Raw genomic sequence first — 71,766 nt, 5'->3', positions numbered from 1 at the left:
TGGAAAGTGAAGTCTGGGAAATGTACTTCGATGGAGCTTCAAACTACCATGGAAATGGGGTTGGAGTCGTATTCAAAACTCCTTGTGGAGAATACGTCCCAATCGCAGTCAAATTAGATTTCGACTGCACCAACAATGAAGCCGAGTATGAAGCTTGCATAAGGGGGTTAGAGGCAGCCCTGGAAAAGGAAATAAAGGTCCTCAAGGTTTTCGGGGATTCCAATTTAATAGTCTCCCAAGCTTTGAGAAAATGGAAAATTAAGGAAGAGCGTTTGGTTCCTTACCTACAATGCTTGGACGAATTGGCTGAGCAGTTTGAGGATTTATCCTTCCACTACTTGCCGCGAGCCAAAAATCAGTTTGCTGATGCTCTGGCTACTTTGGCCTCCATGGTTAATGTAGGGGGAGACCAAGTCATTCGACCTCTGACAGTTCGGCTACAGAAACAGCCAGCACATATCATGAATTTGGTGGATGACAAGCCTTGGTATCGGGATGTACAGAATTATCTTCAGAATGAAGCCTACCCGGAGGGATCCACCAAGACTGATCAACGGACATTGAGACAGTTAGCATCCGGATATTTCCTTATTGGGGAGTTCTGTATAAAAGAAGTTGGAATGGCCTGCACCTAAGGTGCGTTGATGAGGGAGAAGCTCAAACCATCATGGATTCCTTACATAATGGGGAGTCTGGTCCACACATGCATGGGATAGCCTTGGCTCGAAAAATCGTGAACCTGGGTTATTACTGGTCAACCATGAATGCAGATTGCGTGAGGCACACGTAGAAGTGCCATGAGTGTCAAATTTTTGCTAAGCTGCAGAGACAGCCTCCTGTCAATTTGAATCCTATTACTTCACCATGGCCTTTCGCAACTTGGGGCATAGACGTCATCGGAAAAATCCACCCAAAGGCTTCCAATGGTCACCAATTTATCCTGGTTGCTGTGGATTATTTCACTAAGTGGATTGAGGCAGCCTCTTATTCGGTTTTGAATGCCAAGAAGGCAGCACAGTTCGTTCGTACTAACATCCTTTGTCGGTACGGAATGCCATTCGAGATCATTACTGATAACGGGTCCCACTTTCAAAGTGAATTTTCTGACCTGCTGAAGCAAAAGAGAATCCAACATCATAAGTCCTCGCCCTATCGTCCACAAACAAATGGGGCTGTAGAGGCTGTAAATAAGGCTATAAAAGTCATTTTGCAGAAGACAGTTAGAAAGCACAAAGCTTGGCATGAACAGTTACCGAATGCCCTATGGGGATATAGGACTTCAATCAGAACGCCTACTGGGGCAACCCCGTATTCCTTAGTGTATGGTATGGAAGCAGTGTTGCCTGTTGAGCTGGGAAGTTCAGTCGGTGAGGATTATCCGGGAAAGCCAGATCAGCGAAGCAGATTGGGCTAAGAATTATCATTTGCAACTCTTGGGTATGGACGAAAAACGATTGCAAGTGATCCACCAAACTCAAGTTTACTAGAGAAGAATGGCATGGCATTTTAATAAGAAGGTCAAAGACCGAAAACTGGAAGAAGGTTGTTTGGTCCTGAAGGAAATTAGACAGCCAATCATAGACCCATGTGGGAAGTTTCGTCCTCATTGGGTTGGACCCTATGTGTTGAAGAAAATATTGTCTGGCGGAGCCGTCATTTTGACTGATTTGGATGGTTTGTAATTCACGAATCCATGTAATTTAGATCAGTTAAAAAGATATTATGTGTAATTATAATCTTGGCATGATAATGTAAAAAGAGCTACATTAGACCTGATTCTCCTCGGAAAAAAGAAATTATGTATCGGAAATATGTAGGCAGCCCTCTTTGGGCGCGGCCTAAACATTAATAAAAAAAATCATTCCATAATTCTTTCTTCTTTGCCAACAATAATAAAAAAAAGGAGAAAAAGAAAAGAAAAAAAAGAGAAAAACCCGCTAAGTCGAAAACCCGAAAAGGGCGGCTTACGCAAAAGTCGGGGCCCGCTAAGCTGAAAACCCGAAAAGGGCGGCTTAGGAAAAAATGGGTATCTCGCTAAGTTGAAAACCCGAAAGGGCGGCTTAGGTAAAAATTAGAGCTTTAATAAATAAAGTTGGAAAATGCTTGGAAAGCTTAAAAGACAAATCACATTCCCAATTAAAGCAATGGAGTCAAGCAGAAAGTAAAAGAGTCCAAAGAAAAAATAAATAAATAAGGAAGTCTAAGTCCAAGTCCAAAAAAAAAAAACATACATCCAAAATCCAAAGTCAAAGTCCCAAACAAAAAAGCCAAAATAAGGGAAAAACAACAAAAGTCCAAAAGCCTATAAGAGTCTAAGTGTCCCGTCGCCTCCGTGGGGCAACATCCTCTGAGTCATCCCTAGCTGTTAAACTCTCTCCAACCTCGCCTGTCCGGGGAGCCAGCACAATCTCCTCATCAGTCCCAACCTCATCATCAGCGTCAGCCTGAACCCAACCTTTGAGTGCACTCAGCAGTGCGGTCCTCCTTGGCCTCTCAATTGGCCAAACAACAGCAATGAACCAGGTCCGATACTCAGGAGAAGTCTGAACACCAGCAGGGTTAGGTAAAGGCCTAACCATGTGATGGTCTCTAACCCAAGCCCTAAGGACAGCTCGGGTAACACCCGGAGTGATGGCTGAATCAACTGAAATGTCATCCATAATCGGAACAGTCTGATCTATCCCCATCTGCCTCAAAACGCGCAAAGCGTAGTACCAAGTACAGTGTGTAAGGCCTAAAAGGTAAACCCGAGTATGGCGGAAGCTAACCTGGATAAAGCGGGTGATGTCATACCAGGAAATGTACCATAGTACCTCATTTGGACCCAACTCAATCAGCCATGAAGTCCATGCATCAGTAGATGGGTGTGTGATCAAGATCCTTCGCATACGATACTGAGTGGGGCTATAGGACAAGAGAGTAGGAGCAGCAACCACTTGGAGGTGGTCCTTTAACCAAACCTGAGTAATGGATCCTTCTATTACACAGGAACGAACCAAAAGAAAGAAGAAAAAAAGGAAGAGGAAAAGGAGAAATACCTGGAGAATAATCGGAGAGACCGTCCAGTCATTGAAGCCTAAAGCAGCTCTATCAAGGCTCCTAATAGTCTCTGCCAGCACAATGCCGCCAATGCAACCCATATCCTCCATTTGCCAAACCATGGGGCAGAGGCACAAATCCCCAAAGCCTGGGTCCTAGTTAAACAAGAAACCAGCCAATAGGCAGAAAACCAAGGCCCGCATTCTCAGCCTCATCCGGTCTGGGTCGTCTGATTGAACCTCTGAAAATTCGTCAATTGAGGGCAGCAGAATTGCTTTCTGGTCACCAACAATCATAGCCCTAGCTTGTGGTCAGCTGAACTGAAACAGGTTTTCAAACAACCGAACATACCCAATTTTTACCTCATGCTTGACTAAAGGGGCATTGGGGTCGCACCATATAATAGCACAGAATTCCTCAAAAAGAGGGCACATCTCCTCCATCATGGCCCCAAACCGAAAAACGTGGGCCTCCGAGTCCCAAAGTCTAATGCAGGCCCGTAAAAAATCCCAGTCAACTACTAGCCCCCTAAGAGTAATGATAGGAGAAAGACCGTACCTCCCCAAGTTGATCTTTTCAACTTTGGAGAGACTCCTAGTCCAGCTATGCATGCTATGATTGTAAAAAGGATTCATGTTTTTTTTTAAAAAAAAAAAAGAAAGAAGGAAGAAAAGAGAGAAAAGAGAAGAAACTGGCTGAAAACTGCTTTTCTAGCGCGAATTTCGAGAAAGAATGAATGAAATCTGAAAAAAAGAAAGAGACAAAAACAGTTTTTATAAGAAAAAACGCGCCCGGAGGCGGCGGTAGCGGCGGCCGGAGCAGGCGGCCATCGCAAAAAAAAAAAAAAAAGAAAAAAAAGTGTTATTTTCAGTAAAAAAATATATATATATTTTTTCCATAATATGGGTCGAAATGAAATCTTATTTTCTTTCAAATTTAATAATCATGCATACATATAAAATTTTTAGTACTAACTAGATGCAGGCACAGTCAAAGTTCAGTATAGAAATACAGTAAAGAAAGAAAGGGAAAATCTAGCAACTATCAGCGACGGGGCCTCCTCCTCCTCTGATCATCAAAGGCCCTATGAGTCCAGGACGAAGTTAGTTCTTGCTGCATCCCAAGAATCAGCTCCATCATCTGATTGACCAACCCGACAGGAACCTGGAAATCATACAAAGGAAAATACAAGTCAATATCAAATCTCTTATGAATCCTTTTTGTGAGAGATTTGTCAGTCTTTACCTCAATAATGTCCTCGGAAGGAAGAGCCAGGCGATCCACACTCTCCAGGGAGACCTCCCGAAAAGCTGGAGGGTCGTCAGGAGGATAGTAGGGAATGCTGTATGGAAGACGCAGATGGGCCAGGTCTGGGTGAAGCGGCCCGGTATGCTCCGAAATAGCTCGGGGAGCCCTGGAAGGACCTGCCGAGCGGCTAGGTCCTGCCCGAGACAGACCCTCAACCGGAGTGGAAGAAGTGGGATCGGTCATAGGCCTCCTCCTTGGAGTCCTAGTCGAGGGGCCCGAAGCCCGAGAAGAATGGGTGCCAAGCGGCTGGGAAGGAGCCGATCTCTGAAAACTATCAAGCCGAGATCCAATGGGCTGCATCAAAGCGATTCTGCAAAACTCATCATAATCTCCCTCCAGGATGAACTCCACATGTGGAATACCCTGAGTATGAGCAGCAGTGAGTGTCATCTGCTTGCCCGCTCGCATGTCCTCGGGAGGGGAATAAGGGACAGAACGGCAGCCTCTTATCTGAATGTTTACTCTCTCGTCCAAATAATATCGCCGCAGGACGGGGTGCGACAGAACCACCCTCCGCCGAGACAAGGCATCTGACCACTGGAAATCGGGATCGGCCTGAATCCAACTCTGTAGACGGGTAGTCATCAACCCCACTTCGACCTATAAAGGATGCAAATATGTTAATAAATCCTTTTTTTTAACATATGCAAGAATTACTAAGCACATACCTGCTCCAGAGCGCAAGTATCAAAAAAGGCTCTCAGATCCTTCAGCGATTTCTTATGCCGAACGGTATGAAGGTTTGATCGGTACCATCTCCAAGCCAAAGGCACCAGCCCTAATCCAAGATCAGTATGAATCAGTTCTGGGCGAGTGTAAGGAAAGTACTCAAATGCCCAAGTCTCCAAAATAGAAACAAGAATCAGTGAGAAAAAATCAAGATAAACGGAAAAACACAGAAAGGAAGAATGTTCTTTACATTACCTCCCAGAAGTAGTAGGTCCCACTGAGTTTACAGTGGCCTCGACTCAGATCACACATGTCATCGTACATGCGGCTCAGAATAGCACTGGCCCAGTCATACTCCTCTAAATGGGCCAGATTTTCCAAACTCTTCAAGATAGAAGGATTAAACTTCTCTTTCTTGTTGGACCAGAAGGTCGAAGCAAACAACAGCAACAAAGTGAATCTGGCCACCTGAGTAGCCGTCAGCTCTCTCCGCCTGTATCTAGCATAGATGTCAGGGGCCCAGAGGGATAACCAGCGTCTGGAAACACTCAAAGCGGGAGTAGCAGAGCCTGGCCCGATAATCCGAGGCAGGTCTATCCCGATCAGCTCCACCATTCGGTCAGGGGAGATCTCTGTCCTCCAGTCATCATATAGCTCAATCGACCGAATGCCAAAAGGGATCCCGGAGATCACAGAAAAGTCCGCAGGGGTCATTGTCAACTCGCCCTAAGAAAAGTGGAAAGTATTGGTGGTGTCCCACCATCTCTCGGCCAAAGCGCCCAGTAACTCCTTGTGGCTGCTCCGACCCATGTCAAAATGCCTCAGGTAGCCCAGATAAGACGGACTGATAATCGCTCCAGCTGGGTTATGGTGATCGAATATCTCGATCGGAATTTTGGCCACAGAACTCTCACCCACATCCAATTTAATACGGGGGTCCTAAAAGGTAAAGCAATCTAAGAGTTATTCCTCGGTTCCTTACTAAGGATAATATCTTAGTTCTACCCTAGCATGCATACTAATAAAACAGTAAGTGTAGAAAAAAAAATTCACAATTTGGCCACAGAGGCCCAAAAATTCACAATTGGCCACGGAAACCCAAAAAAAAAATTCACTTTTTTGGCCCCTAAGGCCCAAAAATTCACATTTTGGCCCATAAGGCCCAAAATTCACAGTTGGCCACAAAGGCCCAAAAATTCACATTTTGGCCACAGAGGCCCAAAAATCCACATTTTGGCCTCTAAGGCCCAAGAAATAATTAAAACAAACCAAAGTGAAAGGGAGCTTACCTGGGCATAGATGCCAGTTACGGAGGCGTGAGTGTCAGCGTCCGCCGCAACATTGACCTCCTCGAGGGAAATCCCCAGAGACTCCAGAAAATCCTCGTCGCTGCTGTGGCTCGGAGAAGTCATGATGAGGAAGTTGAGAGGATTTGAGAGAACTCTTTGTTTTGGAGAGTTTAGAATGAATGAAAAGTGAGAATTTCAAGCTATTTATAAGCAAATAGCCAAAAGGCGGGTCTTCTGGACGCGTCCGATTTTTGCCTTCAAAATTTGTGTTTCAGACAACCACCGACTCCCATAAATCTTTTTTATGGTTACCGGTGGGGGGCAACTGTGAATACCCAAATTTTAAGGCTCAAAGAGCCAGTTTTCCCGAACTGCAAACAGTCCGGCCGGACCGAAGGCCATTCGGAAAGTTCACCGAAAGTATGCCAATATGGTACTTGAAACGTCCGAAAAATTACGAGGATCGCAGAATGGTCCCGTAATATTTTTTGGAGGTTCGGAACTCCCGGAAAAGCCTCCGGAATGAAAAATTAGCAAACCCGACAGCCACGGCGGCGCCTGCCGCCAGCCCCGGCGGCAGCAGCCGCCCTCCAGTCTGAATTTTGCCTATAAATATCGGCCCCTGCACTCCGTTTTGAGGCACTCAGTCTGTGTTGACGGACGCTCCTTCTCCCCTACGCTCCTTGCGATTCTTTACTGCTTTTTTGCATTTAGCATAGGCTTTTATTATTTTGTTGTTGTGATACTTGGTCACTTAAATTGAATTAAATTAATCAATATTCCCTAAACGAGGAGCTTAATTTGGAGTTTTCAAACTGAAGCTAAGAAGCGGCCGTCGATTAAATCAGGTATATAAACGAAACTCTGCCTATTTAATTTTAGCACTTCATGCATATTTCTCTTCTACTCCTAATTCTACAACTGCATAAATGCATTCACGTCATTAATTTGGCAAGTAAACTACCTTAGTTAAACATGATTAAGCTTAAACACCCGGTTAATTGATAATCGTGGTATTGAAGCCTAAATCCGACAATATTGGCTTAAAGTACCTAGTCAATTAATGACTATGGTATAATCGCCTTTATTTCGAACAGTCCGGCTTAAGTCCAATTAGTCAATAATTGTGGCTAAATAGCCTTAATAAAACACATTTTTCTTGGCAATAAATTGCCTACATTGCAATTCAATTGATCTCTTTTGGCAAACAAATTGCCTATAAGTAGATTAATCTTTTTTAGCGACAAATCGCTTAAGTCGAAATTTTGGCTTAAAGCCTTCAAATAATTACTTTTGGCAAATAAATTGCCTTATATCAATCAATTTTGGCGACAATTGCCCAATCATCAATTTCTGGCAATAAATTGCCTAAATCAACTCATTTTGGCTAAAAGCCTTCAAATAATCAATTTTGGCGACAATCGCCTAAATCACATCAATTTTTGGCAATAATTGCCTAAATCAATCTTTTTGGCTAAAAGCCTTAAATCAACATTTTTGGCAACAAATGCCTAAATCGAATCAATCAATTCTTTGGTAAAATGCCTAAACAAAATGCACAAAGCATACACACACTCATGCATTAAGCATACCCATTCAAAGCCCTTTAAAAAAGGCCTATCGAACTACGTTGACTTTGATCTTCCATTCAAACGGAAGTACGTAGGCACGTTTGGGATTTAACCCCAGGTGGCAAGTCGAAATCTCTTAAACATTCCATTGGCCCAATTACCTTGCAAAGCATTCATTCATTGGTTAGTTCATCAGCATGACATGGTCTCGGGATCCATCTCGGGTTCGTAGATTGTGCCTTAAACATTGGGATAATTAATCTAGTAATTAGGTTAATTAAAATTGGAGTCAACTTAGGGTTTTTTCCTAGTTTACCCTAAAATAATTAAACAAGGTGGCGACTCATATATTCACGTGCATTTCTGCCCTTAGTCATATGCATTTGTATGCTATGTTTTCAGGGGAGGGGTTCACACTTAGCAGTCGGGCAGCGAAATGGTTCTTGGAAGCCACGATAAGGAATCGTTTCTCCCGGCTTGCAGAAGTGACCATTCAAAGTCAAAAGGTAAGGCCGCATCTGTATACTCTCCTTCCTTCCCCTCCTGGTTCTCTCAGCACGGTCTTCATCAGTGGGCTCATAACCCAATCCAAAGGTCCCTTCATTCACCGGATACTCCCAGGCTTGCAGTGTGGGGTATGTCTTTCCGGACCTTGCCATAATCATTCCCGGCAGATAGGACATCTTCAGCACTAAAGGCACTATGCAGTTTATTTGCACCGTCCCGAAATCAAAGAGAATTCGAGAGTTTGCAGTCTTTCCTTCTATGAACTGCAGAGTGTCATATTGAAATCCCGAGAGGGGCAAATTGGCAGTTTCAGGGTTGACCTCAAAGAGAGGCTGGCCCTTTGGTTTCTTGAGCTGGTTGTAGTCATCCCCTTGAATAGTGATGACTTTATCCTCGTAAGGAAACTTGACCTTTTGGTGTAGGGAAGAGGGCACTGCCTTAGAATGGTGTATCCATGGTCGACCCAGAAGTAGGTTGAAACTAGTAGGCATATCAATTACCTGGAACGGTACCTCCATTATGGCTGGCCCAATTGCCAATTTTAGTGTAGCAACCCCCAATACTTCCCTTCGGGTGCTGTCATATGCTTTCACTATCTGGTCCGACGGAATGAAATCTGTTTCTTCCAATCCTAGACAGTTGGCTACCCTTAGTGGGCAGACGTTCATTGCTGACCCATTATCAATGAGAACCATGGGCACAGTTTTATCTCTGGTCTGAACAGTGACATAAAGGGCATTGTTGTGATTGCCTCCTTCCTTGGGTAAGTCATCGTCAGAAAATCCGATGCTTTGCATCTTTGATGATTGGGTGAGGGTGGACACCAGCACTTCAGGGCTAACCTCCACCGATGTTTGCAGTTGACTCAAAGCCTTGCAAAGAGCTTGGCGATGAGGAAAGGATGATGCCAGAAGTTCCCAAATTGACACTTTAGCCTGGGTTTTCTTCAACTGTGAGAGTACCGGGTCTTCCTTTGGCTCATCTGCCCTCTGGTAGGGGTTATTTTGGACTTTGTCCAGGACTAGTGGTTCATACTGTCTTCCGCTCCTGGTTATAGCATCGACCTCTTCAGTTAGGTCATTCAGATCTAGGACACAGATTTCATTCATTTCTAGGAATAGCTCGAAAGGATCGATCAATTCCTGGTCAGCAACAATAGCATTTACCCCGTGATTTGGTAAGGGATTAGTACTAATGTTTGGCTTACTCCTTGGAATAATTGAACCGTTGTCCACCAGGTCTTGGATGCGGTTCTTGAGCATCCAGCACGCTTCAGTCTTGTGCCCACTTCCCTGATGGTACTCACAGTATTCGTCGGTTCTGTAGTTCCTTGGTAATGGGTTGGGTGGTGGCCTTGCTTCCAAAGGCTTGATGTAGCTTGCTTTGACAGCCTCTCGGAATACCAAAAGGATTGGCATCCCGAGATCAGTATATGTTCTTCTCGACTGATTGCCATTTCTCATATTTCCCACGCGTAAAGGATTCGTGGGGGTGATGCTTGCCACTTCGTGGACTTTGCTAGCTTGGCTAGGTTTCTTGTATTTTGAGGTTCCCGAGTCTTCTTTCAGTTGCCCCATTTGAATTAAATCCTCTACCTTCGTAGCAGTGGCAATGAGCGACTGGAACGTTGGTAGGTACTGAGTTTGTAATTGTTGTTGGTAGACAGGCTGCAGGTTCTTTATAATTATGTCCACCTGTTCTTGCTCAGAAGGCCGATTGATCATTTGAGCGGCCTTGGCCCTCCACCTCGTAAGCAACGAGGAAAAGGGTTCGTTGTTCTTCTGTTTGGTGGTTTCCAGTTCCCTCCAAGTAACATCAACCTCCATATTATAGTGGTATTGCGTATTAAATGCATTGCAGATGTCTTCCCAGGTCTTCATTTTAGAGCGATCCAGGCTGACAAACCACCTCAAAGCAGCACCGGTGAGTGATTGTTGAAACAACTGAGCAAGGAGCTCGCTGTTCAGTCTGAACGGGTTTAGGGCACCCACATACATTTTCAGGTGCGTTTTGGGACAAGTGGTTCCGTCAAACTTATCCATGTTGGGCATTTTGAACTTTGTTGGCAGTCTTGCTTCAGGGAACAAGGACAAGGAGTCCATGTCCACCACTTCCTTATGTGTTTTAAGGGCAGTGATTGACCTTTCCAGGAGTTCCAGTTTTTCTCTCATTTTCTGAGCTTCCAGCTCAGAAACAGTTCTGGAGGGCATGTCATCCAGGTTAAGGGCATGGTTTGTCGGTTCAGCAGCAGGTCCCTGATTGGAGGTAGCAGGTCCACTTCCCCCAGCGGAAGCCCCATTTCCATTACCAATACCTAGCTCAGCTATTAGGGCTGTTCTCTGGGCAGCTAATGCCTCATTCATTCTAGCCTCCATTCTGGCCTCCAGTTGTTCAATGAGGTTTTGGATGTCAGTAAGTGATGCCATTGGTGCAGGTGGGGTTGTTGGAGTTGTAGGTGAAGCTGGAGTAGCTGGTGAAGCTGGTGATAGCACTGTAGGTGTGACTGGAACTTGGATAGGCACTCGAACAGCGGGTACCTGATAGGATAAAGGTAATGGGATTAGGGTATAGTGGTTCATGTATCAGGGTAGTGATGTGAGGTAGATCGACTCTTTGTCCAACTGTGCATGACTAAAAACAAAAGAGTGTTTTGTGTTCTCTTTGTGTTTATTCAATGTTTATGATATGTCGTGAATGCGCAAAACAACACGTCATACTTTGTTTTAATGATATGATCCGCATCATTGGGTGCATACAGTCCTAAAGGATAGGTTCTATAGGCTATGACACAAATAGAGAATTGGCTTATTAAGGGACCCTTGAACCTTGAGCATGGATATACCTAACCACATGTGAAACAAAGAGTTTCGCGTGGGTCCAACGGTATGCATACTCATGGGCCATCCCCAAAAGGATTAGGGATGGTTTGCGGTAACAGGGAGGACGCTTTGGCTATCCGTCGACATAATCAAAGAGACTTGCCGATCAGTGCTACTTGCTATCCAGACTCAGAAGTTTGAACAGAGAGAGAAGAAATTCATTTGAAATTCATTTTTTATGCAATGGAGAAAAGGATTCTCAATCGTGCAAATAAATCAACAAGTTAAAATGTTTTAATTAAATTGTACAAATTGAGTCCAAATTTCCTCATCTCGTATTCTTAAAGAAAGAATACTTGATTCATGTTAGGGTACCCTACAAAACCAAGCATAGTAAAATAATGCCCTAAAGAAGGGCAGGTTAGTTTACACAACAATCGTAGTCCACTTTATGCAAAATGATTACATAACTCCCCAGCGGAGTCGCCAAACTGTGAACCCCTCCCCCGAATATCAAGCATATAAATGCATATGACTAAGGGCAGAAATGCACGTGAATGTATGAGTCGCCACCTTGTTTAATTATTTTAGGGTAAACTAGGAAAAAACCCTAAGTTGACTCCAATTTTAATTAACCTAATTACTAGATTAATTATCCCAATGTCTAAGGCATAGTCTACGAACCCGAGGTGGATCCCGAGACCATGTCATGTTGATGAACTAACCGAAGAATGAATGCTTTGCAAGGTGAATGATGTAATTGGACCAATGAAATGTTTAAGTGATTTCAACTTGCCGCTCGGGGTTAAATCCTGAATGTGCCTACGTACTTCCGTTTGAATGGAAGATCAAAGTCAACGTAGTTCGATAGGCCTTTTTGAAAGGGCTTTGAATGGGTATGCTTAATGCATGAGTGTGTGTATGCTTTGTGCATTTTGTTTAGGCATTTTGCCAAAGAATTGATTGATTTGATTAGGCGTTTGTTGCCAAAAGTGTTGATTTAAGGCTTTTAGCCAAAAAGATTGATTTAGGCAATTTATTGCCAAAAATTGATGTGATTTAGGCGATTGTCGCCAAAATTGATTATTTGAAGGCTTTTAGCCAAAATGAGTTGATTTAGGCAATTTGTTTGCCAAAAGGTGTTGATTGGGCGATTGTCGCCAAAATTGATTGATTTTAAGGCTTTTAGCCAAAAGATTGATTAATTCAAGGCATTTTGCCAAAGTTTCGATTTAAGCGATTTGTCGCTAAAAAAGATTAATCTACTTATAGGCAATTTGTTTGCCAAAAGAGATCAATTGAATTGCAATGTAGGCAAAAATTGCCAAAGAAAAACGTGTTTTATTAAGGCCTTTTAGCCACAATCATTGATTAATTGGACTTAAGCCGAATTGTTCGAAATAAAGGCGATTATACCATAGCTATTAATTAACTAGGCTTTAGCCAATATTGTCGGATTTAGGCTTTTAATACTACGATTATTAATTAACCGGGCATTTAAGCTTAATCATATTTAATTAAGGCAGTTTATTTGCCGAACTGATGACATGAATGCATTGATGCAATAGTTTAATTCAGAATTGGAGTAGAAGAAGAATATGCATGAAGTGCTAAAATTAAATAGGCAGAGTTTCGTTTATGTACCTGATTTAATCGACGACCACTTCTTAGCTTCAGCTTGAAAAACTCCGGATTAAGCTCCTCGTTTGGGGAATATTAATTAATTTAATTCAATTTAAGTGACCAAGTATCACAACAACACAATAATAAAAGCCTATGCTAAATGCAGAAAAGCAGTAAAGAATCGCAAGAAGCGTAGGGGAGAAGGAGCGTCTGTCAACACAGACTGAGTGAGTAAAAACGGAGTGTCGGGCTGCATTTATAGGCAAAAATCGGGCTGGAGGGCGGCCGTTGCCGCCGGGCCCGGCGGCAGCGACTTCGATTCTTGAATAATCTACATCACTTCTGCTTCTATTGTAACAAAAACAAAAGATTCCCTTTTTATGTGGAAAAGGCCCGTATCAAGAATTATGATTTTACGTATGGACAATTCCTCAATATCTTGTTCATTCGCAACAAAATATTTTCTTTGTGCGGCGGTAAAAAAAAACATGCTTTTGGGGAGAGAGATACTATTTTTGCCGCCGTGATCGGCGGTCGGCTCCGCTGAGTCCGGCGGCCAGTGCCGCCTTGGCCGGCTGCAGCCGCCGCCGTACCCGGCGGCCGGCGGACTAGCTAGTCTTTTCGTTCTGGAGACTTTTTCAGGAGTTCCCGACCTCCAAAAAATATTCCGGGACCAGTTCTGCGATTCTCGTAATTTTCCGGACGTTTCAAGTACCATATTGGCATACTTTCGGTGAACTTTCCGAATGGCCTCCGGTCCGGCCGAACTGTTTGCAGTCCGGAAAAACTGGCTTTTTGAGCCTCAAAATTTGGGTATTCACAGCCGCCGGCACCGGCGGCGGCGGCTGAGGCCGCCGGAACTGGTTGCGGCAGCCGCCGAGACCGCCCTCCAGCCCGGATTTTCCCTATAAATACAGCCCCGGTGCGACTTTTTTACTCACTCAGTCTGTGTTGACGGACGCTCTCTTCTCCCCTACGCTCCTTGCGGTTCTTTTACTGCTTTTCTGCATTTAGTGTAGGCTTTTATTATTTTGTTGTTGTGATACTTGGTCACTTAATTAAATTTAATTTTAATTAATATTTCCCTAACGAGGAGCTTAATCGGGAGTTTTCAAGCTGAAGCTAAGAAGCGGCCGCCGATTAACTCAGGTAATAACGAAACCCTGTTTATAATTTCAGCATTTCATGCATTCTCTTCTACTCCTAATTCTACAACTGCATTCACACCATCGTCATCATTTTGGCAAATAAATTGCCTTAAGTGAATATGATTAAGCTTAAATGCCCGGTTAATTAATAATCGTGGTGTTAAAGCCTAAATCCGATAATACTGGCTAAAAAGCCTAGTTAATTAATAACTAAGGTATAATCGCCTTTATTTCGAACAAGTTCGGCTAAAAGTCCAATTAGTCAATAATTGTGGCTAAAAGCCTTAATCAATCACGTTTTTTGGCAACAAATTGCCTACAGTTTAATCAATCATATTTTGGCAACAAATTGCCTAAATTACACATCAATTTTTGGCAAAATGCCTTGAATTAATCAATCTTTTGGCTAAAAGCCTTAAATCAATCATTTTGGCGACAATCGCCCAATCAACATTTCTTTTTGGCAAACAAATTGCCTACATCAACCCATTTTGGCTAAAAGCCTTAAATCAATCAATTTTGGCGACAATCGCCTGAAACACATCAACTTTTGGCAACAAATTGCCTAAATCAATCTTTTTGGCTAATGTGAACCCCTCCCCCAAATATCATAGGCATATGAATGCGTGTGACTAAAGGAAGAAATGCACGTGATGTGTGAGTCGCCACCTTGTTTAATTATTTTAGGATAAACTAGGAAAAAACCCTAAGTTGACTCCAATTTTAATTAACCTAATTACTAGATTAATTAACCCAATGTTAAAGCATGGTCTACAAACCCGAGATGGATCCCGAGACTATGTCAGGCTGAAGAACTAACCTATGAATGAATGCTTTGCAGGGTGATTAATGTGATTTAGACCAATGAAATGTGATTTTGACTTGCCGCTCGGGGTTAAATCCCAAACGTGCCTACGTACTTCCGTTTGAATGGAAGATCAAAGTCAACGTAGTTCGATAGGCCTTTTTAAAAGGGCTTTGAATGGGTATGCTTAATGCATGAGTGTGTGTATGCTTTGTGCATTTTGTTTAGGCATTCTGCCTGAAAATTGATTTTTAGGCATTTGATGCCAAAAATGTTGATTTTAATGGCTTTTAGCCAAAAAGATTGATTTAAGCAATTGTTGCCTAAAATTGATGTGATTTAGGCAATTTATTGCCAAAAATTGGTTAGGCGATTTGTCGCCAAAGTGATTAAGGCATTTGTGCCAAAAGTTGATATTGGAAGGCGTTTAGCCAAAAGATTTAGGCAATTTGTTTGCCAAAAGTGATTATTCGGGCGTTTGTCGCCAAAATAACTGATTTAAGGCTTTTAGCCAAAATGAATGGATTTAGGCAATTTTTGCCAAAAGTTGATGTGATTTAGGCGATTGTCGCCAAAATGATTGTTTGAAGGCTTTTAGCCAAAAGATTGATTAATTCTAAGGCATTTTGCCAAAGCTTCTGATTTAAGCGATTTGTCGCTAAAAAGTGGTTAATCTAATTTATAAGCAATTTGTTTGCCAAAAATTGATTGAACCGTGGGCAATTTGTTGCCAAAATGTGGTTGATTTAATTGTAGGCAATTTGTTGCCAAAACGTGATTGATTAAGGCTTTTTAGCCACAATTATTGATTAATTGGACTTAAGCCGGACTGTTCGAAATAAAGGTAATTAAACCGTAGTTATTAATTAACTAGGCTTTTTAGCCAATATTGTCGGATTTAGCATTAATACCACGATTATTAATTAACCGGATATTTAAGCTTAATCACATTTGATTGAGGCAGTTTATTTGCCTAATTGATGACATGAATGTGTTTATGCAGTTGTAGAGTTATTAGGAGTAGAAGAGAAATATGCATGAAGTGCTAGAATTAAATAGGCTGAGTTTAGTTCATGTACCTGATTTAATCGTCGACCGCTTCTTAACTCCAGGTTAAGCTCCTCGTTAAGGGAATATTAATTTAGAATTAATTTAATTTTAAGTGGCCAAATATTAAAGCAAGAAGGCAATAAAAGCTAAATTAAAAATGTAGAAAAGCAGTAAAAGAAAACGCAAGGAGCGCAGGGGAGAAGGAGCGTCCGTCAACACAGACTGAGTGAGTAAAAACGGAGGTCCCGGGGCCAATTTTATAGGAAAAAAGAGACCCGAGGGCGGTTCTGCCCGCCCTGGAGGGCGGGCGTGGACCGCCCTCGGAGGGTGGTTCTGCCGGCCCTGAAGGGCGGGCGTGCCCGCCCTTGAGGGCCGGCACGGACCGCCCTCGGAGGGCAGTTCTGCCCGCCCTGAAGGGCAGGCGTGCCCGCCCCAGTGGGGGGGGCTGGATCGCCCTTTGAGGGCGGTTCTGCCCGCCCTGGAGGGCGGGCATGCCCGCCCCAGTGGGGCGGGCTAGACCGCCCTTTGAGGGCGGTTCTGCCCGCCCTACAGGGCAGGCATGCCCCCCTACTAGACCGCCCTCTGAGGGCGGGCGTGCCCGCCCCCCTGAGGGTGGACTTGCCAGTGCTCTATTTTCCGTTCTGGAGGCTTTTTCGGGAGTTCTGGACCTCCAAAAAATATTCCGGGACCAGTTCTGCGATCCTCGCAATTTTCCGGATGTTTCAAGTACCATATTGGCATACTTCCGGTGAACTTCCAAAATGGCCTTCGGTCCGGCCGGACTGTTTGCAGTCCGGGAAAACAGGCTCTTTGAGCTTCAACAAAAAGGGTATTCACAGGCGACTGCAGCCGCTGTCGCCTGCTTTAAGGGCATCCGCCACCGCCGCGGCCGGGAAAACTGGCTTTTTGAGCTAAAAGCCTTAAATCACAGCTAAAAAGGGTATTCACAGCTAAAAGCCTTAAATCAACACTTTTGGCAACAAATGCCTAAAAACAACAAATCAATCAAACTTTGGCAAAATGCCTAAACAAAATGCACGAAGCATACACACACTCATGCATTAAGCATACCCATTCAAATCCCTTTAAAAAAGGCCTATCGAACTACGTTGACTTTGATCTTCCATTCAAACGGAAGTACGTAGGCACGTTTGGGATTTAACCCCGAGCGGCAAGTCGAAATCATCGAAATCACTTAAACATTTCATTGGTCCAATTACATCTTTTACCTTGCAAAGCATTCAGTCATTGGTTAGTTAATCAGCATGACATAGTCTCGGGATCCACCTCGGGTTCGTAGATTGTGCCTTAAACATTGGGATAATTAGCCTGGACTTAGGTTAATTAAAATTGGAGTCACTTAGGGTTTTTTCCTAGTTTACCCTAAAAAATTAAACAAGGTGGCGACTCACACATTCACGTGCATTTCTGCCCTTAGTCATATTCATCATATGCATATTTTTGGGGGAGGGGTTCACACCTGCCTAAGCAATGAGTTCTTTTAAACACTGATCAGAAGGACGAACACCATTTTCTCAGCGATTTCTTTGGAAAGATCAATATAAAACCATGAATAAAACCTTAGTACTCATATAGGTTCATGCATACATAAAGGAGTTACATATGTTGTTTTTGTTTGATCTGTGCAGGTAATAAGATAGACACTCCATTCTTTTTGTTTCCAAGTGAAAGCTTTTATCTTTACAGAATAATTCATTTTTATGAAGCTTTCATTTATTAACCCGGGGGCAAGAGGCCCAAATAACTAACGCAACAAATGATTTCGAAAGAAAAGATTTGTTGTCTTTTATTGATTCATGTATGCAAAAAACAGGAATTAATAAAGACGGAGTCATCAGAGCCATTAATTGAAAGAATGCAGTACATTAATTAGGAGCTCATGGCCCAAGAATAAAAGAAGACAGAGAAGAAAAACAACAACAACATTTTTATTCTAGTAGAGGATATCATTAGATGCCAATTTTCATGGAACCCAGCATCATCAGGGGGTAACGAACCAGTTGACATATGCGGGTGTTACACTATCCTGCATCACTCCTTCATCTAAGTACCTAGTGTTTCGATTTTGCCAATGTTTTCCCCCCCGGAGAAAATCAAAGGTTTTATTTATTTGAATGTGCATTTAATTGTTTATTTTGGAAAAATGGTGATAAGAACCCTTTTTTGGATACGCGATGCCGATAAATCGGTCTTATAAAAACATTTTAAGTCGCCACCCATTATTTCGGCAATGGGACCGTTTTGATTTTATTTTGTAAAAGTGACTCCATTTTAACCCATTTTATTCAAGGCCAAATTATTTAAAAGACTGGTCAGGCGAACCGATGAGGTTCTGGGTAAGGGAATTGGGTACGTCGGCCCGTTGGAAGCCGACGCCCGGAAAACCGGCCTCTTTTAACCTATGATTTCTAATTTGATTTTATTTTTAGAAAAAGCCAATTATTTAAACCCAATCCGAATAAATCGAACCGAGTTCCTATGTGGAAAATTAATTAACCGTCCCAATTAATTTCATCCATTGCATTCATCACAAATAAGATATATCATCCACCATCCATCCATAACACATAATAGAATAAAAGACCCGCTCTTGCCTTATGGTTAAAGGCGGGCCACAAACCGGATTTGATAATTTGATAAATAATAAGCAAAAGGAAATAAATCCTAAAAACCTCAAAAATCATTAATAATTAATTGGTTTGATTTGATTAAAACTTAATTTGCCCATGTTTGATCATTTTCTGAGTTGAGATTAAAGCCCACTTAATAATATAAAATTAAGGTGAAATAAGGAAAATACACTGGGATTTTAAGAACAGTCGCGTCACGCAGGTGTTCCATAAGGAACAGTCGCGTGACGCAGCTCCCTTTATTTATCCTGGAATTTTAGAACAGTCGCGTCACGCAGGTGTTCTATAAAGAACACTCGCATGGCGCAACTCTTTTATGTTACTGGAAATAGGAACAGTTGCATTACGCGGCTGTTCTATGAAGAACAGTCGCGTGACGGAACTCCTAGCTGCGTGACAGAACTATTCGCGACTTATTAATATTCTCAGTTTTATTGATTATCCATTCAAAACATCGCATTAAACACAAAAGTATCCTGAGTCTGCGAATAGCTGCGTCACGCAGGTGGTCCAATCCAGGTTAGAGACTTTTGGACATGAATAGTCGCGTCACGCAAGTGATAGCTGCATGACGCGGCTGCTCTGGTCTGCAACTACCATTCAAACTGCTCTTTTTACGTTTTCTTTTATCAATAGAGGTTTAATATGATTCAGAAACGCTCAAAAATGGGCGAAATGAAATTTTATCAAAACCAAACTAACTAAAATACTAAGAAAATGGGATTTTCACAAATAAATAACTAAAAGTGTAAAAGGATGGATTAGATGATTACCTAACCCTCAGATTTGAGGATTGCATACGATATGATTGATCTAATGATGAAACTTCACGATCCCAGAAGTGTCCAACGTCCAATCTTAACAATAAAACCCCCCTTTTTTATGTTCTTTTTTTTCTTTTTTTTTTTTTTTAGTTTTTAATCTATGTGCCTAATGGCTTGATCTTACTCAAAGGTACTCACTGGAGTATTTGAGGAAAATCCTAGCCGCAATCCTTTTCTTTTCGTCTAAAATGCCTTAGTCTTTTTGAGAGAAAAATGAGGAAGGTTAAAAAAAGTCCCGTTTCTGCTGTGTAATGCAGTATTTATATGGCTAGGACGACAGGGCAGTCGCGTCACGCGGGTATGAGCTCGTGACGCACCCGTAAGCCTGCGTGACGCGACTTACTTTTCGTACAGTTGCCGCGTATCCATACAAACAGTGCAGGCCACTGCACTGGCGCGCGCCAAGGGTGTCAGACCCGTTAGAGCTGCGTGACGCAGCTAAGAGTGCCGTCACGCAGGTATTAGCTGCGTGACGCAGCCCTAACATGGGTCAGACTTCCTTTGGGCGGTTTGATTCAATTTTTGATTTAGGCACTTCTGGTTTATTGTTAAACCTCATCCTTTGTTCTCATATCATCATCGGGTCAGGTGGAGGCCTAAATCCACGCGTAAACAGTTTGCCCCCCCACTTTATCATTAATTGTATAAACGATTAATGCTAAAGTGGTCTATTGACGAACCTTCTTTCAGGCAATCCTCTCGAAACTCGGTTTGATCGGTTCGAAAAAATGCTGAATCAATCATCCGGTCACCTCCTAAGCTCGGTTTGATCAGCTTTGTCGGCTTCCATGTAATCTGAAGAGACATCCTCGAAGCTCGGTTTGATCGGCTCGAGAAATGTTGATTTGATATCAAAGTCTTCGAAGCTCGGTTTGATCGGCTTGAAGAGCTTTGATCTGGCCACCCACTGAGCTCGGTTTGATCGGCTTTGTCGGCTTCCATGTAATCTGAAGAGACATCCTCGAAGCTCGGTTTGATCGGCTCGAGAAATGTTGATTTGATATCAAAGTCTTCGAAGCTCGGTTTGATCGGCTTGAAGAGCTTTGATCTGGCCACCCACTCAGCTCGGTTTGATCGGCTTTGTCGGCTTCCATGTAATCTGAAGAGACATCCTCGAAACTCGGTTTGATCGGCTCGGGAAATGTTGATTTGATATCAAAGTCTTCGAAGCTCGGTTTGATCGGCTTGAAGAGCTTTGATCTGGCCACCCACTCAGCTCGGTTTGATCGGCTTTGTCAGCTTCCATGTAATCTGAAGAGACATCCTCGAAGCTCGGTTTGATCGGCTCGGGAAATGTTGATTTGATATCAAAGTCTTCGAAGCTCGGTTTGATCGGCTTGAAGAGCTTTGATCTGGCCACCCACTCAGCTCGGTTTGATCGGCTTTGTCGGCTTCCATGTAATCTGAAGAGACATCCTCGAAGCTCGGTTTGATCGGCTCGAGAAATGTTGATTTGATATCAAAGTCTTCGAAGCTCGATTTGATCGGCTTGAAGAGCTTTGATCTGGCCACCCACTGAGCTCGGTTTGATCGGCTTTGTCGGCTTCCATGTAATCTGAAGAGACATCCTCGAAGCTCGGTTTGATCGGCTCGAGAAATGTTGATTTGATATCAAAGTCTTCGAAGCTCGGTTTGATCGGCTTGAAGAGCTTTGATCTGGCCACCCACTCAGCTCGGTTTGATCGGCTTTGTCGGCTTCCATGTAATCTGAAGAGACATCCTCGAAGCTCGGTTTGATCGGCTCGGGAAATGTTGATTTGATATCAAAGTCTTCGAAGCTCGGTTTGATCGGCTTGAAGAGCTTTGATCTGGCCACCCACTCAGCTCGGTTTGATCGGCTTTGTCGGCTCCAATCGGTTTTGAAAAAGGCATCTTCGAGGCTCAGTTTGATCGGCCCGAAAAATGTTGATTTGACCCTAGTCAACTTCGCAACTCAACATCATTGACTGGGGAAGAAGATTTCAAACAGCTTCGCAATACATCATCACTGTTTTGAAATTGTTCTGACTAGCTTCGCAATGCACCATCACTAATCAGCAGGACCTATCGGCTTCGAAAAATCATCACCGGTTGGCCTGAAAGGAATTGTTCACAAGAAAAAGACGAGTACTGTCCGTGTACGAACAGACCTTGCTTTCTGTTAGAAAGGTATTGGAACATCACATGTTCCCATGCAAAAATTCTTATTAAGGCAAAAGGTCATACTTTTGTCCCCAGTCCGGAATCCCAGCCTAGAACCAAAAGTATTCACTTTTTTTTTTTGTAAACGCATTATTATTATTTTCTTCGAAAATTTTACCAAAAATTTTGGCAGGAAAGACTTAACAAAACTGTTACCTGTATTTTCAAGTACATGCTTTATGATATAGCGTTTAAAAGGGAACTTACCTGAGGGTAATCTGGACAATTTGATGCTTCTGACCCCGGTGCGGTGAGTTGATGAAAGTTGCAACTGTATATGAGCCGTACATCGACGTCATGTCGCCGGAATGGGTCGTCGTGAGCTTTTGAAATGGGCCGTGTGGGCCTGTTGGGTTCGAAAAGGAATAATAGGCTCAATGCTCTTGTTGGGCCCAGTTGAATGGGCTTCGGCCCAGCTGGTTTTACTATAAGTAACTTCCTTCTCACTCGATTCAATTTCACGTATTCACAAACCCTAAGCGATTGGAAATTCTCTGAACTGTTCAACTGAAAGGATGTCTCAAATCTCAGAAATCCCTACTTCTGCCTACACTCCGGAGATGGAGGTTCTCGGGGCTCTGCCCGATATTCCTACGTTCGACGGTGAGCCGGTGCCAGTGAGTCGGAACCCGCTAACCCCCGGGACGCGACCATTGCAGCTCCTTCCGTTGCCGGGTTCGGAATTTCCAGTCCGGTACGAAACTAGTCAGATGCGTGGCTTTCGATCCGAGGTTAGTACGAAATTTCTTCAATTTTCTATTTTTACTACTTTTGATCCGTAACTGTAGCAATAGGATTATCTTTCATTGTTTGTGCCTGCGTCTGTTCTTCCATGAATAGTTGCGTGACGCAGCTGTTCTTGTGAGAACAGTTGCGTGACGCGGCTGTTCGAGACACCAGAAACCCTAACTTGCCTTGAACCTTAGGATTAGCCTCTTTTGACTGTGTTTTAGGCCTTGATTTGTTAACTTTTAATTGTTGATAACTCTGGACGGCTTGATTTAGCCCTGTAATTGCGCAAAAATAGTATAAATGTAGTAGAACGAAATTAAAGTTAAACTGCTGCGTACTTTCGACAGTTGCGTCATGCAGCTGTTCTTAGGAAGAACAGTTGCGTGACGCGACTGTTCGTCAATGAATGAGAGTCTCGAACAGTTGCGCGACGCGGCTAGAGAGATGCGTGGCGCGACTTCGTGGTCGCGTGACGCATCTGTTCCTGGGGCCACACATGTTGAACAGTTGCGTGACGCGACTGTAGAGTGGCGTGACGCGGGTGTTAAGGCGCGCTACGCGGCTGTGCTTCTGATTGCGCTACTTGGCGCGACTCTGTAGACGCGTGACGCGACTGGGAGCTGCGTGATGCAGCTATGGTTCCAACCAAAACTCGAGTCTTTTGTTTATCCTGTCATAGAAGAAAATTTACAATTATCAGTCTTATATTTATTGAAATTGAAATTTTCTTACAGGTTAATCTGGGCAAGGCCTGCTCAGGCGGATCGGCTATTGATGCTTCTGCCTTCTGGGACCTGCTGGACCCTCCTATGCGAGCACGGGTTGTCGCTGCAGGTTTCGGGGACTATGCCGCTGGATTGCGCCGCACACAGCCTCGTTTCTCGCCTCGCTATGCGATATGCACTGATGGAGCGGTGGAACGACTGCACGCACACTTTTGTGTTCGGTTTTGGAGAGATGACCCTCACTCCCACGGACTATGCTGCTATTACCGGCTTACGCTTCACTGGTCCGGTTCCCCCGCTAGACGCTCGGTACCAGACAGCTGCCATCGGAGCTCAGCTCGTGCGCTCCTTGCTCGGTGTTACCTTACAGACTCGGTACACCGTGCAGGGATGTATGTCCTACGAGATGGTCTTCCGATTCTGGGCCGAGAGGATTAGGACCCGGTTGGAGGCTTGGCGAGAGTTGCCAGAGGATGTCCGACCTGCTGCTCCTGCGTATACTCGCGAGGAGAGAGACCAGGCTGCTCGGTCCTTCTTGTTCTACATCATTTCCTCGCAGCTGCTGTGCACCTCCCAGAATAAGGGAGACCCTGCGGTGCTGGCGTGTCTTCGGGATCTGAGCCAGGTTGGGTCCTTCGACTGGGCCACGCTTGGTTTGGCTCATCTTTACCACGGTCTGGATGTCTGGACCCGTGGTAGCGGTGAGTCAAACTGGTTGTTCATCCGGCCTTTGGAGGTAACACACTTTCATTCTCTCTTTTTTTTTTCTTCTTTGATCCGCTATTCCCAACTGTTCAACTAACTGGTGTTATTTTCTGTCTCTGCTACAGGTGTGGTCTTACGAGTACTGCATTTATCCTGCATTGAATGTACAAAGTTAGAGGTATCTTACCTGAATATCCCTTTTAATGGATTTTTTATTTGCAGGTGCCGGCCCAGCGATACCAGGAGATCTGCCAGTGGTTTGGCTTTGCCCGGTCCTACATCGGCCGGCTCTACTCCGAGCGACATGAGCTGGTATGAATTTTTATACATTTTCACCTTTTTTGCTTCTCTCATTATTTTGATGACCTTTCTTACATACGCTTGTCTTTGCAGGAGTTGGAGAATGGGCGACTGCGGAGGCATCAGTCCCGTCAGTCCAGTGCCGTGAGCCGGCTTCAGGCGGAGGTGGAGCGGCTTCGGATGAGGCTAGAGGTCGAGGGCATCCCGCTCGACTCTTCTGATGAGGATGAGGGCGGCTCTTCCTTCGACGACGGATCACCATCTCCACCCCCTCCGACTGTCGCTGGTCCTAGCCGTAGGCGGCGATAGTCTGATTGCATGACTCCTCCATTTTTTGAACACTTTAAACATTTTGAACATTTTTTTTTCTATTTATTTTATTATTACTGTTATTTTTTTTTTTTTTGTGATTGTACATATATATCAACATCTTATGATATTATTTACATTTTTACAACACTTGGTTTTTGTCACTTTATGTGTGTTTATGTTTTGTAACTGTGAAGTCTTGTTCCTGTAAAGACAAAACACGAGCACAATACCAAATACAAAATAACGATGCACCATTTATTCACAAGAATGGTTCACCTCATTAGCGGTCAGTAAATCGACTTATTGTAAATGAATAAATGAAATAAAATGAAAGATAAAGTAAGTGAAATAATGAACTTAACATGGAACATGATCAAGAATCACTTTCCAAACAGAGAGCATAGCGTAGTACTTACCTGATAGGGCGGTCCACTCAGTGAATGCGGACGTAATGGCTCAACTACCCTTTCTCGATTAATGTAATCATGAAGACTCAACTTCCTTATTGTACAAGCCGTCCTTCTTTTTGATCAATGCAGGTTTGAATGCTCACCGACCCGAATGGACTATTCGGGATCGTCCTTTCAACTTCCTCTGACGATGACTATTAAATTGAGTGATGGTGATGTCTCGCCCATCGGTTTCTTCACCTTCCTATAAATATAAGTTCCGCTTCGCACCTCCTTCCCATCCACTGTCCAAAGCATATCGATTTCTTAAGTGATTTTCTTCCATGGCCTTCAGAAGCCAAGTCTCATCTTTCGTCCAATCCATTCCTGACGACCTATGGCAAGTCTCTCCTTTGGATCAACTAGCCTGGTTAAGATACTTCAAAGACCTAAAACCTAACCCTGGCTTCTTGTCTTGGCTCATTTCTCATTTCAATCCGAACACCCTGGTTTTCCGGTTTGAGGACTCTGAAGTGACTCCGACCTATGAGGAAATGTGTGCCGTGATGGATCATAATCCTGAGCAAAACGAAACTCCGACCTTGCCCCCAGATCCTAGGTATGATCTAGCTGAGATCGTGGCCTTGTGCCCGGTTTACCTTCCTGATGGCATAAACGTGGATCAAGGTCTTCCTTTGGAACCTTTCTTGAACAAATTTTTGTCCCCCGATCTAGATCTGCCTTGGATCCGAGCTTGTTGCTTCTTGCTGCTGAATGTGTATGCCATGAAGAATCATCAACCCGGAATTGGAGATTTTCGACTTCTGACCGTTGTTCGTGACATGCAATTGTACCATCGTACCGTCTTCATGATGATCATGGGAGAGACAATGTGTTGGGTCAGGGATATTGCCCTTCACATTACTGACTTCAATGTTCATCATCGCGGTTGTCCACTGCATTTGCAAGCCTGGGCTCTGGATAAATTAAGCCTAATTCCTCCGGTTCCCGCTCGCTTGATTCCAACTTACGGACCTGCTGTTTTTCAATCTCGGTCTCGGAGACGCTTCGATTTTGGTGATAACCCTACTATTCGGTGGACCTGTCCTTGGTGGAGAATTAGACTGGCCACGATCGGAAGCATGAATCTCAATTATGTGTTGTATGCTAGTCTAGACCGTTCCATGGCCTATTTCCTAGATAGGATCAGTCGTCAGTATGGGATGATACAGCGTGTTCCCCGAGTCCACAACTTCAAGAGCGGCTTGATAACATCACATCTGTTGATTAATTTGGCCGATCGTTGGCAAAGTCGAAACACCATACATTTAGATGAAGGAATGATGCAAGACACTGTGACGCCTACATATGCCAACTGGTTCTTTACCCCACAATGATGTCGCGCTTTGTGAAGGCTGACCTTTGCTGATATGTCTTCTCAGAATAACTGTTGTTTGTTGTTTTTCTCTTGCGTTCAAGCCATGAGCTTTTACCTAAATGTACCCGCTTTTCTTTTAATCAATGATCTTGATGATTCTGTCTTTATTAATTCCTGCACACATGGACAATGAAAGACAACAAAACTTTTCTTTCGAAATTATTTGCTGTGTTAGTCATCCAGGGCTTCTGCCCTCGGGTTAATAAATGAAAACTCAATAAAGTAAAAATTATTCTGTAAACATAGGATCTTATGCTTGTAAACAATAGAGAATGAAGTGACTGTTTTGTAATCTGCACAAATTAACAATAACAAATGTTACTCCTCTATGTATGCGTGAACTAATGCAAGTGCTAAGGGTTTTTTCATAGTTTTGTTGATCCTTCTGGGGAAATCGCTGAGAAAATGATACTCCTTCCTCTGATCAACGTCTTCTTTTTTTTTTTAAAATTCAATGTTTAGGCAGGACCAATGGCCAAGACACTTCACACCAAATGAGTCGATCTTTGTTTAAATAAACAGAGAGGAAGGTCTTGCATTCTTCGACCGTAATACCAGGACAAAAACAAAAATTTTGAAAACACAAATTCTTTATTAATCTTACTTCTTTTCAACATTATACAGAAGTAAAGAAAGTTTATTCTAATACAATGGTCATTCGTTTTAACTACTTGATTCCCTATTCCCCTTCAGGTCAAGTTGATGGTGTTTGAGTAACCAATCACTAATTTGTCACGAACGCATGGCATGAGTTCTGCATTTAAGCTAAGCACCACGCGTTAATCCCAAGATTTTACTATCATTATTTTGCGTTTTTTTTTTTTACATGCTCTAACTTTTGCCTAGGCCGCCCTTGCGGGTTTTCAACCTAGCGAACTCATTTCTTGCCTAAGCCGCCCTTTTCGGGTTTTCAACTTAGCTCTCCCTTTTTTTTTTTTTTTTTTTTTTTGAAATCATCATTTCAGACATAAAATCTTTTCATTTGATCTTGATTGATAATTCGATTGACAGGCTCTCCTTCCATAGTGACTAATTCGACGGTGCCTTTAGGTAGTAGCTTCTGAATTCTGAACGGCCCATGCCAGTTGGGTTTAAATTTCCCACCAGGATGATGTTGGGCTTCATGATCCAATAACCTAATCAACACCAAATCTCCATTCTTTAAAGCCCTTGGATGTACTCGCTTGTTGTAGAAACGAGCAATCCTCCTTTTTCTCATCTGATCCTGGAATCGAGCATTCAGTCTTCTTCCGTCTAAGAGTGCCAGATCTTCGTACCTCTTCTTGACCCATTCTTCTTCGGTCAGACCAGCTTCTACCAAAACCCTGAGAGACTTCTTTTCGAGCTCTACTGGTAACACTGCCTCCATCCCGTATACCAATTCAAAGGGAGAAGCTCCATTTACTGCTTTGAAGGTAGTGCGATGCCCCCAGAGCGCGAAAGGAAGTTTCTCAGCCCAGCTTCTATACTTTTCACACATCTTTGACAAGATTCTCTTGATCTCCTTATTTGCAGCTTCTACTGCACCATTAGCCTGAGGGCGATAAGGAGAAGAATGGTGATGCTCAACCTTGTACCTATAAAGCAATTGGCCAACTTCTGCTTGAAAATGAGAACCATTATCTGTAACTATGTGATGAGGAACGCCATAGCGACAGAAAATGTTCTATTCAATAAACTTTGCCACGTGCTTGGCAGTTAAGATTCTGTAAGATTGAGCCTCGATCCATCTAGAGAAGTAGTCAACTGCAACCAATATATACTGATGACCATTGGATGCTGCAGGTGAAATTTTACCAATGACGTCTATACCCCATGCAGAAAAAGGCCATGAAGGAGTTGTTGGATGGAGTTCAACAGCGGGTAAGTGGCTTCTATTGTCATGATATTGGCAAGCTTTGCAACGGCGCACATACTGGATGCAATCGCCCTCCATCTCCATCCAAAAATAACCTTGCCTCATGATCTTTCTTGCTAAACTTATACCGCTTAAATGAGTACCACAGACTCCTTCATGAACTTTTCTCATTATATCCTCTCCTTCTGTCTTGCTCACACATCGCAGTAACATTCCATCCCAGGTTTTCTTATAGAGTTCGCCATCGGCTAAGACATAGTGTAGAGCCATTTTCCTTAAGACAGCACGGTCCTCTTTCGTCGCCTCGTCAGAAAAGGTACCTTCTTTCATATACCTCAGGATATCCGTAAACCAGGGTTCCTCCTCCGACTCCACCTGATGCACGTAATGTTCTTGATAGCACGGTATATTGGCTGTAGTGATGATAAATGGCTTCTTCGGAACTTTGCTTAAATCCTGCCAAGCCGACGCTAAGTTTGCCAAGGCGTCTGGAATTCTGTTATAGATCCGTCCTATGTGAGTGAAAGTGATCTTATCAAACAATGCTGCTTTCTTCAACAGATACTCAACATAGGGCTTCAATCTTTCCTCTTCTACCTTCCATCTCTCGTTGGCATGCTCGATAACCAGTAAAGAATCTCCTATCACTTCGACCTCCTTAGCGCCTGATGCAAGAAGAGCTTCCATTCCCATGATGCATGCTTCATATTCTGCCATGTTGTTAGTGACCGGGAACAATAGTCTCTTGCACATAGTTGTGACTTCGTCGTTAGGTGCTTCTATAACAATACCAGCCCCAGCTCCATTTCTGTTGGCTGATCCATCAAAGTACAATCTCCAAGCTCCTGTATCAACACTCAGCAAATGTTCATCCGGAAATTCCAATTCCCAAGATTCGTCGTCTGTCACAGGGTTTTCTGCTAGGAATTCTGCCACAGCTCGACCTTTGACCGTCTTTTTCGTTACGAACTCCGCGTCAACACTAGACATTTGAATCAACCACTTAGACAGCCGTCCCTCTAGAGTAGGCGCCTTCTGCAAATACTTCAGTGGATCGATCTTGGAGACAAAAGTGACCTTGAAAGAATCAAAATACGACCTCAATTTCTTTATCGACCACACTACTGCCATGCATGTTTTCTCAATTAGATTGTATTTCTCTTCGATAGGCAACAGTTTCTTACTGATGTAATAAATAGCTTTCTCTACTCCAGCGGCATCCGGCTGTACCAGCATCGCTCCCACTCCTGCATCTTCTATAGATAGGTACAAGATCAAAGGTTCTCCTGGTCTTGGTGAGCTAAGCACCGGTGGATTCATCAAGTATTTCTTTATATGGTCAAAAGCTTTCTGGCAATCTTCATTCCACTTGACTGGCTGATTCTTTTTCAACAACTTGAAAATTGGAGCACTAGTGATGGATAACCTCGAAATAAATCTGCTGATGTACTGAATTTTACCTAGGAAACTTCTTACCTGCCTTTCTGTTCTTGGCGGCTCCATATCCTGAATGGATTTTATTTTGTCCGGATCAACATCAATTCCATTAGGTCCTACCATAAAACCTAACAATTTTCCCTTCGTCACTCCGAATACACACTTCTTGGGATTAAGCCTCAAATTGTACTGTTTGACCCGTGTGAAGAACTTCTCCAACATCTCCGCATGTTCTTCTTGTGTTTTTGTCATGATCACCATATCATCTACATACACTTCCAATCCTTTATGGATCATATCATGAAATAACGTAGTATCCATCCTCTGATATGTTGCCCCGGCGTTTTTTAGCCCAAACGGCATCACTCTGTAGCAAAATGTTCCAAAGTCAGTGGTGAAGGCAGTCTTATGTTTATCCACTAAGGCCATCAATATCTGATTATACCCTGAAAATCCGTCCATGATAGAATAACATCCCATTCCAGCAGCACTGTCTATCAAAACATCTATATGTGGAAGTGGAAAGTCATCCTTAGGCGAAGCTTTGCTTAGATCCCTGTAGTCGACATAGACCCTTATCCTGCCATCTTTCTTCAGCACTGGGACTATATTCGCCAACCATTCTGGATAGTGTACTACTTCCAAGAATCCTGCATCTAACTGTTTCTGGACTTCAGCTTTGATCTTGTCCTGCCACTCTGGTCTGACTCTTCTCCTTTTCTGCTTTACTGGCTTAATACTCGGATCAGTAGGGATAAAGTGCTCTGCTATTGATCTGTCGATCCCTGGCATGTCCGCGTAGCTCCAGGCAAATACCTCTGAGTTTCTTTTGATACATTCTTGAAGATCATGTCTGAGCTCAGTTTTAAAGTCTGATCCGATTTCAATTATTTTAGGATCTTCGGCGGTGCTTAAATTAAATGCGAAATTATGCAATGCATTTATGTCAAATATGCGATTGGTATAATCAATGCCATGAACGTGACAATCAGGAAAACAAGAAAACAAATAGTCAAAGTTCACTTCCCTTGATTGAAATAAAAGAGGAAAACCATCCATATTGTTCTCAAAATAAGCATCAGAAAAATAAAATACAGGATTAACTGCCTGTTCGATACATTCATTACAAGCATCTTTAACTGCCTGGATCACTTCGTCAGCATCTGCGCCTTCTTCTTCTTCCGCCGGGGTAGCTTCTTTCTTGGCCTTTCCCTGCTCTATTGCCTTCTTTGCCTTCCTCTTTGCCTCTTCGGCATCTTCAGCAGCTAGAACAGACTGGAGGATCCGTGCCTTGGCCTTCTGCTCTTGCACTGACTTGGAAGCTTCATCCCCAATCCCCAAAAAGTCTTCAAACTCAGATATCTTCTTCGGCCAATATATTCAATACTTGCTTCTGTCATGTATACCATGAACTCGGTTCCATCCACCAGCTGTTCCAAAGAAGGTTCGAGCGACTTGACCAATTTCTCCTCATAATCGGTCGTGAATATCTCCAAACCTGGATAGGTCTTTCCTTTGCTCTGGAATTCCCCTTCAGCTTGTGGAACAAAGAAAATCTGATTCAAGTTTGACCCTCTGACCGGAGATCGAATCTCATATTTTTCTTTCTTTCTATGTTCAGAATACCCCAGCCCACGTTTGTCTTGCTGCCTGGATGCTGATGAAAGAGGCTCAAACTTTCCTTGCAACTCCCGGCCCAAACCTTTGCCATACTGCCAATTCATCTTCTTCATCATCTTTCTAGAAAAGGGACTCATGCTGTTTACTGCACTCTTGCTCTTGGCGATGGATGCATCAATCACTGCCACTTGGAAGCCTGATAAGGGTACTGCCAGTTCTAAACCTTCCACTGCAGCCACATTCAGATCCTCCTGTGCGTTAACAGTTACCACATCTGTACCCCATGGGATTTTTACTTTTCTGTGCAGAGTGGATGGAACCGCGCCTAGGGGATGAAGCCACGACCTTCCTAACAACAGAGCATAGTTGGCTAAGATGTCCAGCACAATCACGTCTACCCAACTTTCCACTGCCCCTGTGGATATCTTAGCTTTGAAGGTCCCTTTTGCATTTCGCATAGTGTTATCATAAGCCTTGACCACCATGTTTGATGGCTCAAGCTCTGATTCTTCAATTTTAAACTTGGACAGCATTTTCAACGGACATACGCACAGTGCAGACCCATTACCCACCATCACATTCCTAGTATCTCGTCCATTGATGGCAATTTGAATGTACAGTGGCTTACAATGGTTTCTTCCCTCTGGTGGGAGGTCTGTGTCAAAGAAAGTGACCTCGCCTATTCTCCGTTGTAGCACATTGATCATATCAACACTTTGAATTCGAGCCGGCACCCTGACGAAAGTCATAGCTTCAAGTAAAGCTTCTCTATGCTCCTTAGATGCTATCAACAAATCCCATATCGAAATGTCTGCCCTGGTTCTCTGTAATTGGCTCAGCACCGAACTGGTAGTTACCCCATTAAGTGTCTTGTTCTGACTGGTTTCTCCTACTTCGCCAGCCTTCTTTTGCCCTTTCATTACCTCCTCCTCATCCTTTTTCTCCTTTGGATTCTCCCCACCTTTCTCCGTCACTTTCTTCTTTGTTCCCTCAACAGCAATTTCCTTTCCCTTGGCTTGCATACTATTCTCCGGATTGTACACTCGCCCGCTGCGCGTCAAGCTCTGAACACCTATCTCATTCACTTCTTCCTCACTGCTGTAATACCATTGTTCTTCTTGATCGACCAAACTCTTTTGAATGGCCAGCTGGAGTTGTTCATCTTCATCTTCCGGCACGTCGCCTACCTTCACAGTGATACTTTTCTCAATTTCAATCTTCAGTGGCACCTTCTCTTCCTCATCACTGCTACAATCGTCCCATATGTTCAGCATAGCGCACATCTGCTCTTCCCATTCTGCTTCGGCTAATACCACTTCTTCTAGTAACCCGCTCCCAATCGCATTGACCGATCCACCCGACTGAGACTTACGAGGCGGGTAATTGTACTGATATTGGGGAAGCGGATTGTTCTTAGTGCTTGGCTTGTTCTTTTTCGAAGGCTTGGTAATTTTCCCACTGTCAATCAAAGCTTGAATGTCGTGCCTTAGTTTGAAACATTCGTCAGTTGAATGCCCTTTGCACTGATGGTAATCACAGTTTCGGTCCATATACCTCCCTCGCACGGGCTTAGTCGGATCGACTGGCAGCTTTGACAACACCCCGTTCTTGATGCAAGATCTTAGTACTGTGCTCAAAGGTCTTCCTAGGTCAGTGAACTCTCTCCTAGTTCTCTCATTAACCGCACCTATCACAGCACTACTGGCTCCTGACTGATTCTGATTACCGCTTCCGGCACCTCTGTCACCATAAGAAGTCCGGTAATTACCAGACCCTCTGTTCTTCTTCTTTTCTTCCTTATACAATTCCTCGATGTTTAAACCAGCGCTTTGAACCAAAGAAAAATCAGTGAGCGGCTGAGTCAGCATCCTTTCTTTGAAGAAGGGCAACAAGCTCCTGCTAAAGATTCTGATCAGCTCTTTGTCCTTTGGCCTTGTCTGAACTCTATACAGCTTAGTCCTCCACCTTCTGTAGTAATCGGAAAAGCTTTCATCCTTCCCTTGTCTCAAACTCTCCAGATCACGCAGACTGAACTCATCACTCTCTTCAGTCTTGAAATGTTTGAGAAAGGCGGTCTGCAGTTTGATCCAATTCTTCTGAACCTCCTCGTCTAAACCGTCATACCACCTCCGATAGTCTTTATGCAGTGTTTGCGGAAATGCACGCAAGACATCTTCCTCATTATACCGGTTCATCTGGGATACTCGGAGAAATTCAGACAAGTGAGAACGAGGATCATTATCTCCTTCAAATATGGAATGCTTGAAGGTTTTAAAAGAAGCCGAGCTGGTCGGGTGCAGGACATACTCAGTGATGTGAAAATTGGTGACAGGGTCTTTCTCTTTCATTGCAGCCATCTTGTCAAATCTTTCTTTCAAGTCTGTGAGTTGCTTGAGCATATCATTTTCAACAGATGTGGCGTTTCCCACAGAAGTTTGATTATCCGATACAGGTTCTGGATCTTGCCTTTCTTCCACCACAAGCTGTCTGCTTGATCTAGGAGGAGTATTCTGGTTTTGGGCCCTATCTTGAGCAAGAGACGCAGCCACAATCTGGGCAATGGTCCTTATCTGGGCCTCAGAAAATCCGGTTTCGTTTTCTGTGTTATCCGCCATTTCTACTGAATCTGAGTCAGGCTCTGAATCTGATATATTTGAATGATCCACCGAACTAATTAGAGCAAATTCGGGGATTGGGGAGATTCTGACGAGATGCTGACCAGGATGTCGGTTCCAAGCTCTCAAAGTGGTTTCCCGGGAAGGATCAGTTCTAACCAAAAAAAATTCTGAGTTACAAAAGGTCCTGCATGTATGCATGTGAAAATGATAGCACATAGGATGGAGAATGCGCTTCTAATGCGCTAAAGCCGGTATGGAAATAAGGTCTCGATTTCAACGATCGGATCAAAAATTCGGTATGAATAATGTATCAACAACTTATTTTGTATTTAAACATTTCAAGCATTATCTGTCGTCAATCGTTCCTTTTGGATTTACGGTTGACTATTTTCTCTCGAATCCCTAACTTTTGCCTCGGAATGAAAGAATTTCCGAACGGGATTTTACTTTTTTTTTGTTTATCATTTTTTTGTATCCTTACCTTTTGCCTTAGAACATATGGTCCCAAGCAGGATTTTCTGTTATTTTGTTACAAAATTTTATAATCTCTCACTTATTTTCAGATAATGCGAGAAATGTTGAAATACAAAAGAACTGCAACCCCCTTATAGCTCCCTTTTCTTTTGGGTATTAGTTCACTATAAGTAATTGCATCATATTATTCATAACGAATTTGAAATCCGGTCTCAAAATCAAGGTCAAATGTCCATACCGAACATTAGCTCTTATTAGTGCATGGCTGAAAAGGAAGGTGTTACATGGTGCATGAATGTCACAACATATGTACAGTTTATAACAAACAGGGGAACGGGAGATAGGAAATGCATGCCTTCCAACCTTATTTCTCCCACACACGGATTCCATTGGTATAAATTCCGACATCTATTTCCTAGGTATTGGTCTAATCTCAACAACCAACAGGGGGTTTTGAGATTGACGGAATAAACTCTCGGAAATGAATGCGGCATTTCAACAGCAAATAGCATCGGGTGGACCTTAGGGGAAGTAACTAAGGCTTTGACCTATATGCATTGGCTTTAGTCTTATTGGGCTTAACAAAAGTCTGGGTTCCGCAAACAGGATTCGGGCTTTTGTTGGGCCTACTCCTTTTGACGCACCTTTAAGGTACTAGGCTTGCGGTTGGTAGTAACGTTAATTCTCGGATGGATGCACATCGCATGGTCTAGGCTAGATCCACCGTCAAACTTAACACCAGTACCGAAGGGTGATACGGGTAGAATGAGGTGAGAAGAGAGAAATGCAAGTGAATGCAAAAATCCTATGAAAGGAAAAAGAAAGCAATTAAACATATATGGACGATTAATAATTTTCCATCGGCTTTTTCTAACCAATTTTATTTTAGAAATAGTAGGCTTTTGGAGTCAATTCCTAATTGCAACTACTATATTGTTTATTAGAAACAACCGGGGATAGTGGGTGCAAAATCCCCAGTGAAGTCGCCAAACTGTTTTCCCCCCCGGAGAAAATCAAAGGTTTTATTTATTTGAATGTGCATTTAATTATTTATTTTGGAAAAATGGTGATAAGAACCCTTTTTTGGATACGCGATGCCGATAAATCGGTCTTATAAAAACATTTTAAGTCGCCACCCATTATTTCGGCAATGGGACCGTTTTGATTTTATTTTGTAAAAGTGACTCCATTTTAACCCATTTTATTCAAGGCCAAATTATTTAAAAGACTGGTCAGGCGAACCGATGAGGTTCTGGGTAAGGGAATTGGGTACGTCGGCCCGCTGGAAGCCGACGCCCGGAAAACCGGCCTCTTTTAACCTATGATTTCTAATTTGATTTTATTTTTAGAAAAAGCCAATTATTTAAACCCAACCCGAATAAATCGAACCGAGTTCCTATGTGGAAAATTAATTAACCGTCCGAATTAATTTCATCCATTGCATTCATCACAAATAAGATATATCATCCACCATCCATCCATAACACATAATAGAATAAAAGACCCGCTCTTGCCTTATGGTTAAAGGCGGGCCACAAACCGGATTTGATAATTTGATAAATAATAAGCAAAAGGAAATAAATCCTAAAAACCTCAAAAATCATTAATAATTAATTGGTTTGATTTGATTAAAACTTAATTTGCCCATGTTTGATCATTTTCTGAGTTGAGATTAAAGCCCACTTAATAATATAAAATTAAGGTGAAATAGGAAAATACACTGGGATTTTTAGGACAGTCGCGTCACGCAGGTGTTCCATAAGGAACAGTCGCGTGACGCAGCTCCCTTTATTCATCCTGGAATTTTAGAACAGTCGTGTCACGCAGGTGTTCTATAAAGAACAATCGCATGGCGCAACTCTTGTTATGTTACTGGAAATAGGAACAGTTGCGTTACGCGGCTGTTCTATGAAGAACAGTCGCGTGACGGAACTCCTAGCTGCGTGACAGAACTATTCACGACTTATTAATATTCTCAGTTTTATTGATTATCCATTCAAAACATCGCATTAAACACAAAAGTATCCTGAGTCTGCGAATAGCTGCGTCACGCAGGTGGTCCAATCCAGGTTAGAGACTTTTGGACATGAATAGTCGCGTCACGCAAGTGATAGCTGCGTGACGCGGCTGCTCTGGTCCGCAACTACCATTCAAACTGCTCTTTTTACGTTTTCTTTTATCAACAGAGGTTTAATATGATTCAGAAACGCTCAAAAATGGGCGAAATGAAATTTAATCAAAACCAAACTAACTAAAATACTAAGAAAATGGGATTTTCACAAATAAATAACTAAAAGTGTAAAAGGATGGATTAGATGATTACCTAACCCTCAGATTTGAGGATTGCATACGATATGATTGATCTAATGATGAAACTTCACGATCCCAGAAGTGTCCAACGTCCAATCTTAACAATTAAACCCCCTTTTTTTATGTTCTTTTTTTTCTTTTTTTTTTTTTAGTTTTTAATCTATGTGCCTAATGGCTTCATCTTACTCAAAGGTACTCACTGGAGTATTTGAGGAAAATCCTAGCCGCAATCCTTTTCTTTTCGTCTAAAATGCCTTAGTCTTTTTGAGAGAAAAATGAGGAAGGTTAAAAAAAGTCCCGTTTCTGCTGTGTAATGCAGTATTTATATGGCTAGGGCGACAGGGCAGTCGCGTCACGCGGGTATGAGCTGCGTGACGCACCCGTAAGCCTACGTGACGCGACTTACTTTTCGTACAGTTGCCGCGTATCCATACAAACAGTGCAGGCCACTGCACGGGCGCGCGCCAAGGGTGTCAGACCCGTTAGAGCTGCGTGACGCAGCTAAGAGTGCCGTCACGCAGGTATTAGCTGCGTGACGCAGCCCTAACATGGGTCAGACTTCCTTTGGGCGGTTTGATTCAATTTTTGATTTAGGCACTTCTGGTTTATTGTGAAACCTCATCCTTTGTTCTCATATCATCATCGGGTCAGGTGGAGGCCTAAATCCACGCGTCAACAGCCAACAGTCAGCTGACAGTGATTTTCGCAAGTGTACAAAATCGTAACAAGTAATATAGAGTAAGAGAGTACCGTATCCACAGGGATTGTATATCAAGTACCAAAATTATGTTAACCTATTATTATTTAAAAGATAATAAGGGAGAATTGTTGTAAGGAAAATAAATTTGAAAATAAAAACAGAAAGAGATCAAGCACAAAATTTAGGTGAAAAGAAATCAGGGATTTAGATTACTAGGGAATTTGATTTCACTTAATTCTATCCAACTTATTCTATTAGTTCATTAATCAATTTTAATTGTCCAAGTAGGAGAAACAACCCTAGAGTTACTAACAAGCTCTCCCGATGTATTGTTAGTTATTTTAATCTAGTTAATTACCTATCTTCCAATAGTGAAATCAAACACAAATCAGATCTTTGGGTTTTGTGGTTGTTTTGTGAGTTCATAACCTAATGATCATTCACTTATGAAAACCCCCCTTGAGTCAAACCATATAGCTTCCGCATCTAGTTATTATTCTCAAGTAATTTATTATCTTTTTCATATCAAAAACCCTTCTTCCGATAGTGATTATTGAAATAATTCAATCCAGGGGAGAATTCTGCCTGGAAGCTTTAAGCACAATAATAAATTATAACAGGAACAATGAAAAACAAATCTAATATTATAAATTGGAATCGAATTAAGTTATATCAAATCCCTAGTATAAGAGTTTAGCTGGACATAATAATTAAATAAAACTCAGTCATACTTAAATCAATTATCATACTTAACAATAACAATGAAAAGAAAAATAAGATGAAGAGTTTAGAGATAAAAACTAGATCACAGCTATGTGGATGGCTTCCTTGAATCTTGGCACAACCTTTGGATGCTTGAAGTCTTTTGAGAGAGAGAGAATTATGCAGAAAATAACACAAAAATGAGATCCCTTACAATGAAAAGTTTCCCTCTTTATATAGAGCTCCTGAAGGCAAATCTGACTCCGTTTAGGAAATAGAATCCTTATTTAGTGCAAAGTCTTCTATAGGAGATCATGACTGTTTAGGCCTTGGATTTCTTCTTAATTAAGACTCCTTTCTCTTCCAAAATAGGTCTAGGTCTTATTTAGTACGTTTAGGAAACTCTTTGAGGTGGGCCCGTGTGAGGAAAAGATTGATTTGCGTCTTTAGATCACACTAGTTCTGTCTTCGAAGCACGGGCGTGCCATTATGCACGGCTAGGGCGTGCTTAAGTCTGGAAGTTTGGCTAGTGAAGCACGGGGTGTGCAGGACAAGCACACCCTTATGAATCTTTGAGGCACGGGCGTGCCACTTAGCACAGGCTGGGGCGTGCTTGCTTCTATCCTTCCCACCTGGAATGTTATGGGCGTGCTAGACTTGACACGCCTTAATCCCCTTTTAGGCACGGCCGTGCTTTTTGGCACAACCCAGACCGTGCTTACTCCTGACTCTCCCTTGATTTCCTTAGCTTTTAGCACGGTTGTGCTTTCTAGCACGGCTTGGGTGTGCTGGAGGTTGAGTATCTTGCCTTGTAATGTTCTTTTCTATGCCAAATTCCTACAATTTTCTCTTAGATCAAGCGGGTTAAGAATCAAGGAAGCTTTGAACAAAATTATACTAAAAATGAATTTAAAATCGAAGCAAAGTGATAAAACTTATTAAAATTCTAATAAAAACTATATTAAAAATACTATAGAATTAACACTATCAAAATTCCCCAAACTTAAACCATTGCTTGTCCTCAAGCAACAAAACTAGATTTTTAAGAGAAAAACAATTTGACAAAACTAGCTTACCATGGTTGGAGATGATTTAATCGTAAACCTTCAAGATATCATGATTAGTAATTTAGTGAACAAATCAATTGTTCTCCATGCTACTCATATTTAAGCTTGATTTCAATTTTTAAATAAAGCACGTTCATTGACTAAAATATAAGTTTAAAGAGATTGTCAACACTAATACTCATTCAATTTATGATAAATAGGAAATGAATTATCCAAAGAATTTTTAACCTTTTAAAAATAAGACAATTGATAGTGCAAATGTGGCATTCCCATATGCAAAGTTAGTCATCCCTTCTCCACAATTTAACTGCATATGATTAAAAGATCAAAAGGTCTTTATTTTGGGTTGTAATGGGGCTTCCGTGGTGTAAATTTTTGCTTAAAAAAAAGGATAAAAGGTAGAATAAGAGTACAAAAGAATGTATAATATCCAGAATTCTATTTTAATCAAAAATTTTACTGGTTCCAGGGAGTGTTTATTTTGAACTTTCTTTACTAGCTAGAGACATTTTGGCAAGGTTTTTCCATAATCTTTTGGTACTTTTCTTCCTTGCTTTTTTTTTCAATTCAACTTGAATCCTTTTGATTGCTTTTTATGTGTCTCTTTTTGATTTTTTCTTATTTGGTAAACTTGCTAGTATCATTTGAAGAATTCTCCCTCTTTGTTGCTATATTCTAATTAAAAGTCGAATCTTTCGATCATACAATCCTTTGTACTTAGGGTAGGAATTTGGAATTGGTGTAAAGGCTCGGTTTATTGAGGGTGAACAAGAAAATCTTATGGTTTACAGGCTTCAAAATTGGTTGCAAAGGTCATATTTTTAACTTAGGTGGTTTATGCTAAATATGGGTTTCAACAAAGAATGCCTAAATCATCTCTTTTAAAATGTAGGCATTTAAAATTTTTCGCCTCGAAGGGAATTCTAATTTGTTCTAGGAATGCCAAGGTTTAAATAGCTTTGGATTAAAACACGCCTATGTACCAAAAATTTCACAAAAATCAGTGTTTTAGGATCTTTAGAAACAGATAGTTTAAACCAATGAACATGTTTAAGTCAAAATTTCCAAATTCAGAGCTTAAGTATACTAGAATTGAGAATCAACTAAATTCAACACTTATTACTAGACATGAGAACCTTCAAGCTTGCTCGTAATCATTCCAACCATGTTAAGCAAAAACAAAAAATTTTTAGCTAAAATTTCCTTCCCCCAATTCAATTAAGCACATTGTCCCCAATGTGTGCAAAATAACTTCCCCAAACTTATCGCATTATTAGAAGAAAAGCACTAAGAGAGCAGAAGAAACTTTACCAAAATTGTATTGAAAAATACAATAGAACGGGTGTTGGAACATGTCATAGCTAAAAGAGCAAACTAAACATTAAGAGAAAAGAAACTACTAAAAGTTATAAGAGTTTAAATAACAGACAAACTAAAAAAATAAAACAAAATCAACCAGATCATTGTATTAGAACCAAAGATAAAAATAAGAAACAAGTGATAAGTGAAAAATCCATCACTGCTCTAGTGGTGGGGGTGGCTGTAAAAGCTGGAGAATGGTCTGAAGCTGGCCTTGCATTTTATCCATCCTAGAATCAAGGCTTCCGTTCATAATTTCGATGGACTGGAAACGGTCTGCAATCATCGTCTCCATCCCGTTAAGGCGTGTGTCAAATATGTCCATTCAAGACATCATCCTTGCAAGGACTTCATCGTTGGACATATTTGACGTACCTTGAAAGGATGGACCAGCACCGGATGTACCTGCACCAAAAGAAGAAGTGAAAGGGGTAGGATTATCCTCCTCCATGGCAGCACCACCTGCGGCCTCAGCCTCTCCATCATCAGAATCATCCTCTTGAGCACCTACTATTTGATATGCATCTCTGACTTTTTCGATCAATTTCATATGGATCATGACATCCAAATCCAATCTGGTCCCACGCACTCCTCCTACACTATCATAGATTGGTCTAGCCGGGTTCCATATTCGTAAATACATAGCAATGCGGGTCACAAAACACCCTATCATGATAGCCCCTTTATCTGCCCTAGCTACCCTAGCCCACCTTTGGCAAAGCCAATACCCAACATTCAGCAAAGCTCCGTTTTCAATGGCCCACAAAAAGTATAATTCATTCAAGCTTAAGACTCCATCACTTTCACTCCTTCCAAATATAGTGTTAGACAAAAATTTGTGGATGTATCTCAAGGAAGGTTTTTTTAGTTTGGAGGCCTTCGAATACCTAGGATTATAATTAACTTCATCTATAAAATCTTGCCATGTATTACGTGCGTTGAAATCACTAGATATTTGTATTTGACTGTTTTCTGTGGGGAATCCGAAAATATGGCTAACTTCATTCACAGATAATTCAAAATATCTACCAAGTAGCCTAAAGCGAATTTTGCTTGGGGGAGAGGTAGGCAAAAACCGGATGAAAGAAGAATAAGAACTTAAAAATTCTAGAGTTAATGGTGCATAAACTAGATCTTTCATCTCTAAAAATTTGCTCCATCCTATACGCCTAAGTGGGTCTATCACAATATCTCGAAGACCCACTTAAGCTAAAGCAGTTTCATCAATGAATCTATTTGGTAAAATAGGGTGAGGGGATAGTTTAGTGTACCTTTCTTGTTGCTTGGGTGAAGCGAACTCAAATAGAGGAGCCGGTGTTGAAGGAGGTTGAGGAGCCGTTGAGGATCTTGCAATTGGCCGTTTGTGAGCGGCAACTGAGGATGCGGGTCTGCTGCGTTTGTATCTAGGAGGCATGGTTGAGGTTGATGATATGAAAATTTGGTGTGGAGAGGGTTTGATTTGAGAGAAAAGGAAGAAAAAGAGAGAAAATTTGGGAGAGGAGGGGTGATGGCTAGGGTGTGCGAGATGGGAATGAGGCGGTTAAAGGCGTGCTCTTTAAATAGAGGCGCCATTTATTGCGCATGTCTGATCGTGGCACGGCTGTGCGAATTGGCACGGCCAGGGCGTGCTTCCTTCTGACCTGCAAGACGAAAAATGGGGCGTACCTCACACGGGCGTGCTTCTTGGCACGCCAAGGGCGTGCTTTCCTCTGTCCCTCAAGTTGAAAGATTGCTTGCGGATAGCACGAGCGTGCTATCTGGCACGCCTTGGGCGTGCTTGTCCCTTACTTCTTCTGAGTTTTTTTTCCTTTTTCTAAGGCACGGGTGTGAACCCCTCCCCAAAATGCCATAGGCATGTGAATGCATGTGACTAAAGGAAGAAATGCACGTGAATGTATGAGTCGCCACCTTGTTTAATTGTTTTAGGGTAAACTAGGAAAAACCCTAAGTGACTCCAATTTTAATTAACCTAGTTACTAGATTAATTAGCCCAATGTCTAAGGCATGGTCTTCGAACCCGAGGTGGATCCCGAGACTATGTCATGCTGATGAAACTAGGTTATGTGATTCGACTTGCCGCCCGGGGTTAGATCCCGAACGTGCCTACGTACTTCCGTTTGAATGGAAGATCAAAGTCAACGTAGTTCGATAGGCCTCTTTTAGAGGGCTTTGAATGGGATGCTTTATGCATGAGTGTGTGTATGCTTTGTGCATTTTGTTTAGGCATTTTGCCAAAAAGGTTGAAGGATTTAGGCACTTGGTGCCAAAATGTTGATTTTGAGGCTTTTAGCCAAAAGAATTTAATTTGGGCTTATTCTTGCCAAAAGATTGATTTTTAAGGCATTTGTGCCAAACGAATTGTTTTAAGGCTTTTAAAGCCAAAATATTGGTTTAGGCAATTAATTTGCCAAATGATGCTAATTGGGCGATTGTCGCCAAAGTTGATTGATTTAAGGCAGTTTATTTGCCAAAAAAAAAAATTGTTTGAAGGCTTTTAGCCAAAGAAATTTAATTTAAGCGATTTGTCGCTAAAAAGGTTAATCTTCACTTATAGGCAATTTGTTTGCCTAAAGTGATTAATTAAATTGAAATATAGGCAATTTATTGCCATAATAAAAAAAAGTGTTTAATTAGGGCCTTTTAGTCACAATTATTGATTAATTAGACTTAAGCCAAAACTTGTTCGAAATAAAGGCAATTTCACCATAGTTATTGATTAACTAGGCTTTTAGCCAATATTGTCGAATTTAAACTTTAATACCACGATCATTAATTAACCGGGCATTTAGCTTAAATTTATTTAATTGAGGCAATTTATTTGCCTAGTTAATGGTATGAATGCATTTATGCAGTTATAGAATTTAAGAGGAGTAGAAAAGAAGCATGCATGAAATGCTAAAATTAAAAAAAAACAGAGTTTAGTTTTGCGTACCTGATTTAGTCGACGGCCACTTCTTAACTCCAGGTTAAGCTCCTCGTTAAGGGAAATTAATTAATTTAATTTTAATGACCACTTAACAAAGAAAGAAAGCAATAAAAGCTAAATTAAAATGCAAAAAAGCAGTAAAGAATTCGCAAGGAGCGAGAGGGAGAAGGAGCGTCCGTCAACACAGACTGAGTGAGGAAAAAAGGAGGCCCGAGGCCTGTATTTATAGGCGCAAAACGGACTGTTTCCGGTGGCTGGGTCGCCGGATGGACCGCCGGCTCGGCGGCCCGCCCGGCGGCCGGGCCGCCAAGTCTCGGCGGCCGGGCCGCCGGCTGAGCCGCCGGATCGGCGGCCCTCCCGGCGGCCGGGCCGCCGGGTCTCGGCGGCCGGGCCGCCGGTTCGTCGGCGGCCTGCTCGGCGGCTGGGCCGCCGGGATGGGCCGCCGGCTCGGCGGCTGGGCCGCCGACTCGGCGGCCTTCCCGCAGCCAAGCGCCGGTCTTTCGGCGGCTGGGCCGCCGGGTCGTCGGCCTTCCCGGCGGCTGAGCCGCCGGGATGGGCCGCCGGCTCGGTGGCTGGCTCCGGTGGCTGAGCCACCGGGGCAGGCAGGTTTATTCCGGGGGCTTTTCCGGGAGTTCCGGACCTCCAAAAAATATTCCGAGACCAGTTCCGAGATCCTCGTAATTTTCCGGACGTTTCAAGTACCATATTGGCATATTTCCGATGAACTTTCCGAAAGGCCTCCGGTCCGGCCGGACTGTTCGCAGTCCGGAAGAAAACAGGCTTTTGAGCCTCAAAATTTGAGTGTTCACAGTTGCCCCCCACCGGCAACCATAAAAATGATTTATGGGCGTCGGTGGTTGTTTGAAGACCAAATTTTAGAGGCGAAAATCAGACGCGTCCGGAAGACCTGCCTTTTAGCCTTTTCCTTATAAATAGCTTAAGAATTCATTTTTCATTCATTCCAAACTTTCAAAAAAAACAAAGAGCTTCTCCAATTCTCTCAACTTTCTCACCATGGCAGGCTATAGCAGTGATGAAGACCTTCTGGAGTCTCTGGGGATCTCCCTTGATGATGCCAATCTGGCGGTGGAAGCTGATACCCACGCCTCCGTGACCGGCATCTTTGCCCAGGTAAGCTCATTTCTCATTTATTTATTTGGGCCTTGGGCCAAAATGTGAATTTTTATTGGGCCTTAGGCCAAACAATGAATTTTATTGGGCCTTAGGCCAAATGTGAATTTTATTGGGCCTTAGGCCAAATGTGAATTTTTTGTTGGGCCTTAGGCCAAATTGTGATTTTTTGGGCCTTAGGCCAAAATTGTAATTTTTTGCTCATTATGTTTATCAGTATGCATGCTAGGAAAGCACTAAGATATTACCCTTAGTAAGGAACCGAGGAGTAACTCTTAGGTCATTTTACCTTTTAGGATTGCCGTATTAAGTTGGATGTCGGCGAGAGTTCAATAGCTGGAATTCCGCCCGAAATTCTTGATTACAGCCACCCGGTGGGTGCAATTATCCGCCCGTCTTATCTGGGTTATCTAAGACACCTTGACATGGCTCGGAACAATCACAAGGAATTATTGGGTGCTTTGGCCGAGAGGTGGTGGGACACTACCAACACCTTCCACTTTTCTTGGGGCGAGCTGACAATGACTCCTACGGATTTTTCTGTGATTTCCGGGATCCCTTTCGGAGTTCGACCGATTGAGCTGTATGATGATTGGAGGTCTGAGATCTCCTCTGACCGAATGTTGAAGTTGATTGGGCTGGACCTGCCCCGGATTGTCGAGCCTGGCACGGTTTCTCCCGCGTTGAGCATTTCTAGGCGCTGGTTATCCCTCCAGGCCCCTGACATCTATGCTAGATTTGGGCGGGGAGAGTTGACGGCTACTCAGGTAGCCAGATTTACCTTGCTGCTATTATTTGCTTCGACCTTCTGGTCCAACAGAAAAGAGAGATTTAACCCCTCTATCTTGAAGAGTTTGGAGAATCTGGCCCATTTAAAGGAGTATGACTGGGCTGGTGCTATTCTGAGCCGCACGTATGATGATATGTGTGCTCTGAGTCGAGGTCACTGCAAACTCAGCGGAACTTACTACTTCTGGGAGGTAATGTAAGGAACATTCTCCTTTTCCTACATCTGGATTTTTCTTTTTTCACTGACTCTTCTTTTTTTTTTTTTCTTCTTTTACACAGACTTGGGCATTCGAATACTTTCCTTACACTCGCCCCGAGCTGCTTCAGCCTGACCTTGAATTGGGGCTGGCACCTTTGGCTTGGAGATGGTACAAATCACGTCTTCACGCTGTTCGGTGCAAGAAATCGCTGAAGGAACTGAGAGCCTTCTTTGATACATGCTCTTTGGAACTGGTATGTGCTTTAATGATTTTAGATATGTTAAATAAAAATGATTTATTAACATAAAAATCTTGTAGGCTGAAGTGGGGCCAATGACTGCCCGTCTACAGAGCTGGATTCAGGCTGATTCTGGCTTCCAGCGGTCAGACACTTTGACTCAGCGGAGGGTGGTTCTGTCGCATCCATTCTTACGCCGATATTACTTGGGCGAAAGAGTGGACATCCAAATAAGAGGCTGCCGTTCTGTCCCTTATCCCCCTCCCACTGACATGCGAGCGGGCAAACAGATGGTGCTCACTGCTACTCATACCGAGGGCATTCCATACTTGGAATTCGTTATGGAGGGAGATTATGATGAATTCTGCCGCATTACTTTAATGCAGCCCATTGGATCTCGTCTTGATGATTTCCAAGGACCGGCTCCTTCTCAGCCGTTCGGCACTCGTTCTTCCCGAGCTTCGGGTCCTTCAACTAGGACTCCAAGGAGGAGGCCTGTGACTGATCCTACTTCTTCTACTCCGGTTGGGGGTTCTTCGCAGGCCGGGCCTAGCCGACCGGCAGGCCCTTCTAGGGCTCCTCGGGCCATTCTGGAGGCTACCGGGCCGCTTCATCCGGATCTGGTTAATCTCCGCCTACCCTACAGTATTTCCCACTTTGTACCCGACGGCCCTCCAGCTACTCGAGAAGTCTCCCTGGAGGGTGTGGATCGCCTGGCTCTTCCTTCCGAGGACATTACTGAGGTAAAACCTGATACATCTCTCACAAAAAGGATTTGTAAGAGCTTTGATATTGACTCGTGTCTTTCTCTGTATAACTTTCAGGTTCCTGTCGGGTTGGTTAATCAGATGATGGAGCTGATTCTTGGATTGCAGCAAGAAGTGGCTGTGGCCTGGACTCAGATGGCCTTTGATGATCAGAGGAGGAGGAGGCCCCGCCGCTGATAGCTTCTGCTCTACCTTTTATTGTTGTACTGAACTTTTGTCTGTACCTGCACTTGATATGTATCTTGTACTGAACTTTTGTACCTGCACTTGATATGTATCTTGTACTGAGCTTTATCTGTACCTGCACTTGATCAGTACTAACAAAACTTGACAAAAAAAAAAAAAAAACATGTATGCATGGTTTATTAGGTCTGAGAGGAAAAGAGAGAAAAAACAAAAAGGATTTTATTTCAGTTTCTCTCTCTCTTTTTTTTTTTTTTTTTTTTTTTTTTTTTTTTTTTTGGGGCCGGCGGCTGGCCGCCGGGTGGGGCCGCCGGCTCGGCGGCCGGGTCCGGCGGCTGGCCGCCGGGCTGGGCCGCCGGCTAGGCGGCCGGTTTCGGCGGCTGGCCGCCGGGCTGGGCCGCCGTTCCGGGCCACCGACTCTGAATTTCCTTCTATAAAAGCTGGATTTCAGCCCCTTTTTTTCTCTTCTCGAATTCTGTGCCAGAAAAAGTCCAATTTCGGTCAGTTTTTATTATTTTTTTTTATTTTTTATTATTATACTTTTTTTATTTTTATTTTTATTTTTCAGTCTTTCATTATTTTTATTTATTTATCATTTTTCTTTTTAGAAAAGATAACATAAAACAAGAAAGAAAAGAACAATGAATCCCTTCTATAACCATAGCATGCACAGCTGGACTAGGAGTCTCTCCAAAGTTGAAAAGATCAATCTGGGGAGGTACGGTCTTTCTCCTGCCATTACTCTCAGAGGTGTGGTAATTGATTGGGATTTTTTGAGGGCCTGCATTAGATTTTGGGACCCCGAGGCCCACGTTTTCCGGTTCGGGGCCATGATGGAAGAGATGTGCCCTCTTTTTGAGGAGTTTTGTGCCATTGTGGGATGTGACCCTAATGCCCCTTTGGTCAGGCATGAGATAAAAGCTGGGTATATTAGATCGTTTGAGACCCTGTTTCGATTCAGCCGGCCCCAAGCTAGAGCTATGATCGTTAATGACCAGAAAGCGATCCTGCTGCCCCTGATTGATGAGTTCTCAGAGGCTCAACCAGATGACCCAAACCGGATGAGGCTGAGGATGCGGGCTTTAGTTTTCTGTTTGTTGGCTGGCTTCTTGTTTAACCGGGATCCAGGCTTCGGGGATCTGCGCCTTTGTCCCATGGTTTGGCAAATGGAAGACATGGGTTGCATCGGTGGTCTCGTACTGGCAGAGACTATTAGGAGCCTCGACAGGGCTGCTTTAGGGTTTGAGGAATGGACAGTCTCTCCCATCATTCTCCAGGTATTTCCCTTTACTACCTTTCCCATTTCCTTTTCCTTTTATTATTTCATTGTAATAGAAAGGATCCATTACTCAGGTATGGTTGAGGGACCATCTCCAAGTGGTTGCCGCTCCTACTCTTTTACCCTACAATCCTTCTCAGTATCGTACCCGGAGGATCTTAATCACACGCCCTTCTACTGATGCATGGACTTCATGGCTGATTGAGTTGGGCCCCGATGAGATATTGTGGTTCGTTCCTTGGTACAATGTTACCCGTTTCATCCAGGTCAGCTTTCGCCATTCTCGGGTTTATCTTCTGGGCCTCACCCATTGTACTTGGTACTGCGCTTTGCGCGTTTTAAGACAAATGGGGATAGATCAAACTGTTCCGGTTATAGATGACTTTTCAGCTGATTCGGCCATCACTCCAGGTGTTACCCGAGCTGTCCTTAGGGCTTGGGTAAGAGATCATCAAATGGTTAGGCCTTTGCCTAACCCTGCCAGTGTTCAGACTTCTCCTGAGTATCGGGCTTGGTTTATTACTACTGTCTGGCCAATTGAGAGACCAAGGAGGACTGCACTGCTGAGCGTACTCGAAGGTTGGGTTCAGGCTGATGCTGAGGATGAGGTTGGGACTGGTGAGGAGATTATGTTGGCTCCTCGGACCGGCGAGGCTGGGCAGATAGGAGACTCAGAGGATGCCGCCCCGCGGAGGCGACGGGATGCCTAGACTTCTATAGGCTTTTTGGACTTTCATTGTTGTTTGATCTTTATTTGGGATTTTGGATTTTTGGATGTATGTTTTATACTTTTGTCTTGGACTTAGCTTTATTTTGGATTCCTTCATTTTCTTGACTTTATTGCTTAAATTGAGAATGTTGTTTAGCTTTCCAAGCATTTTCCAACTTTATTTATTTAAGCTCTAATTTTTGCCTAAACCGCCCTTTCGGGTTTTCAGCTTAGCGAGCTACCCACTTTTGCCTAAGCTGCCCTTTCGGGTTTTCAGCTTAGCGGGCCCCGACTTTTGCCTAAGTCGCCCTTTCGGGTTTTCAACTTAGCGGGTTTTTTCTTATTTTCCTTTTTCTTTTTTTTTTTTTTGGCAAAGAAGCATGAAATTTGTGAAATGACGATTTTTTTTTTTTTACTAATGCTTAGACCGCACCCAATGAGGGTTGCCTACATATCTCCGATATATAATTTCTTTTTTCCAAAGAGAATCAGGCCTAATGTAGTTCATTTACATCATGCAATGATTACACATAATATCTTTTCAACTGATCTAAATTACATGGATTTGTAAATTCCAAACCATCTAAATCAGTCAAGACGACGGCTCCGCCGGATAATATCTTCTTCAACACATAGGGCCCGGCCCAATGAGGACGGAACTTCCCACGTGGGTCTATGATTGGCTGTCTAATTTCTTTCAGAACCAAACAACCTTCTTCGAGTTTCCGATTTTTAACCTTTTTATTAAAATGCCGCGCTATTCTCCTTTGATAAACTTGAGTCTGGTGGATTGCTCGCAATCGCTTTTCGTCCATACCCAAGAGTTGCATATGATAATTCTCGGCCCAATCTGCTTCGCTGATCTGGCTTTCTCGGATAATTCTTGCCGACTGAACTTCCAGCTCAATAGGCAGCACTGCTTCCATACCATACACTAAGGAATACGGGGTTGCCCCGGTGGGCGCTCTGATGGAGGTCCTGTATCCCCACAAGGCAAATGGTAACTGTTCGTGCCATGCCCTATGCTTCTGCACCGTCTTCTGCAAAATGACTTTTATGGCCTTGTTTGCAGCCTCAACAGCCCCATTTGTTTGTGGACGGTAGGGAGAGGATTTATGATGCTGGATCTTCTTTCGCTTCAGCAGGTCTGAAAACTCGTTTTGAAAATGAGATCCATTATCAGTGATAATCTCGAATGGTGTTCCATACCGACAAAGGATGTTGGTACGAACGAACTGTGCTGCCTTCTTGGCATTCAAAACCGAATAGGAGGCTGCCTCGATCCACTTTGTGAAATAATCAACAGCAACCAGGATAAATTGGTGGCCATTAGAGGCCTTCGGATGGATCTTTCCAATTATGTCTATGCCCCAAGTTGCGAAAGGCCATGGCGAGGCTATGGGATTCAGATTGATCGGAGGCTGCCTTTGCAGTTTAGCGAAGATTTGACACTCGTGGCATTTCCGTGTGTGCCTCACACAATCTTCGTTCATAGTTGACCAGTAATAACCCAGGTTCATAATTTTCCGAGCCAGGGCCATCCCATGCATGTGTGGACCAGATTCCCCATTATGTAAGGAATCCATGATGGTTTGAGCCTCTTCTTCGTCTACGCACTTCAGGTGCAAGCCATTCCAACTTCTTTTGTACAGAATTCCCTCAGTAAGGAAATATCCAGATGCTAACTGTCTCAATGTCCGTTGATCAGTTTTAGTGGATCCCTCCGGATAGGCTTCACTCTGAAGATAATTCTGTATATCCCAGTACCAAGGCTTGTCATCCACCAAATTCATAACGTGTGCTGGCTGTTTCTGTAGCCGGACTGTCAGAGGTCGAATGACTTGGTCTCCCTCTACATTAACCATGGAGGCCAAAGTAGCTAGGGCATCGGCAAACTGATTCTTGGCTCGCGGCAGGTAGTGGAACGATAACTCTTCAAACTGTTGAGCCAATTCGTCCAAACGTTGTAGGTAAGGAACCAAACGTTCTTCTTTAATCTTCCATTTCCTTAGGGCTTGGGAGACTATTAGGTTGGAATCTCCGAAAACCCTGAGGAATTTTATTCCCTTTTCAAGGGCCGCTTCTAACCCCTTGATGCAAGCTTCATATTCGGCTTCGTTGTTGGTGCAAGCGAAATCTAGTTTAACTGCAATTGGGATGTATTCTCCACAAGGAGTTTTGAATACAACTCCAACCCCATTTCCATGATAGTTCGAAGCTCCATCGAAGTACATCTCCCAGGCTTCGCTTTCCAAGCTTAACAAGTCCTCATCGGGAAATTCCACCTCCGGCATTTGGTCTTCGATCGGTAATTCCGCTAATTGATCAGCTAAAGCTCCGCCCTTCACTGCCTTTCTTTGTACAAATTTCAGGTCATAGGCTGCGAGCACTGACACCCACTTAGCCATCCTACAGTCTAGAACCGGCCTCTCCATAAGGAATTTCAAGGGGTTCGATTCAGAAATAACATGCGTAGTGTAAGATGAGAGGTAATGCTGCAGCTTTGTACATGCCCAGACCAGAGCCAAACACAGCTTCTCTATTTTATTATATTTCAATTCGTATTCTAGCATCCTCTTGCTGAGGTAATACACGGCATTTTCTACCCTTGTATCTTCTGCTTGCTGAGCTAACATTGCACCCATAGCTTCCTCTGTCACTGATAGGTACAATAGCAAAGGCTTTCCTAGCCTTGGTGGTTGTAAAACAGGTGGGGATAGCAGGTATTGCTTGACTTGATCAAAAGCTTTCTGACAATCCTCGTTCCATTTGACCGCTACTCCTTTCCTGAGTAGTTTGAAAATAGGACCACAAGTATCAGCCAACTGATTGATGAACCGACTGATGTATTGTAGCCTACCCAGAAAACCTCGTACTTCCTTCTCGGTCTGTGGTGCTGGCATTCCTAAAATGGCCTTGGCTTTCGACGGATCAATTTCTATGCCCTTGTGACTGACCAAATGCCCCAGAAACACTCCAGATGTAGCTCCAAAGAGGCACTTTGCTGGATTGAGCTTTAGGTTGTACTTTCGAAGTCTAAAGAAGAACTTCTCAAGTGCTGTTGTATGTTCTTCAGTTGTTTTTGATTTAACCACCATATCATCCACATACACTTCTACCTCTTTGTGAATCATATCGTGGAAGATGGTCGTTGCCATTCTTTGGTAAGTTGCCCCGGCATTTTTGAGCCCAAAAGGCATAACCCTGTAACAGTAAGTTCCCCATTCTGTGATGAATGCCGTCTTCTCTTTGTCTGGCGGATGCATCATTATTTGGTTATATCCAACTGCGAGATCAGTCAAGGAGACCATCTCATGTCCAGCCATTCGGTCCACCAATAGATCGATATGTGGCAGGGGAAAATCGTCCTTCGGACATGCTTTGTTCAAGTCCCGGTAATCCACACACATTCGCACCTTTCCATCCTTCTTAGGAACCGGCACTATGTTTGCTAACCAAGTCGGGTAGGCAATGGGTTCTATGAACTTGTTTTCCAATTGCTTAGCTACTTCCTCCTTGATCTTTAAGGACCACTCCGTCTTTAGCCTCCTTAGCTTTTGCTTCACTGGCTTAGCCTCTGGATATACTGGAATTTTGTGCACCACTATTGCTGGGTCAATTCCCGTGATGTCACTTGCCCTCCACATAAAACAATCAGCAAATTTCTTCAAACATTCACTGACCTGTTCCCTGTTCATGCAATCAGATGCAATGTATGTGTGTTCATTTTCTTCTTTGCCGATTATTATTTTTACTTTTTCATTTTTTACTTCATTTATCTGATTATTTTTGCTTGGAAATGCTTGGAAAAATAAACACACGGGGTAATCAAGAATTTGCAGGCCTTTATTACATATGACGGAATCGTCTTCAAAGGTTACATCAAATTTGACATCTGGATCTTCTAGATCCGACACTGACGACTCAGAAGTGGAACTGGTTCTTGACTCGGTTTCCGACTCAGATTCAGACTCAATACAGGACTTGACAACGGACTCTGGTGCTAGGTTTGACTCGGGAAGGGGTTTATCAGCAGTGCGCTCCTCCTCGATGTACCAATTGGTAAGAGGCCCTCTGTTCGGCTTGATCAGGCTGAGCAGATCTTGATTCCCGTCATTTCCTGTGATGACTGCAACCTCATCAAAGAGACTAGGCTGCATGAAGTCTTCGATTTCCAGTTTAGTGATGGTTTCGGGCCCGTTGCCCCAGACATCGGCAAATACTTCTAACCCAGGCAGCATCTTCTTAGCAGTCGGGCAGGGGAATGGCTCCGGGAAGCCACAATAAGGAATTGTTTCTCCCGGTTTACAGAAATAGCTATTCAAAGTCAGATGATATGGCCGCATTTGTATGCCTCCCTTCTTCCTTCGCCTTATCCTTTCAGCGCGGTCTTCCTCGGTAGGCTCATAACCCAGTCCATAAGTTCCTTCATTTACCGGACATTCCCAGGCCTGCAGTACGGGGTATGTTTTTCCTGACCTTGCCATAATCATTCCTGGCAGGTAGGACATCTTCAGCATCAGAGGCACTATGCAGTTTATCTGTACTGTCCCGAAATCAAAGAGAATTCGAGAATTGGCAGGCTTTCCTTCTATGCATTGCACGGTGTCATACTGAAATCCTGAGAGAGGTAGGTTGGCAGTTTCAGGACTGACCTCAAAGAGAGGCTGGCCCTTTGGCTTTTTCAGCTGATTGTAGTCATCCCCTTGGATGGTGACAACTTTATCTTCATAGGGAAACTTGACCTTTTGGTGCAAGGACGAGGGTATTGCCTTGGTGTGGTGTATCCATGGTCTACCTAGAAGCAGATTAAAGCTGGTTGGTACATCAATTACCTGAAACGGAACTTCCATCACAGTTGGCCCAACTGTTAATTTCAGTGTGGCGACCCCCAATACTTCCCTCCGGGTACTGTCGTATGCTTTCACTATTTGATCTGATGGAGTGAAGTCTGTTTCCTCCAACCCTAAACAGCTGGCTACCCTTAGTGGACAGACATTCAGAGCTGACCCATTGTCAATGAGAACCATGGGCACCGTTTTGTCTCTGGTCTGGACTGTGACATACAGAGCATTATTATGACTGCCTCCCTCTTTAGGCAGGTCCTCATCAGAAAACCCGATGCTTTGTACTTTGGATGACTGGGTGAGGGTGGAGACTAGTACTTCAGGGCTAACCTCCACTGACGTCTGTAATTGGCTCAAAGCCTTGCAAAGAGCTTGGCGATGAGGAAAGGATGCTGCCAACAGTTCCCAGATTGATACCCTAGCTTGTGTCTTTTTCAATTGTAAGAGTACCGGGTCCTCTTTTGGCTCCTCTGCCTTCTGGTAGGGCTTGTTGTGGATTTTATCCAAAACCAGTGGCTCATACTGTCTCCCGCTTCTGGTAATAGCATCGACCTCTTCACTTAGGTCGTTCAGATCCAGGACACATATGTTATTCATCTCTAGGAACAGTTCGAAAGGATCGATCAGTTCCTGGTCATCTATAATAGCATTTACCCCATGATTTGGTAAGGGGTTAGTACTAATGTTTGGTTTACTTCTCGGGATGATTGAGCCATTGTCCACCAGATCTTGTATGCGGTTCCTAAGTGTCCAACACGCTTCAGTCTTATGCCCGTACCCCTGATGGTATTCACAGTATTCATCTGCTTTGTAATTCCTTGGTAAAGGATTTGGTGGGGGCCTTGCTTCCAAAGGCTTGATGTAATTTGCTTTGACAGCTTCTCGGAAAACCAAAAGGATTGGCATCCCGAGATCAGTGTATGTTCTTCTTGACTGGCTGCCATTTCTCATGTTCCCCACACGTAACGGGTTAGTGGGGGTAATGCTTGCCACTTCGTGGACTTTGCCAGCTTGGCTGGGTTTCTTGTACTTAGAGGTTCCTGCGTCGTCTTTCAGTTGCCCCATTTGGATCAGGTCTTCTACCTTCGTAGCAGTAGCAATGAGCGACTGAAACGTTGGCAAGTACTGGGTTTGTAACCGTTGTTGGTAGACAGGTTGCAGATTCTTTATTATTATGTCTACCTGTTCTTGTTCTGAAGGCCGGTTAATCATTTGGGCGGCCTTGGCCCTCCACCTCGTAAGGAACGAGGAAAAAGGTTCATTATTTTTCTGCTTAGTAGTCTCTAATTCCCTTCGGGTAACATCCACCTCCATGTTGTAGTGATACTGGGAATTAAATGCATTACAGATATCCTCCCAGGTCTTCATCTTAGACCGATCTAAGCTGACAAACCATCTCAATGCAGCACCGGTGAGAGATTGTTGGAACAACTGAGCAAGGAGCTCACTGCTCAATCCAAATGGGTTAAGGGCACCCACATACATCTTCAGGTGAGTTTTAGGACAAGTGGTTCCATCAAACTTGTCCATGTTGGGCATTTTGAACTTAGTTGGTAATCTGGCTTCAGGGAACAAAGACAAGGAGTCCATGTCCACCACTTCCTTATGGGTCTTGAGGGCAGTGATTGACCTTTCTAAAAGCTCTAGCTTCTCTCTCATTCTCTGAGCTTCCAGCTCAGAAGCAGTTTTGGAGGGTACGTCATCCAAGTTCAAGGCAGGGTTTGTAGGTTCAGCAGCAGCAGGACCCTGATTGGAAGCGGCAGGCCCACTTCCTCCGGCCGAGGCCCCATTTCCGTTACCATTACCATTCCCCAATTCAGCTATCAGGGCAGCCCTTTGAGCGGCCAATGCCTCATTCATTCTGGCCTCCATTCTAGCCTCCAGTTGTTCAATGAGGTTTTGGATGTCAGACAGTGATGCCATTGGTGAAGGTAAAATTGCAGGAGTCGTAGGTGTAACCGGTGTAGCTGGTGAAGCTGGTGAAGTTGGTGATAGCACTGTAGGTGTGATTGGCACTTGAGTAGGCACTCGGATTGTGGGCACCTGTAAGGATAAGGGTAGTTGGATTAGGTATAGTGTTTGGTGTATCATGGGAGTGATATGAGGTAGATTGACTCTTTGTCCAACTGTGCATGATTGAAGATAAAAGGTGTTTTCTGCTCTCTTTGTGTTTACCCAAATGTTTATGATATGCCATGAATGCGCACAACAACACACCATAATCTGTTTATGATATGATTTTCATCATTGGGTGCATACAGTCCTAAAGGATAGGTTCTATAGGCTATGACACAAATAGAGAATAGGCTTATAAAGGGACCCTTGAGCCTTGAGCATGGATATACCTAACCACATGTGAAACAAAGAGTTTCGCGTGGGTCCAACGGTACGCATGCCCATAGGCCATCCCCAAAAGGATTAGGGATGGTTTGCGGCAACAGGGAGGACGCTTTGGCTGTCCGTCGACATAATCAAGGAGACCTGCCGATCAGCGCTACTTGCTATCCAGACTCAGAAGTTTGAACAGAGAGAGAAGAAATTCATTTGAAATTCATTTTTTATGCAATGGAGAAAAGGATTCTCAATTCGTGCAAATAAATCAACAAATTAAAATGTCTTAATCAATTTGTACAACTTGAGTTTAAATTCCTCATCTCGTATTCTTAAAGAAAGAATACTTGATTTGTGCTAAGGTACCCTGCAAAACAAAGTATTGTAAAATAATGCCCTAAAGAAGGACAGGTTAGTTTACACAACAATAGTAGTCCACTTTATGCAAAATGATTGCATTACTCTCCCCAGTGAAGTCGCCAAACTGTGAACCCCTCCCCAAAATGCCATAGGCATGTGAATGCATGTGACTAAAGGAAGAAATGCACGTGAATGTATGAGTCGCCACCTTGTTTAATTGTTTTAGGGTAAACTAGGAAAAACCCTAAGTGACTCCAATTTTAATTAACCTAGTTACTAGATTAATTAGCCCAATGTCTAAGGCATGGTCTTCGAACCCGAGGTGGATCCCGAGACTATGTCATGCTGATGAAACTAGGTTATGTGATTCGACTTGCCGCCCGGGGTTAGATCCCGAACGTGCCTACGTACTTCCGTTTGAATGGAAGATCAAAGTCAACGTAGTTCGATAGGCCTCTTTTAGAGGGCTTTGAATGGGATGCTTTATGCATGAGTGTGTGTATGCTTTGTGCATTTTGTTTAGGCATTTTGCCAAAAAGGTTGAAGGATTTAGGCACTTGGCGCCAAAATGTTGATTTTGAGGCTTTTAGCCAAAAGAATTTAATTTGGGCTTATTCTTGCCAAAAGATTGATTTTTAAGGCATTTGTGCCAAACGAATTGTTTTAAGGCTTTTAAAGCCAAAATATTGGTTTAGGCAATTAATTTGCCAAATGATGCTAATTGGGCGATTGTCGCCAAAGTTGATTGATTTAAGGCAGTTTATTTGCCAAAAAAAAAAATTGTTTGAAGGCTTTTAGCCAAAGAAATTTAATTTAAGCGATTTGTCGCTAAAAAGGTTAATCTTCACTTATAGGCAATTTGTTTGCCTAAAGTGATTAATTAAATTGAAATATAGGCAATTTATTGCCATAATAAAAAAAAGTGTTTAATTAGGGCCTTTTAGTCACAATTATTGATTAATTAGACTTAAGCCAAAACTTGTTCGAAATAAAGGCAATTTCACCATAGTTATTGATTAACTAGGCTTTTAGCCAATATTGTCGAATTTAAACTTTAATACCACGATCATTAATTAACCGGGCATTTAGCTTAAATTTATTTAATTGAGGCAATTTATTTGCCTAGTTAATGGTATGAATGCATTTATGCAGTTATAGAATTTAAGAGGAGTAGAAAAGAAGCATGCATGAAATGCTAAAATTAAAAAAAAACAGAGTTTAGTTTTGCGTACCTGATTTAGTCGACGGCCACTTCTTAACTCCAGGTTAAGCTCCTCGTTAAGGGAAATTAATTAATTTAATTTTAATGACCACTTAACAAAGAAAGAAAGCAATAAAAGCTAAATTAAAATGCAAAAAAGCAGTAAAGAATTCGCAAGGAGCGAGAGGGAGAAGGAGCGTCCGTCAACACAGACTGAGTGAGGAAAAAAGGAGGCCCGAGGCCTGTATTTATAGGCGCAAAACGGACTGTTTTCGGTGGCTGGGTCGCCGGATGGACCGCCGGCTCGGCGGCCCGCCCGGCGGCCGGGCCGCCAAGTCTCGGCGGCCGGGCCGCCGGCTGAGCCGCCGGATCGGCGGCCCTCCCGGCGGCCGGGCCGCCGGGTCTCAACGGTCGGGCCGCCGGTTCGTCGGCGGCCTGCCCGGCGGCTGGGCCGCCGGCTCGGCGGCTGGGCCGCCGACTCGGCGGCCTTCCCGCAGCCAAGCGCCGGTCTTTCGGCGGCTGGGCCGCCGGGTCGGCGGCCTTCCCGGCGGCTGAGCCGCCGGGATGGGCCGCCGGCTCGGTGGCTGGCTCCGGTGGCTGAGCCACCGGGGCAGGCAGGTTTATTCCAGGGGCTTTTCCGGGAGTTCCGGACCTCCAAAAAATATTCCGAGACCAGTTCCGAGATCCTCGTAATTTTCCGGACGTTTCAAGTACCATATTGGCATATTTCCGATGAACTTTCCGAAAGGCCTCCGGTCCGGCCGGACTGTTCGCAGTCCGGAAGAAAACAGGCTTTTGAGCCTCAAAATTTGAGTGTTCACAACGGGCGTGCGGATAGGCACACCTTGGGCGTGCTTTTCTCTGCCTCTCAAGCTAAACCATCTTCTAAAGCGCACGGATATGTTGCGGGGCGCGCCTGGGCGTGCTGACTCCTCACCCCATGGCACGAGCGTGCCAAAGGGCACGGCCAGGGCGTGCTCTTCTTTGGACTTTCACTTGTTCCTAAAAACAAAAGCTCTAACTAAAACAAAAGAACAATTATAGAGAAATTTGGGAAATTTTGCAAATAGTAAAACAAAATAAAAGAAATAAATGGAATGACAATTTAAAAAGAAAATAGTACGGGTTGTCTCCCACAAGCACTTTTGTTTAACGTCGTTAAGTTCGACGCACTTAACCTAGTTTAGGCTAAACGAGACCAATTGTACTCTTGATGGGCTCAAAGTTGTCATTGTGATAACTTCTCAAACGTTGAGCATTGACCTTGAAACTTCGATTTGGCTTACCATCCACTATTTCAATTGCTCCATGAGGAAAAATTTCCTTGATTGTGAATGGACCAGACCATCTAAAGCGCAACTTACCAGGGAATAGGCGGAGTCTAGAGTTATAGAGCAATACCTGCTGGCCTACCTTTAGATTCCTCATGATAATATGCTTATCGTGCCATCGTTTGGTGCGATCTTTGTATATTTTGGCACTTTCATAAGCATGGAGGCGTATTTCATCCATCATATTTAGTTGTAGCAATCGCTTTTGACCAACTTCCTTTGCATTGAAGTTAAGAAATTGAATGGCCCAAAATGCCTTATGTTCTAACTCGACAGGAAGATGACAAGTCTTACCGTAAACCATGCGATATGGAGACATACCTATAGGTGTCTTGAATGCAGTTCTGTAGGCCCATAGAGCATCGTCTAGGTTTTTGGACCAATCCTTCCTTGATTGCCCAACAGTGGTTTCCAGGATCTTTTTGATTTCTCTGTTAGTGACCTCTACTTGTCCATTTGTTTGAGGATGATATGGAGTACCTACACGATGAGTAACACCATATTTTGCAAGAAGGGAATCTAAATATCTATTGCAAAAATGCTTACCTCCGTCCGTGATTATTGCCCTGGGAGTGCCATGCCGTGTAAAAATATTTTTCTTGATAAAGTTCATCACACTTTTGGCATCATTATTTGGAAGAGCAACAGCTTCTGCCCACTTTGACACATAATCCATCGCCACCAAAATGTATTGGTTGGAGTATGATGGTGGAAACGGTCCCATGAAGTCCAAACCCCATACATCGAAGATTTCGACTTCAAGGATACTATTTAAGGGCATCTCATGTCTCTTTGAAATGTTACCTAATCTTTGACAACGATCATAAAGATGAACATAGTTAAAAGCATCTTTCAATAGATTAGGCCAATACAAACCACTCTCTAATATACGCGCAGCTGTCTTGTGTGCTCCAAAGTGACCTCCACATTCCATTGAATGGCAAAATTTAAGGACACTTTCCATTTCAGCTTCCGGTATACATCGCCGGAATAGCTGATCACTACAATACTTGAACAAGAAGGGCTCCTCCCAATAGTAGTATTTGATATCATGAAGAAACTTTTTCTTTTGTTGGTAAGAAAAATTGGGAGGGGGAATTTTGCAAACAAGATAGTTAACTATATCAGCATACCAGGGGGTCTGAGTATTTGCCACGAGTAGAAGTTGCTCATGGGGAAAGCTTTCATTGATTTGTAGCTCGCTTGTATCTTCTTCCCCCAATTCTAGCCTGGAAAGATGGTTAGCTACGAGATTCTCAGTCCCCTTTTTGTCGCGAATTTCTAAGTCAAATTCTTGCAATAGAAGCACCCAACGAATTAGTCTCGGTTTTGCATCTTTCTTTTCCAGCAAAATTTGATGGCTAAGTGATCTGTGTAGACTATTGTTTTGGCTCCAATTAAATATGCCCTGAATTTGTCAAAAGCAAAAACAATAGCTAACAATTCTTTTTCAGTAGTTGCATAATTTAATTGCACATCATTCAATGTGCGACTGGCATAATAGATAACATGCAACTTCTTGTCCTTTCTTTGTCCAAGAAGAGCCCCAACAGCATGATCACTAGCATCACACATGAGCTCGAAGGGCAAAGTCCAATCTAGTGTAGTGATGATAGGGGCTGAGATTAACTCCTTCTTTAACTTATTGAAAGCATCTAAACATTCTTTGTCAAAATTAAAAGGAACATCCTTAACTAATAAATTGTAAAGAGGTTTAGTTATTTTTGAGAAGTCTTTTATGAATCTCTAGTAAAACCCTGCATGACCAAGAAAACTCCTTATTCCTTTTACTGAGTTAGGAGGAGGTAGTTTTTCAATCACCTCGATTTTGGCTTTGTCTACTTCAATCCCTTTGTGAGAAATCTTATGCCCTAAGACAATACCTTCACTAACCATGAAGTGACACTTTTCCCAATTTAAAATAAGGTTAGTGTCTTCACATCGTTGCATTACTAAAGATAAGTTATGAAGACATGCATCGAAAGAAGAACCAAATACAGAAAAGTCATCCATGAATATTTCAATAAATTTTTCTACCATATCAGAGAAGATGGACATCATGCACCTTTGGAAGGTGGCAGGGGCATTGCATAGCCCAAAAGGCATTCTCCTATAGGCAAAAGTGCCATAAGGGCAGGTGAAAGTAGTTTTCTCTTGGTCTTCAGGAGCTATTGGTATTTGAAAGTATCCTGAATAGCCATCTAAGAAACAATAAAAAGGGTAACCTGCAAGTCTTTCAAGCATTTGATCAATAAAGGGTAGGGGAAAGTGGTCCTTGCGTGTTGCCTTATTTAGTTTTATGTAATCTATGCACACACGCCAACCTGTGACTGTTCTTGTGGGAATTAGTTCATTGTTTTCATTAGAGATAACAGTCATACCTCCCTTCTTTGGAACAACTTGGACAGGACTTACCCAACTACTGTCGAAAATTGGATAAATGATACCGGCATCCAGGAGTTTAATGATTTCAGCTTTGACTACCTCCTTCATGTTCGGATTCAATCGCCTTTGATGCTCGATTGAAGGTTTGTAGTCTTCTTCCATCAAGATTTTATGCATGCATACACTTGGGCTTATTCCTGTGAATACTCAAATTTTGAGGCTCAAAGAGCCATTTTTTTCGGACTGCAAACAGTCCGGTCGGACCGGAGGTCATTCAAAAAAGTTCACCGGAAGTGTGCCAATATGGTACTTGAAATGTCTGAAAAATTACGAGGATCACGGAACTGGTCTCGGAATATTTTTCCGAGATCCGGAAAAGCCTCCGGAATAATAAGGAGAAAAGGCACACGTGCCCGCCCACGGGGGCGGGCCTGCCCGCCCAAGCCAGGCGGGCATGCCCGCCTCGCATGGGCGGGCACACCCGCCCAGCTTGGGCGGACACGCCCGCCCAGCATGGGCGGGCACGCCCGCTCTCTTAGGCGGGCACGCCCGCCCTCGAGGGCGGGCAGGCGCGCCCGGGGTGCGTTTTTTTCCTATAAAAGGAGGCCCCGGGGCTCCATTTTACTCACTCAGTCTGTGTTGACGGACGCTCCTTCTCCCTACGCTCTTTGCGATTCTTTACTGCTTTCTTGCATTTTTTTAGTTTTAATTTTATTTTATTGTTGTGATACCTGGTCACTTAAAATTAAATTAAAATTAATTCCCTTAACGAGGAGCTTAACCTGGAGTTAAGAAGCGGTCGACGATTAAATCAGGTATGTAAACAAAACTCTGCCTATTTAATTTTAGCACTTCATGCATGCTTCTCTTCTACTCCGCCTAAATTCTATAACGGCATAAATGCATTCATATCATCCACCAGGCAAATAAAATGGTCTTAAATAAATAAAATTAAGCTTAAGTGCCCGGTTAATTAATAATCGTGGTATTAAAGCTTAAATTCGACAATATTGGCTAAAAGCCTAGTTAATCAATAACTATGGTGAAAGTGCCTTATTTCGAACAGTTTTTTTTGCCTAAGTCTAATTAATCAATAATTGTGACTAAAAGGCCCTGATTAAACACTTTTTCTTTTTATGGCAATAAATTGCCTATATTTCAATTTAATTAATCACTTTAGGCAAACAAATTGCCTATAAGTGAGAATTGATTTCGTTCTCATAGCGACAAACCGCTTAAATCAAAATTTGGCTAAAAGCCTTTAATTAATCACTTTAGGCAAACAAATCGCCTATAAGTGAAGATTAACCTTTTTGTAGCGACAAATCGCTTAAATTAAATTTCTTTGGCTAAAAGCCTTCGAACAATTTTTTTTGGCAAATAAACTGCCTTAAATCAATCCATTTAGGCGATAATCGCCCAATTAATATCATTTGGCAAATTAAGTGCCTAAACCAATATTTTGGCTTTAAAAGCCTTAAAACAATTCGTTTTGGCACAAATGCCTTAAAAAATCAATCTTTTGGCAAGAATAAGCCCAAATTAAACTCTTTTGGCTAAAAGCCTCAAAATCAACATTTTGGCACCAAGTGCCTAAATCAATCAGTCTTTTGGCAAAAAGCCTAAACAAAATGCACGGAGCATACACACACTCATGCATAAAGCATCCCATTCAAAGCCCTCTAAAAAGAGGCGTATCGAACTACGTCGACTTTGATCTTCCATTCAAACGGAAGTACGTAGGCACGTTTGGGATTTAACCCCGAGCGGCAAGTCAAAATCACATAAACCTTTTATTTGGTCCAATCACATCATTTACCTTGCAAAGCATTCAAGCCTTCATTCATGGTTAGTTTATCAGCATGACATAGTCTCGGGATCCATCTCGGGTTTGCACACCATGCTTTAGACATTGGGTAATTAATCTAGTAACTAGGTTAATTAAAAATGGAGTCACTTAGGGTTTTTTCCTAGTTTACCCTGAAACAATTAAACAAGGTGGCGACTCACACATCACGTGCATTTCTTCCTTAGTCACATGCCTTCATATTGCATTTGATATTTTGGGGAGGGGTTCACAGTTTGGCGACTTCACTGGGGAATGTTTATGTAATCTTTTTGCATAATAGTGGACTACAATTGCTGCATAGACTAACCTGCCCTTCTTTAGGGTATTATTTTACTATGCTTTGTTTTGCAGGGTACCTAAGCACAAATTGAGTATTCCTTCTTTAAGAATGCTTAATAAGGGAAATTTGAACTTGATTGACAAATTTAATTAAGACATTTAAATTTGTTGACTTATGTGCACGATTGAGAATCTTTTTCTCCATTGCATAAAAAATGAATTTCAAATGAATTTCTTCTCTCTCTGTTCAAACTTCTGAGTCTGGATAGCAAGTAGCGCTGATCGGCAGGTCTCTTTGATTATGTCGACGGACAGCCAAAGCGTCCTCCCTGTTACCGCAAACCGCCCCTAATCCTTTTGGGGGTGGCCCATGGGTATGCGTACCACTGGACCCACGTGAAACTCTTTGTTTCACATGTGGTTAGGTATATCCATACTCAAGGTTCAAGGGTCCCTTATAAACCGATTCTCTATTTGAGTCATAGCCTATAGAACCTACCCTTTAGGGCTGTATGCACCCAATGATGTGAATCATATTCATTAAATGGTTTATGACATGTTGTTATGTGCATTCACGACATATCATAGGCATGGGATAAACACAAAGAGAGCAGAAAAACACCCTTTTACATTCAGTCATGCACAGTTGGACAAAGAGTCAATCTACCTCATATCAGTTACCTGATACACCAACCACTGTACCTAATCCAGCTACCCTTACCCTTACAGGTGCCCACAATCCGAGTGCCTACCCAAGTGCCAGACACACCTACAGTGCTATCACCAGCTTCACCAGCTTCACCAGCTACACCAGCTTCGCCTACAACTCCAACAACCCTATCTGCACCAATGGCATCACTTGCTGATATCCAAACCCTCATCGAACAACTAGAGGCTAGAATGGAGGCCAGAATGAATGAGGCACTAGCTGCCCAAAGGACCGCCCTGATAGCTGAATTGGGAAATGGGAATGGTAATGGAAATGGGGCTTCCGCTGGGGGAAGTGGACCTGCTGCCTCCAACCAGGGTCCTGCTGCTGAACCTACAGACCCCGTCCTAAACCTGGATGAGATGCCTTCCAAAACTGCTTCTGAGCTGGAAGCTCAGAGAATGAGAGAGAAGCTAGAGCTTTTAGAAAGGTCAATCACTGCCCTCAAGACCCATAAGGAAGTGGTGGACATGGACTCCTTGTCTTTGTTCCCTGAAGCCAGATTACCAACTAAGTTCAAGATGCCCAACATGGACAAGTTTGATGGAACCACTTGTCCTAAAACACATTTGAAAATGTATGTGGGTGCCTTAAACCCATTCGGATTGAGCAGTGAGCTCCTTGCTCAGTTGTTCCAACAATCTCTTACTGGTGCTGCATTAAGATGGTTTGTTAGCCTTGATCGGTCTAAGATGAAGACCTGGGAGGATATCTGTAATGCATTTAATTCCCAGTATCACTACAACATGGAGGTGGATGTTACCCGAAGGGAATTAGAGACTACTAAGCAGAAAAATAATGAACCTTTTTCCTCGTTCCTTACGAGGTGGAGGGCCAAGGCCGCCCAAATGATTAACCGGCCTTCAGAACAAGAACAGGTAGACATAATAATAAAGAATCTGCAGCCTGTCTACCAACAGCGGTTACAAACTCAGTACCTACCAACGTTTCAGTCACTCATTGCCACTGCTACGAAGGTAGAAGATCTGATTCAAATGGGGCAACTGAAAGAAGACTCAGGAACCTCAAAGTACAAGAAACCTAGCCAAGCTAGTAAAGTCCATGAAGTGGCAAGCATCACCCCCACTAACCCTTTGCGTGTGGGGAACATGAGAAATGGCAATCAGTCCAGAAGAACCTATACTGATCTCGGGATGCCAATCCTTTTGGTTTTCCGAGAGGCTGTCAAGGCCAATTACATCAAGCCTTTGGAAGCAAGGCCCCCACCAAATCCTTTACCAAGGAATTACAAAGCAGATGAATACTGTGAATACCATCAGGGATATGGGCATAAGACTGAAGCGTGTTGGACGCTTAGGAACCGCATACAAGATCTGGTAGACAATGGGTCGATCATCCCGAGAAGTAAACCAAACATTAGTACTAACCCCTTACCAAATCATGGGGTAAATGCTATTATAGATGACCAGGAGCTGATCGATCCTTTCGAACTGTTCCTAGAGATGAATAACATATGTGTCCTGGATCTGAACGACCTAAGTGAAGAGGTCGATGCTATTACTAGGAGCGGGAGACAGTATGAGCCACTGGTTTTGGATAAAATCCACAACAAGCCCTACCAGAGGGCAGAGGAGCCAAAAGAGGACTCGGTACTCTTACAATTGAAAAAGACACAAGCTAGGGTATCAATCTGGGAACTGTTGGCAGCATCCTTTCCTCATCGCCAAGCTCTTTGCAAGGCTTTGAGCCAATTACAGACGTCAGTGGAGGTTAGCCCAGAAGTACTAGTCTCCACCCTCACCCAGTCATCCAAAGTACAAAGCATCGGGTTTTCTGATGAGGACCTGCCTAAAGAGGGGGGCAGTCATAATAATGCCCTGTATGTCACGGTTCAGACCAGAGACAAAACGGTGCCCATGGTTCTCATTGACAATGGGTCAGCTCTGAATGTCTGTCCACTAAGGGTAGCCAGCTGCTTAGGGTTGGAGGAAACAGACTTCACTCCATCAGATCAAATAGTGAAAGCATACGATAGTACCCGGAGGGAAGTATTGGGGGTTGCCACACTGAAATTAACAGTTGGGCCAACTGTGATGGAAGTTCCGTTTCAGGTTATTGATGTACCAACCAGCTTTAATCTGCTTCTAGGTAGACCATGGATACACCACACCAAGGCAATACCCTCGTCCTTGCACCAAAAGGTCAAGTTTCCCTATGAAGACAAAGTTATCACCATTCAAGGGGATGACTACAATCAGCTGAAAAAGCCAAAGGGCCAGCCTCTCTTTGAGGTCAGTCCTGAAACTGCCAACCTACCTCTCTCAGGATTTCAGTATGACACCGTGCAATGCGTAGAAGGAAAGCCTGCCAATTCTCGAGTTCTCTTTGATTTCGGGACAGTATGGATAAACTGCATAGTGCCTTTGATGCTGAAGATGTCCTACCTGCCAGGAATGATTATGGCAAGGTCAGGAAAAACATACACCGCACTGCAGGCCTGGGAGTGTCCGGTAAATGAAGGAACTTATGGACTGGGTTATGAGCCTACCGAGGAAGACCGCGCTGAAAGGATAAGACGAAGGAAGAAGGGAGGCATACAAATGCGGCCATATCATCTGACTTTGAATGGCTATTTCTGTAAACTGGGAGAGACAATTCCTTATTGTGGCTTCCCGGAGCCATTCCCCTGCCCGACTGCTAAGAAGATGCTGCCGGGGTTAGAAGTATTTGCCGATGTCTGGGGCAACGGGCCCGAAACCATCACTAAACTGGAAACCGAGGACTTCATGCAGCCTAGTCTCTTTGATGAGGTTGCAGTCATCACAGGAAATGATGGGAATCAAGACCTGCTCAACCTGATCAAGCCAAGCGAAGGACCTCTTGACAACTGGTACGCCGAGGAGGAGCACACTGCTGATAAACCCCCTCCCGAGTCAAACCTAGCACCAGAGTCTGTAATCATGTCCTGTACTGAGTCTGAGTCTGATCCCGAGTCTGGAACCGAGTCAGAGTCCAGTTCCAGTTCTGAGTCGTCTGTGTCGGATCTAGAAGATCCAGATTTCAAACTTGATGTAACTTTTGAAGACGATTCTGTCATAATTAATAAAGGTCTGCAAATTCTTGATTACCCTGCGTGTCTATCTTTCCAAGCATTTCCAAGCAAAAATGATCAAATAAATGAAATAAAAAATGAAAAGGAAAAAATAATGATTGGCAAAGAAGAAAATGAACATACACACATTGCATTTGATTGCATGAACAGGGAACAGGTCAGTAAATGTTTGAAGAAGTTTGCCGATTGTTTCATGTGGAAGGCGAGTGACATCACGGGAATTGACCCAGCAATAGTGGTGCACAAGATTCCGGTATATCCGGAAGCCAAACCGGTGAAACAAAAACTCAGAAGACTGAAGACGGAATGGTCCTTAAAAATCAAGGAGGAGGTTGCCAAGCAGCTAGAGAATAAGTTCATAGAACCCATCGCCTACCCAACATGGTTAGCAAATATTGTGCCGGTGCCGAAGAAAGATGGCAAAGTCAGAATGTGTGTGGATTATCGGGATTTGAATAGAGCATGTCCGAAGGACGACTTCCCCCTGCCGCATATTGACTTGTTGGTGGACCGAATGGCTGGACACGAGACGGTCTCTTTGACCGATCTTGCTGTCGGGTATAATCAAATAATGATGCATTTGCCAGACAAAGAGAAGACGGCATTCATCACGGAATGGGGAACCTACTGCTATAGGGTCATGCCCTTCGGGCTCAAAAATGCCGGGGCAACCTATCAAAGAATGGCAACGACCATCTTTCACGACATGATTCACAAGGAGGTGGAAGTGTATGTGGATGATATGGTGGTTAAGTCAAAAACAACCGAAGAACATACAACAGCACTTGAGAAGTTCTTCCTTAGACTTCGAAAGTATAATTTGAAGCTCAACCCGGCGAAATGTCTGTTTGGAGCCACGTCCGGAGTATTTCTGGGGCATATGGTTAGTCGGAAGGGCATAGAGATTGACCCTTCAAAGGCCAAAGCTATTCTGGAAATGCCAGCACTAAAGACCGAAAAAGAAGTCCGAGGTTTCTTGGGAAGGCTACAGTACATCAGCCGTTTCATCAATCAGTTGGCTGATACCTGTGGCCCAATTTTCAAGCTACTTAGGAAAGGAGTGGCAGTCAAATGGAATGAGGATTGTCAGGCAGCTTTCGACCAAATCAAGCAATACCTGTTATCCCCACCAGTTTTACAACCACCAAGGGTAGGAAAGCCTTTGCTATTGTACCTATCAGTGACAGAAGAAGCTATGGGTGCAATGTTAGCTCAGCAGGCAGAAGATACAAGGGTAGAAAATGCCGTGTATTACCTCAGTAAGAGGATGCTAGAATACGAATTGAAATATAATAAAATAGAGAAGCTGTGTTTGGCTCTGGTCTGGGCATGTACAAAGCTGCAACATTACCTCTCGTCTTACACTACGCACGTTATTTCTGAATCGAACCCCTTGAAATTCCTTATGGAAAGGCCGGTCCTTGACTGTAAGATGGCAAAGTGGGTATCGGTGCTTGCAGCTTATGACCTAAAATTTGTACAACGGAAGGCAGTAAAAGGCGGAGCCTTGGCTGACCAATTAGCAGAACTGCCAGTTGAAGACCAAATGCCGGAGGTGGAATTTCCTGATGAAGACTTGTTGAATTTGGAAAGAGAAGTCTGGGAGATGTACTTTGATGGAGCTTCAAACTACCATGGAAATGGGGTTGGTGTCGTATTCAAAACTCCTTGTGGAGAGTACGTCCCAATTGCAGTTAAACTAGACTTCGACTGTACCAATAATGAGGCCGAATACGAAGCCTGTATCAAGGGATTAGAAGCCGCCCTAGAAAAAGAAATAAAAATCCTTAGGGTTTTCGGAGATTCCAACCTGATAGTCTCCCAGGCCCTAAGGAAGTGGAAAATCAAGGAAGAGCGTTTGGTTCCTTACCTACAACGCTTAGACGAATTGGCTCAACAATTTGAGGAATTATCTTTTCACTACTTACCGCGAGCCAAGAATCAGTTTGCCGATGCCCTAGCTACTTTGGCCTCCATGGTCAATGTAGAGGGAGACCAAGTCATTCGACCTCTGACAGTCCGGCTACAGAAACAGCCAGCACACGTTATGAATTTGGTGGATGACAAGCCTTGGTACTGGGATATACAGAACTATCTTCAGGGTGAAGCCTATCCGGAGGGATCCACTAAAACTGATCAACGGACATTGAGACAGTTAGCATCCGGATATTTCCTTACTGAGGGAATTCTGTATAAAAGAAGTTGGAATGGCTTGCACCTGAGGTGCGTTGACGAAGAAGAGGCTCAAACCATCATGGATTCCGTACATAATGGGGAATCTGGTCCACACATGCATGGGATGGCCCTGGCTCGGAAAATTATGAACCTGGGTTATTACTGGTCAACTATGAACGAAGATTGCGTGAGGCACACACGGAAATGCCACGAGTGTCAAATTTTCGCTAAACTGCAAAGGCAGCCTCCGGTCAATCTGAATCCCATAGCCTCACCATGGCCTTTCGCAATCTGGGGCATAGACATAATTGGAAAGATCCATCCGAAGGCCTCTAATGGCCACCAATTTATCCTGGTTGCTGTTGATTATTTCACAAAGTGGATCGAGGCAGCCTCCTATTCGGTTTTGAATGCCAAGAAGGCAGCACAGTTCATTCGTACCCACATCCTTTGTCGGTATGGAACACCATTCGAGATTATCACTGATAATGGATCTCATTTTCAAAACGAGTTTTCAGACCTGCTGAAGCGAAAGAAGATCCAGCATCATAAGTCCTCTCCCTACCGTCCACAGACGAACGGGGCAGTTGAGGCTGCAAACAAGGCCATAAAGGTCATTTTGCAGAAGACAGTTCAAAAGCATAGATCTTGGCACGAACAGTTACCAAATGCCTTATGGGGATATAGGACTTCAATCAGAACGCCTACTGGGGCGACCCCGTATTCCTTAGTATATGGCATGGAAGCAGTATTACCTATTGAGCTGGAAGTTCAGTCGGCGAGGATCATCCGGGAAAGCCAGATCAGCGAAGCAGATTGGGTTAAGAATTATCATTTGCAACTCTTGGGCATGGATGAAAAGCGACTACGAGCAATCCACCAAACTCAAGTGTATCAAAGAAGAATGGCCCGGCATTTCAATAAAAAGGTTAAAGACCGTAAACTGGAAGAGGGTTGTTTGGTCCTAAAGGAAATTAGACAGCCAATCATAGACCCACGTGGGAAGTTTCGTCCTCATTGGGCTGGACCCTATGTGTTGAAGAAGATACTATCTGGCGGAGCCGTCATCTTGACTGATTTGGATGGTTTGGAATTCACAAATCCATGTAATTTAGATCAGTTGAAAAGGTATTTTGTGTAATTGTAATCATTTGCATAATGTAAAAGGAACTACTTTAGACCTGATTCTCTTCGGAAAAAAGAAATTATATATCGGAGATATGTAGGCAGCCTTCATTGGGCGCGGTCTAAACATTAATAAAAAAAAAAGTCATTTCATAATTCTTTTCTTCTTTGCCAATAACAAAAAAAAAGAAGAAAAAAAGAGAAAGAAAGAAAAACCCGCTAAGTCGAAAACCCGAAAGGGCGACTTAGGCAAAATTCGGGGCCCGCTAAGTTGAAAACCCGAAAAGGGCAGCTTAGGCAAAAATGGGTAGCTCGCTAAGTTGAAAACCCGAAAGGGCGGCTTAGGCAAAACTTAGAGCTTAAAAAAAAAAAATAATAATAAAGTTGGAAAATGCTTGGAAAGTTTGAAAGACAAATGACATTCATAATTCAAGCAAGCAGTTCAAATCAAGCAGAAAGCAAAAGATTCCAATAAATAATAAAGTCTAAACCAAAGTCTCAAGTAAAAAGCCAAAAAAGGCAAAGCATACATCCAGAAATAAACCCAAAAAAATCATAAGTCTATAGAAGTCTAGGTATCCCGCCACCTCCGTGGAGCGGCATCCTCTGAGTCTTCTACCGAACCAGCCTTGCCTGTCCGAGGAGCCAGCACGATCTCCTCACCAGTCCCAACCTCATCCTCAGCATCAGCTTGAACCCAACCTTCGAGTACGCTCAGCAGTGCAGTCCTCCTTGGTCTCTCAATTGGCCAGACAGTAGTAATGAACCAGGCCCGGTACTCGAGAGAAGTCTGAACGCTGGTAGGATCAGGTAAAGGTCTAACCATACGGTGATCTCTAACCCAAGCTTTAAGAACAGCTCGGGTAACACCAGCAGTAATCGCAGAATCAGCTGAAATGTCATCCATAATAGGGACAGTCTGATCTATCCCCATCTGCCTCAGAACGCGCGAAGCGCAGTACCAAGTACAGTGTGTGAGGCCTAGGAGGTAAACCCGAGAATGGCGGAAGCTGACCTGAATAAAGCAGTTGATATTATACCAAGGGACGAACCACAGTATCTCATTTGGACCCAATTCAACCAGCCATGAAGTCCATGTTTTAATATAAGGGTGGGAGAGCAAGATTTTCCGCATGCGATATTGAGAAGGATTGTAAGGAAGGGAGGTTGGAGCAGCCACTACTTGAAGGTGATCCCTCAACCAAACCTGAATAATGGATCTTTTCCATTATAAGAAAAAAAGAAGAGGAAGAGGAAGAATGAGGTAGGATAATAGAAAAATACCTGGAGAATGATGGGGGAAACAGTCCAATCATCGAACCCTAAAGCAGCTCTGTCAAGACTTCTAATGGTCTCAGCCAGCACAATACCGCCAATGCAACCCATATCCTCCATTTGCCAAACCATAGGGCAAAGCCGCAAGTCTCCAAAACCCGGGTCACGGTTGAATAAGAAACCAGCCAACAAGCAAAAAACCAGGGCCCGCATCCTCAGCCTCATCCGGTCAGGATCGTCCAAGCAAGTCTCTGAAAATTCATCAATCAGGGGTAGCAGAATCGCCTTCTGGTCATCCACAATCATAGCCTTAGCCTGTGGCCGGCTAAACCGAAACAAGTTCTCAAACGACTTAACATACCCAACTTTCACCT

General features: G+C 43.3%; 3 protein-coding genes across 3 annotated transcripts; all 3 read left to right on the top strand.

Annotated features, from left to right (window-relative positions):
- The first annotated feature begins 43,799 nt into the window (after positions 1-43,799).
- LOC149495620 (uncharacterized) lies at positions 43,800-45,488 on the top strand. Its single transcript, XM_089723217.1, has 3 exons — positions 43,800-44,287; positions 44,584-44,990; positions 45,404-45,488. Exons 1-3 carry the CDS (start codon positions 44,171-44,173, stop codon positions 45,486-45,488), a joined length of 609 nt encoding a protein of 202 aa, XP_089579343.1. The 5' UTR covers positions 43,800-44,170.
- Positions 45,489-45,519: 31 nt separating this feature from the next.
- Positions 45,520-46,474, top strand: LOC149495619 (uncharacterized). The gene is made up of 2 exons (XM_089723426.1): positions 45,520-46,257; positions 46,339-46,474. The coding sequence occupies exons 1-2, from the start codon at positions 45,610-45,612 to the stop codon at positions 46,456-46,458; spliced, it is 768 nt and encodes a 255-aa protein (XP_089579552.1). The 5' UTR covers positions 45,520-45,609; the 3' UTR covers positions 46,459-46,474.
- A 650-nt stretch (positions 46,475-47,124) lies between these two features.
- On the top strand, positions 47,125-48,457 carry LOC149495618 (uncharacterized). The gene is made up of 2 exons (XM_089723439.1): positions 47,125-47,741; positions 47,818-48,457. The coding sequence occupies exons 1-2, from the start codon at positions 47,130-47,132 to the stop codon at positions 48,451-48,453; spliced, it is 1,248 nt and encodes a 415-aa protein (XP_089579565.1). The 5' UTR covers positions 47,125-47,129; the 3' UTR covers positions 48,454-48,457.
- Positions 48,458-71,766: the final 23,309 nt, after the last annotated feature.

Source organism: Jatropha curcas, chromosome 6, assembly GCF_041381405.1.
Source record: "Jatropha curcas cultivar XTBG-Jc1 chromosome 6, XTBG_Jcur_1.0, whole genome shotgun sequence".
Lineage (NCBI taxonomy): Eukaryota > Viridiplantae > Streptophyta > Magnoliopsida > Malpighiales > Euphorbiaceae > Jatropha > Jatropha curcas.
This window is presented reverse-complemented; position numbering and strand designations above follow the sequence as displayed.

Coding starts and splice junctions, on each gene's coding strand:
- LOC149495620 (XM_089723217.1), top strand. CDS start 44,171: ATGGCAGGCTATAGCAGTGATGAAGACCTTCTGGAGTCTCTGGGGATC. Junction 44,288..44,583: donor TGACCGGCATCTTTGCCCAG/GTAAGCTCATTT, acceptor TTTACCTTTTAG/GATTGCCGTATTAAGTTGGA. Junction 44,991..45,403: donor TTGAGCATTTCTAGGCGCTG/GTTATCCCTCCA, acceptor GAGCTGCTTCAG/CCTGACCTTGAATTGGGGCT.
- LOC149495619 (XM_089723426.1), top strand. CDS start 45,610: ATGACTGCCCGTCTACAGAGCTGGATTCAGGCTGATTCTGGCTTCCAG. Junction 46,258..46,338: donor CTTCCGAGGACATTACTGAG/GTAAAACCTGAT, acceptor TATAACTTTCAG/GTTCCTGTCGGGTTGGTTAA.
- LOC149495618 (XM_089723439.1), top strand. CDS start 47,130: ATGCACAGCTGGACTAGGAGTCTCTCCAAAGTTGAAAAGATCAATCTG. Junction 47,742..47,817: donor TCTCTCCCATCATTCTCCAG/GTATTTCCCTTT, acceptor TCCATTACTCAG/GTATGGTTGAGGGACCATCT.